General features: G+C 42.2%; 2 protein-coding genes across 2 annotated transcripts; one reads left to right on the top strand and one right to left on the bottom strand.

Annotated features, from left to right (window-relative positions):
• Positions 1-17,644: 17,644 nt before the first annotated feature.
• On the bottom strand, positions 17,645-29,788 carry LOC144576550 (cancer/testis antigen family 45 member A6-like). Its single transcript, XM_078363489.1, has 5 exons — positions 29,533-29,788; positions 22,455-22,630; positions 20,276-20,526; positions 19,791-19,885; positions 17,645-18,605 (listed from the first exon to the last, which is right to left on the bottom strand). Exons 2-5 carry the CDS (start codon positions 22,525-22,527, stop codon positions 18,506-18,508), a joined length of 519 nt encoding a protein of 172 aa, XP_078219615.1. The 5' UTR covers positions 22,528-22,630; positions 29,533-29,788; the 3' UTR covers positions 17,645-18,505.
• Positions 29,789-29,904: 116 nt separating this feature from the next.
• On the top strand, positions 29,905-56,174 carry LOC144581117 (uncharacterized). Its single transcript, XM_078363474.1, has 35 exons — positions 29,905-30,048; positions 32,258-32,344; positions 35,331-35,433; positions 37,738-37,878; positions 38,125-38,217; positions 38,903-39,043; positions 39,684-39,743; positions 40,078-40,218; positions 40,449-40,589; positions 40,832-40,972; positions 41,218-41,277; positions 41,620-41,730; positions 42,004-42,144; positions 42,393-42,533; positions 42,783-42,923; positions 43,170-43,310; positions 43,560-43,700; positions 44,332-44,466; positions 44,722-44,862; positions 45,500-45,640; positions 45,890-46,030; positions 46,281-46,421; positions 46,665-46,805; positions 47,055-47,195; positions 47,827-47,961; positions 48,217-48,357; positions 50,143-50,277; positions 50,533-50,673; positions 50,922-51,062; positions 51,309-51,449; positions 53,627-53,767; positions 54,012-54,152; positions 54,637-54,771; positions 55,132-55,225; positions 55,611-56,174. Exons 2-35 carry the CDS (start codon positions 32,258-32,260, stop codon positions 55,660-55,662), a joined length of 4,302 nt encoding a protein of 1,433 aa, XP_078219600.1. The 5' UTR covers positions 29,905-30,048; the 3' UTR covers positions 55,663-56,174.
• Positions 56,175-56,432: the final 258 nt, after the last annotated feature.

The following is a 56,432-nucleotide window of genomic DNA, read 5'->3' as shown; positions in this document are numbered from 1 at the left end:
ATATATATATATATATATATATACACATATGTGCCTGTTTATAACTGAAATCCAGAATATATGTAAACTACAAATCCATTTTTAAAATACAAACATCTCAACAAAATTTGGGGAAAAAGACCTGAGAAGTAACTTCTGAAAAGACGTAGTTAAATGGCCAATGAACACATAAAAAGGCACTCCCCAAAAACTCAATAAATAGCTGGGCGCCATGGCTCAGGCTTGTAATCCCAACACTTTGGAAGGCTAAGGTAGGCGAATCACTTGAGCCCAGGAGTTGCAGACCAGCCTGGGCAACTTGGCGAAACCCCGTCTCTACCCAAAAATACAAAGATTCGCTGGGCTTGGTGGCGTGCACTTGTAGTCCTAGCTACTTGGGAGACTGAGAAAATAGAATCGATTGAACCCAGGAGGTTGAGGTTGCAGTGAACCGAGATCATGCCACTGCACTCCAGCCTGGGCGAAAGAGGTAGACCCCATCTCAAAGGACAAAAATCAAGAAATAAAAATATTTTTTAAAAATACAGTGCTCAATCTCATTAATCAGCAGAGAAATGCAAGTGTAAACATAAGGAGAGATCACTGCACACCCATCAGAATGGCTGGGATGAAAGACTCACTGGCTGCGCGGTGGCTCAGGCCTGTAATCCCAGCACGTTGGGAGGCCGAGGTGGGCCGATCACGAGGTCAGGATATCAAGACCATCCTGGCCAACATGGTGAAACCCTGTCTCTATGAAATACAAAATATTAGCCAGGTGTGGTGGCTTGCGCCTGTAGTCCCAGCTACTCCAGAGTCTGAGGCAGGGGAATCGCTTGAACCAGGGAGTTGGAAGTTGTAGTGGGCAGAGATCACACCACACCACTGTACCCCAGCCTGGGCGACAGAGTAAGACTCCGTCTCAAAAAAAAAAAAAAAAAACGAAAAGAAAAGAAAGAGAGAGAGAAGGAAAAAGGAGAGAGAGAAAGAAAGAAAGAAATAGAGAAAGAGAGAGAAAGAAAGACTAACTGTACAGGGATTGAGCCAATGTGCCACAGCTAGAACTTCTGAATATTTAACTCAACTCTGATTTCCACACAGACACCCAAGGCTGTGGCCCAAAGGTCAGACAGAACCCAAAATAAGAGGTCCTTCAGGACTGAAATCAACCAACGGAGGAAAAGCACCCCACCCCAGGGTGAGGCAGAGCTCCCAAGGTCAGGTAGCCTCCCTCATGGCTGACACGGAGCTCCCCGAGTCCCACCATAGACTTAGATAATCCAAGGGATAGCACCCCCCTGCCCCCGTGGCACCGGGAGACAGCACCCACAGATAATAATTTTAAAACCCGGCACCAAGAGAAAGCATCCGGCAAGCGTCCCTACTGGGGATAAACAGATCCACAGAAAAGCCAACACATCCTAGTTGAGAGCGAGCAACAACCAAGGACAAATGCACCCCACAGCCAAAAACAACACCCAAAGAAGAGTCCCTCACGTGCTGAGATAAAGCCCCTGATTGAGAGTGACCCCACAGGGTGACAATCACGCGTCCGGGGCACAGCCACCCCCAACCCAGCTCCTGAGCGCCGAGTCCCCAAGACAGAGTACCCACTCAGGGCTGCAACCGCAGAAACACCAGCCGCCCCTGAGGCTGACACAGGTAACCAAGGCAGGGTCCCCACCCCCGGGCTCACATCATTTCAACAGGAAAAGTCCCTCATATTACTGAAAGGAAGCCCCCAAGAAAAGGCCCGGCCCCACCACATAGCCGAGACGAGGTGGCCAGGGAAAACTCCCCCATGACTGACACAGGCGCCATGGCAGTGTCCCCAGAGTGGAACCACATCACCCAGGGAGCCCGTACCACACACCCAATGGAGAGCACCCTAGAAAAGACACTTTCTGAAGACTGACCTTGCCAGAGAAGCTGCGGCGGCACCTCACAAAATGGCAGTGACGTTGTGGTGCCTCCCCCTGGTGTAACTTTCTAGAAACCTGCCTTCTGGGAGTTGTGGGAAATGTGCCCCCTAAGGCACTTGTGAGTGATGCGCATGGGTCTCACCAGAAGCACCGATCCAGTAGGGGATGGAAGAGAAGCTGCCGGCCACTGCATGCCCTGCGCCAGCCAAACACTGGGGAACTGGGGGCGCCAGGGCCCCGAGGTGAAGCCTTGTGCTCAGCAGGACCGCGTGCACCAGACAGCGCAGCCCTCCCCTTCGCTTACTCTGGCGCCCTCTACAGGCGGCATTCAGTAACAACCGCACAGCCGTCATAGGGAGAGGAACGCAGAACCACTTTCTCATACAGCGGGTTGAAATCGCTTGGGTAACATAGCCAGATCCCGGCTTTACAAAACAACCAGCCAACCAAAAAGAAAAAGAAAACACAAAAATTAGGTGGGCGTGGTGGCACGCAGCTGTGGCCCCAATTACTCAGGAAGTTAACATGGGAGGATCACTTGAACCCAGGAGGCAGAGGTTGCAGTGAGGCGAGATCATCCCACTGCACTCCATCTTGGGCGACAGACCCAAACCCTGTCTCAAAAACAATAGGGTGAATTTGTAGCTGACAACCAGTAAGTTGATGTCTGGCACACCATATAAATAAAAAAAGAAGAAATGCATGTCATCATCGCTTTTAAAGCAGAAACCATGGTAAAATGCAACAACCTATTCATGAGAAAAAAACGTAAACACATTTAAGAAAGGTCTCTATCATTCAGTATGATACTAGGTGTGGGTCTATCAGAAATCCACTGCACGCATTATTCCTAGGGGAGAAACCTTAGATACATTCTATGTAAAACCCAAACAGGACAGAATTGCCTACTGCCATCATTTCTGTGCAACGCTGCCCTGCAGGAATTCCTAGCTTACACCTGAAGACGGCGGATGGGGTATTCACACAGAGCCAGCTATCAGTTAATTAAACACAAGCTCTGTCCCCCGCACTGGGGTTCCACATCCTCGCCTGGTAGCCGCAGCTCAGACTAGGTGCCACCAGGGCTCAGTGTTGCCTCAGCACCCGGGTCTGACCCAGGAAAAGCCCTACCTGAGCTCCACCGCAGGCCGTTTTTTTCCCTGTGCCATGAGCTGCCTTGCTTCCTGGGCACACTCATCTCTCCACAGCCAGGGGCCTGCAAGACCCAGCCACGCAGCCTGAGCCCACTCCAGCAGTGAATGGCTGGGATGGGCTTTTGCAGATGGCATATCCCTATCTCAGTTATCCCTGAGTTGTCCCTGTGGATAGGCTTGCCACACTCAGTTGAGTCCTTTAAAAGCAGACAGGATGGGCACAGTGTTTCACGCCTGTAATCTCAGTGCTTTGGGAGGGTGGGGCGGGTGGACCTCTTGAGTCCAGGAGTTCGAGACCAGCCTGGCCAACATAGTGAAACCCTGTCACCAAACACAATTTTTTAAAAATTAGGTGGGTGTCGCAGTGCATGCCTGTAGTCCCAGCTACTTGGGAGGCTGAGGCGAGAAGATCACTTGAACCCAGCAATCTGAGGCTCTGCACTCCAACCTGGGAGACAGAGTGAGACCCTGTGGAACAAACGAATGAACGAACAACACTGCCACCCCACCCATACCCCGACTAAAACAAATAAAAGCAGACAGATTTCTCTACCAGAGAGCACAAAAAGAAGCATAAGATAGTCAAAGGACAAGAAGGCTTTGACTGGGCTTTACTGTTTTGAAGATGCAGGAATACATGATGAGGCTATGCTGGAGAGCCTAGGAGTTGAGAGTGGCCCCTGGCTGTCACCCAGCAAAGAAACTGGGGCCTCATTTCTACAACCCTAGACACAGGAATAGATCATCAATGTCCTCAGTCACTATGGAAATGGAAATCAAATCCACAAGGAGATCCTACTTCACCTCACTGGGGTAACTATTAACAAGTACTCAACAAGTGTTGTAGAGGATGTGGAGAAATTAGAACCCTCCACCGTTGCTGCTGAGAATGTAAAATGGTGCAGCATCTTTGAAAAATAGTCTGGCATTTCATCAAAGATTTAATAACAAAATTTCCAGATGATCTGGAAATTCCACTTCTAGCAAAATATCCAAGAGAAATACAAGCATATATCCACAGAAGAACTTGCACGCAAATATTTGAAGCCACATCCAATATTATATGGTGTCCAACTTCATACCCCAGCCTTAAGAACTGTTTTCACACGTTTACCCCCGACTACTAGATAAACTGTGTATTGGAAAAATTATACAGTTGTTTTGGTGAGTATCATGCCTCCTGACAGGGCTCAGTTTTTAACTCACTGTTCGCCAGCAGGAGCTTAAATTTAAGTATAGGTTAAGAAGCAAAGGAGGGTGGTGGTGGTACCTCCAGAGGAGGAGCAGCAGTGCCCTTCAAGGCAACAATTTCAGGTGAGACACTTCCAGGCACTTTGGGCAAAGGAGAACCTCAGGCAGGAGGAGCAGGAGGGCGGCTTCTGCTGGCAAAGACACTGGCGGAATTTAGGGATTTGCAATGGACTGAATGTTTGTGTCCCCCGCCACATTCATTTGTTGAAATCCTGACTCCTATTGTGATGTTATGAGGAGGTGGAGCCACTGGAAGGTGATTAAGCCATGAGGGTGGAGCCCTAATACATGAGAATAGAGTGCCCTCGCCAGAACCTGACCATGCTGGCACCCTGATCTCAGACTTCCAACCTCTAGAAATGTGAGAAATACAATTTCTGTTGTTTATAAGCTACCTAGTCTATGGTATTTTATTATGGCAGCCCTAACTGACTAAAACATGGTTCGAGGTGCCAAGATTGATTGGCAAAAACCTCTATGTTTCTATTCCAGTTTTCAGTATCTGATTTCTCCCTATTAGTGCCCTAACATTAACAGAAAATGTTGCGAATTCAATTTGTGTTGTAATTTAGCTACTCGCAGGAGTAGACTTTGGATTTTATTTTCCCAAATCTTGGCCGGGTGACTATAGGAGATAGCAGTTTTTTTCAGGCCAGTCATAGATGTTTTCAGGTCCTTCATTCAGATCTTGAGCAAAAACTTTAACAGCTTCTTTGTGTTCTACAGTACGTTAAAAACAAGAGATCGACCCCTTAATATGCCTTACTTTGACCAAACTATTCTAAGATAATAAAGCACAAGTAAGACGATTAGGCCAAGACCAGTGGCTCACGTCTGTAATCTCAGCACTTTGGGAGGCTGAGGCAGGAGTATTGCTGGAGCCCAGGAGATGGAGACCAGACAAATATATATGTATGTTATGAGGAGGTGGAACCATTGCAAGGTGATTAAGTCATGAGGGTGGAGGGTGACTACATATATGTAGCCACCCAGACACTTGTCTTTTATAGGCTCTTGATTATAGGACTCTAAAGATGTGCATTTGAGTAATTCTTTTCCTATTTCTTACCGTGTACTACCAGGGATCATTTTGCTACTGAAAACAGGATCATTAAAGCCTCTAAATTTAATCAGAATAAAGACACATTCCAGGAAACCCAGAATGAATTCAAGGAAGGTGCCATTAAGATTTCCTCTGGAAGCACTCTCAACGTTCAAATCTGTATCAGCCAGCGTTCCACAAAAAGGCAGAACTAATGAGATATTTTAAAGTGTGTGTGTGTGTATATACACACTTTAAAATCTCTCCTTACACACACACACACACACTTTAAAATACACACACACACTTTGAAATTTCCCATTATACATGTAATATACATTATACCCATGTGTGTGCATGTTGGCGGGATATCTGTATATACACACACACTTTATAATCTCCCTTTATGCATATAATGCACATTATACACATTAAACATATAAAACCCCCACCATATATATGCATTTGTGTGTGGGGGGTGTATCCAATCTATATAATGAAGGTAGTTCTTAGATAGAATTGGCCTGATACAATAATTTGGAGCTGCAGCAGCAGTCCCTGTAAGGCTGCTGTCTCTAGATATGACTTGCACAGTTTATGCTTTTTTATTTTTTGAGACAGAGTTGTGCTTTGTTGCCCAGGTTAGAGTGTGGTAGCATGATCTCAAGTCACTGCAGCCTCTGCCTCCACCCGGATCAAGCAATCCTCGTGCCTCGGCCTCACAAGCAGCTTGGATTACAGGTGTGTACAATCATGCTGCTAATTTTTGTATTTTTAGTAGAAATGGGGTTTTTCCATGTTGGCCAGGCTGGTCTCGAAACCTGGCCTCAAGTGATCCGCCCATCTCAGCCTCCCAAAGTGCTGGGATTATAAGCGTGAGCCACTGCGCCCAGACCATTCTATGCTTTTAAAGCATAAAAAGAGCAAAATATTGTGTGTTTTTTCCTTTCATGTTTTACAACGGTTTAAATTAACTCCTGGGCTCGAGCAATCCTCCTGCCTCAGCCTCCCAAAGTGCTGGGATTACAAGCATCAGCCACCACATCACCCAGCTTAGTTGTCTTTCTTGTGCTTTGTTATTCCTCCATAGAAAAGTAAATCGTACTATTTTATTTAAGAATATTAAGATAAGAACATAATTTAGACTTAAAAACTGCACTCAGTGTCAACAGTGCTATTTGTTCATGCTTGAATAGGAAATATGGACCTTAACAGCAACGAAAGTTTTTAAAATGGATTTCAAGACAGGCCGTGTGTACTAGTTATCAGCATAAAGTAAAACTACACAACTCTATAAGCAGGTGATACAATGAGGTTTAATAAAGGCAGTGGATAGATACACAGATGATTGATTTGTTAAAAAGAATTGGTCTTATGCAATTGTGAAAGGTGGTAATGTCGTCTCTATAAGGCTTTTGTCATCTCTACTGAGGATGGCGACATAACAAACAGGCTGAAACCCACAAACATGATCTGGAACATTATGAGGGCAGATGGAGATACATGTTCACTTTTATTGCCTCTGATCTTGGTGACGAGGGTGTCCTGCAGAAGCCAGGAAGAGCTGTTTGTCACAGAGCTAAACACATACATCTGGCCCAGAAGATAGAGAAGGTGAAAAAGCATCCATGAGAAGGAAGATAAATTGCAGGTCTGGCTGCAGCTTCATACAAACAAGGTGAATCAAGAGAGTAGCAACAATGTGTGTGAGCTACAAAGGGCTGCTGCTTCCCATCCACTGCCCTGCACAATGCTCAGAGAACCTCAACGGAGAACACCAGATGCTTCACAGAAAGAGGATTGTTGCTAATATAATTCTGCCTAGCCAAGTTGACAAATTGCACGTGATACCCCTGTCACTTTGGTATCCATGCACATCTCCTTATGCCATTCTTAATCTCTACATAGAGGTAATAACAAATCACAATTCTCCCTAACGTGGTACAACTCTCCCACCTGCAACCTGTAGGACGCTAAAGTCCTACATTATTCTTAAATCTTGTTAAAATTTCTGCTACCTAATTCACACTGTGCCTTTAATGTCCTGTACCTTAAATACTGAAAAATAAAGTTAACTTAATAGCACATCTTGTGCTAGGAGATCAGGGGATGAGACGAAAGGGGGTCAAAACCAAAACTATTTAGTATATATATGCATATATATATATATACACACACACACATACATATACACACACATATATAAAATAAAGCATATATGACACATATTAATATAATGCAAATGAATTAATATTAATAAGGAAAAGATACTCTTTACTCTGAAACAAAAACAGAAACAAAGACTTATGATAGTCCTTGTTTCTGCCTGTGGTCATGTAGTCACTCCTCCCACTACCCATTTCATACTCCCTTTCTCCTCAGCAAGCACCTTCCCTGGCGACAGACATTTTCCTAGTGGGGTGACTCAAACCTCCATTCTTGAGGTTCATGGCCATAGGCAGTCCTGACTGAATTAGGCTGTTGTAGTTTCCATTGACTTTCATCGCTGGACACAGGAGTACTAAGAGGTGCTCTGTAGGATCTTCTGAATTTCAGACATATCCCTCCTTAATCCCATGATGATTGAAGGGTTGTGCCTCAATCAACTTGCAGACTAGACTAGTTTATAGACCTAAAACCTCATGAATTAAGACAAGGCCTCTTGGGCTGGGCGCGGTGGCTCAAGCCTGTAATCCCAGCACTTTGGGAGGCTGAGACAGGTGGATCACGAGGTCAAGAGATCGAGACCATCTAGGTCAACATGGTGAAACCCTGTCTCTACTAAACATACAAAAAATTAGCTGGGCATGGAGGTGCGTGCCTGTAATCCCAAATACTCAAGAGGCTGAGGCAGGAGAATTGCCTGAACCCAGGAGGCGGAGGTTGCAATGAGCCGAGATTGCACCAATGCACTCCAGCCTGGGTAACAAGAGCGAAACTCCGTCTCAAAAAAACAACAAAAAACAAAAAACACAAGGCCTCTTGAGGAGGGAGCTTTCTAGACTCAAAAAGTTTTATAAATCGTTCTATTATAGCAACACGTGCACATGTATGTTTATTGTGGCAATGTTCACAATGGCAAAGACTTGGAACCAACCCAAATGCCCATCAATGATAGACTGGATAAAGAAAATGTGGCACATATACACCATGGAATACTATGCATCCATAAAAAGGATGAGTTCATGTCCTTTGCAGGGACATGGATAAAACTGGAAACCATCATTCCCAGCAAGCTGACACAAGAACAGAAAACCGAACACCGCATGTTCTCACTCATAAGTGGGTGTTGAACAACGAGGACACATGGACACAGGGAGGGAAATATCACACACCAGGGCCTATCAGGGGGTAGGGGGCTAGGGGAGCGATGGCAGAGGGTGGGGGCATAAGAGAAGGATAGCATTGGGAGAAATATCTAATGTAGATGACAGGTGATGGATGCAGCAAACCACCATGGCATGTGTATACCTATGTAACAAACCTGCATGCTCTGCACAAGAACCCCAGAACTTCAAGTATAATTTTAAAAAGTTTATACCATTACCCTTTCTCACATTCTTACTCTAAGAAGGCCCATAGCCCTTCACTAAGGAAGGTTAAAGTATATGGGAAAGAGAAATTACTAGATTTCTCAATGATTACAGCACCCCACTTCTGAATTGACACGAATTTCTTGAAGACACAAACATCATTCTGACCCTTTTGAAACATATTTGATTTATTAGTGACCCTTGATCATGGATGCCAAATTATAATGCTACTTAGAGAAGCCTGTCTTATCCTAGGTGCTTTCTGACCCACCAAGTTACAGCAATGGATATGCATAGAAGCACCCCATTATTAAATGGAAGTGGTATGTAGAAGATCAAGCAGGTCCTCAAGGCGAAAGTAAGTTCCATGATGAAGTGACCAAAATGCCTCATGGATCGTAATCCTGGGACACAACTTTCTCCATCTACCATTGGGAGAATTATAAACCGGTCTCCATCAATTTCACTCTCTTAGGATGTTACGTAGCATGACAAAAGCGATTTTGCAGATGTAATTAAGGTTACTTATCTGTTAGTCTAAATATTGAGGAATTCTCTAGGTTGGCCTAACCTACACACATGAGCCCTTAAAAGCAGAGCTTTTTCTCCAGCTGGTAGCATAAGAGGATGAGATAGTTACGAAGAATGGGGAGAATTTGACATGCTGATGCTGGCTTGAAGTTAGGGAAGGGACCACATGAAAACACCTGATGAGCATCTTTATGAGTTGAGAGTGAGCCCAAGCTCACAGCCTGCCAGAATCAAGGATTTCGGTTCTGCGCAGCAGCAAGGAATTGGATTCTGTCAATAATCTGAATGGATTTGGAATTGCATTCCACCCCTTATGTTTTAGATGAGAACACTGACGCACAAAATTTTGATTTTGGGCTTTTGAGATCTGAAGTAGAGAACAAAGTCAAGACCTCCCAGATTTCTGAACTGCAGAGCTGTGAGATAATAAATATAATAATTTGGTGTTGCTTTCAGCCATTAAGTTTGGTGTAGTTTGTCACAGGGCAATAAAACTAATACATTCTCTCAATCTGTACCTATATACCCATGGGGAGTACACTATAACCAGCTGCTTGAAGAAACAGTACCTCAGGGCTAGTTTACCAATAGAGGTGAATGATATGCAGGCACCACCTATATTAGTTTTCATACAGGGAAAAAAGAGAGAGAACATAAATTAATTACAATATTATTTGTTGGGTTTATAGTTAGGTTAAAATTTAACATATAGGAAAAGACAACTGGAATCATGGAGGAAAGACCAGTGAAAATACACTCCTTCATTTAAAAAAAAGTGTCAAATATTGTCAACATAAAGATTATTCGAATTCCGGGAATTAACCATAGACTTCCAACAATCTGAAGACTATTTATTCAAGAAAAATGGCTAAATCACACTACAAACCATAAGCTTTGTGGTGTTTTAACTTGCACTATTCCCACATGCTCCTCCGTTGCTCCACGGTAGCCTTGAAACAAACATCATCACAACTCCGATAGCTCTGAATACCAGCAAACTATCAGCCACTGCAGAGGGCTACTGGTTGGAGTTCTCCTAAAATCTCTATTTCCAGGCAATCATCACTATTTATACTAATATTGTTATTATTTTGAGACAGGCTCTCCCTCTGTCTCCCAGGCTGAATGACAGTGGTGCAATCATGGCTCCCTCCACCTCGACGTCGTGGGTTCAAGTGATCCTCCTGCCTCATCCACCTGAGTAGCTTAAACTACAGGCATGAGCCACTGCAGCCAGCCTAATCACCATTATTTAGCATGCCAGAGCTTTTGGGCAGGCACCCCAGGACTCAAGATAAGGGTAGCCACCAGAGCCACCTCCAACTGCCACAGTCCAAGGCAATGGCTGCGTGGCTGTCCATTCTACCAAGGTTCTTTCCTTTCAGCATTAGTTGGTAGTACCCCAAAGAGTTTCCAGGTAACGACCCCAGACATTTCCTAAGATACCTGAAGAAGAATGCAGCGTTGAATATGGGGTGCTTGACGCTAAGAATCCCGACTCCTTTGGCCATATCAAATGACTTTGATGTTGTAATTTGCATTTGTGTGGGAAAGGGTCAAAATACTTCAGGGGTAGACTGGCAGTCGATTTTTCTAGAGAACAATCACTACTTTACCTCATACTTTTACCTTAAAAAAGATGTGGCTATCAGAGTGGCAAGAGTTCCCTGAATGTGATGTTCTCTTTCTAAGGACTTAGATTGCCACCTGCAGTTTCTACAGCACTGCTGATGAAGTACATATAAAAACTTGGAAAAGAAAGGAAATTAGTATATGGAAGAGGTATCTGTACCCCCATGTGTGTTGCAGCATTATTCGTAGTAACTAAGACTTGGAAGCAGCCTAAATGTCTTCCAACAGATGAATGGATAAAGAAAACGTGGTACATATACACAATGGAGTACTACTATTCAGCCATTAAAAAGTATGAGATCCCATCATTCGCAACAACATGGATGGGACTGGAGGTCATTACCTTAAGTGAAATAAGCCAGGCAAAGAAAGACAAACTTCACATTTTCTCACTCCTTTGTGGGAGCTAAAAATTAAAGCCACTTAACTCATGGAGATAGAGCATAGAAGGATGGTTACTTGATGCAGAGAAGAGCAATGCGGGTATTGGGGGAAGTGGGGATGGCTCGTGGGTACAAAAATATAGTTAAGTAGAATGAATAAGATGTAGCATTTGATAGCACAACAGGGTGACCCACAGTCACTAATTTATTGTATATTTTAAAATCACTAAAAGAGTTTAATTGGATTGTTTGTAACACAAAGAAAGGATAAATGGTTGAGGTGATGGAAACCCTATTTACCCTGACATGATTATTACACATTGTGTGCTTTATCAAAGTATCTCATGTAATCCATAAATATATGCACCTACTATGTACTGACAAAAACTAAAAATGAAAAAACCCTGGAAATCCACAGAACACAATATGGGTCTAGCCTTCACCTGGGATGCCAATTAGAAGTGGATTGAATGCAATTGGATGCACAGACATTTTCTCTTCTGCTGGTGATTATAACTAGGACTGAACTCTTCAATATTTGTACCTTGGCTTCCAAAATTCTGGAAACGCTAGTTCCTCAAGTTCCTAGGGTTATTCATTCTGGAGACTCTAGTATGCACTGCAAGAAAACCTGCAGGACATCTACTGGAGTCCCCAATGGAGCCACTCTTCAATAACAAGTGCTACACGTTTCCAAAAACTCTAAATATCAGTGAAAAGTTTAGGATGGCAGCCATTTCGCCACCCAGGACAATTGGAGAATGGCAGATATTAGGGATCATTAACTCTGTCAAAGCTGTAGAAGACCGCAGTGAAGAATCACAGTTACAGAACCAAGAGTCACGGCCTTCTATTTTGGATGTTTGTACAACAAAGAGGATATACAATTAATCAAAGGGTCGAGGAACAGGTTTCTGCTTTAATACAAAAAAACTAACATAGAAACCTGTAAAGGTGTCCAAGTATAGTAATCCTTTTCATGTATATCTGGTTACGATTTAAAACTGAAGCTTTTTTAAACTTTTAAAAATCATAGATGAGGAGGGGTACATGTACAGGTTTCTCACATGGGTATAATTGCACAATGCTGGGGTTTGGGCTTCTAGCGAACCCATCACTCAAATAGTGAACAGAGTATCCAATAGGTAGTTTTTCAACCCTCTGACCTGCTCCCTCCCTCCCCTCCTCCTTCCTTTTGGAGCCCTCAGAATCAATGGTTTCTAGCTTTATGTTCATGCCTACCTACTGTTTAGTTCCCACATATGAATGAGAACATGCAGTATCTCATTTTTTGCCAGACACATTGGCTCACGCCTGTAATCCCAGGATTTGGGAGGCAGAAGTGGGCGGATCACTTGAGGTCAGGAGTTCCAGACAAGGCTGGCCAACATGGCAAAACCCTGTCTCTAACAAAACTACAAAAATTAGCCAGGGCCCGGCATGGTGACATGCACCTGCAGCCCTAGCACTTTGGGAAGCTGAGGTGGGTGGATCACTTGAGGTCAGGAGTTGGAGACCAGCCTGGGCAACATGGTGAAACCCTGTCTCTACTAAGAAATACAAACAGGCCAGGCGCTGTGGCTCACGCCTGTAATCCCAGCACTTTGGGAGGCTGAGGTGGGCAGATCACGAGGTCAGGAGTTCGAGACCAGCCTGGCCAACATAGTGAAAACCCTTCTCTACTAAAAATACCAAAATTAGCCAGGCATGTGGTATACACCTACAGTCCCAGCTACTAGAGAGGCTGAAGCAGGAGAAGCACTTGAACCCAGGAGGCGGAGCTTGTGGTGAGCCAGGATCCCGCCACTGCACTCTAGCCTGGGCAACAGAGTGAGACTCTATCTCAAAAATTAAAAAAAAACAAAAGAAATACAAATAATTAGCCAGGTGTGATAGTGTGTGCCTATAGCAGCTACACAGGAGGCTGAGGCAGGAGAATTGCTTGAACCCAGAAGGTGGAGGTTGCAGTGAGCCGAGATTGCACCATAAACTTAATCAAATTGTTGTTCCAATGGCAGTTGCTACACTATAGGTGGTTGTGTCGCTTCAGCAACTGTAACATCCATGGGAACCTGATATATAATATTGGACAGGTGAATGTTTTATTTTCTTTCAGTAATTGTTACAAACAAGAGTTTGAGTTCAGCTAGGAAGGACAGCAATGTACTATGACCTCCTATTTCAAGCTTGTATCAACTCTCTAGGCTTACATCCTAAACGAGTCCTTAGGGACCTTGGCCACCATTCCCTTACACCAGATGTGACACCATTCTTTGAACTGATGACATTATGCTGACTGAACAGGAGGTACCAACTAATCCAGACACATTAGCAACACACTTGAAAGACATTATGTGTGAAATAATTCCCACACAAAATCAGGGGCCTTCTGAGAGAGATCCAAGATGGCTGATCACTAACAGCTTGGGATTGTAGCTCCTAGTGAAAGTGCAGAGAACGAGAGGACGCCACACTTTCAGATGAATTTTTGTCACTCACGGACCAGAAAATTCCCAGCAGAGGACCCCCACGGGTCACCAGTGCGACTCTTGCGGCCGGCGCGGCGGCTCTTGGTGCAGAGTAAACGGGACTGGTTCACCTTCTGACCGACATTTGGAGCTCCAGGAAGGCAGAGTCGCCTATTACGACCTCAAGAAGGAAGCCAGACTGGAGTTTCCCGGGCAGAAGAGCACCATCAGTCTTAATGCCGCTGTTTTGGCTGGTGCAGTGGGTTGCTCAGATTCCGGCGCTGGGAATCAATAAATTGGACGTCCACTCAGAAACCTAATTAGAAAGGCGGTAATTGCAAAGATGACAGATGGATAAATTTATAACGAAGGGAAGAAACCAGCCTAAAAAGGCTGAGAATACCCAAAATCAGAATGCCTCTCCCTCTACAGGGGATTACAGTTCCTCATCAGCAATGGAACAAGACCTGCGGGAGAAAGACTGTGTTCCATTAACAGAAGTAGGCTTCAGAAGGTAGATGATAAGAAACTTCTGGGAGTTAAAAGAACTTGTTCATACCCAATGTAACGAAACTAAGAACTTTGAAAACAGATTATGAAAAAATGCTAACAAGAATAGACAATATAGAGAGGACTATAAATGAATCAACAGAGTTGAAAAACACAACAAGAGAACTTCACAAAATATGCACAAGTTTTAATAGCCAAATTGACCAAGCAGAAGAAAGGATATCAGAGGTTGAAGACGAACTTAATGAAATAAAACGAGAAGACAAGAATAGAGAAAAAAAGGATAAAAAGGAATGAGCAAAGTCTTCAAGAAATATGGGACTATGTGAAAAGACCTTATCTACATTTGATAGGTGTACCTGAATCTGACAAAGAGAATGAATCCAAGCTGGAAAATACTCTTCAGAATATTATTCAGGAAAACTTTCCCAACCTAGGAAGGCAGGGCAATATTCAACTCCAGGTAATACAGAGAACACCACAAATATATTCCTCAAGAAGAGCAACCCCAAGGCACATAATCGTTAGATTCACCAGGGTTGAAATGAAGGAGAAAATACTAAGGGCAGCCATAGAGAAAGGTCAGGTTACCCACAAATGAAAGCCTAGCAGACTTACAGCAGATCTCTCAGCAGAAACCCTACAAGCCAGAAGAGAGTGGGGGCCAATATTCAACATCCTTAAAGGAAAGAACTTTCAGCCCAGAATTTCATATCCAGCCAAACTAAGCTTCACAACTGAAGGAAAAATAAATTTTTTTATGAACAAGCAAGTACTCAGATTTTATTACCACCAGGCCTGCTTTACAAGAGCTTCTGAAAGAAGCATTACACATAGAAAGGAACAACCAGTATTAGCCTTTCCAAAAATATACCAAAAAGTAAAGAGCATCAACATAATGAAGAATTTACATCAACAAATGGACAAAACAGCCAGCTAACATCAAATGGCAGTAATCCTAAATTTAAATCGACTAAATCCCCCAATCAAAAGATACAGCCAAAACCCAACGGTATGCTGCATCCAGACCCATTTCACATGCAAGGATACACAAAGATTCAAAACAAAGGGATGGAGAAAGATTTACCAACCAAATGAAGAGCAAAAATAAATGAATAATAAAAAGCAGGAGTTGCAATTCTCGCCTTTGATAAAATAGATTTTAAAGCAACAAAGATATAATGGTAAAAGGATCAATGTAACAAGAAGAGCTAACGATCCTAACTATATACGTACCCAATACAGGAACACCCAGACACATAAGACCTATAAAGAGACTTAGACTCCCTAGACTCCCACACAATAAAAGTAGGAGACTTCAACATCAATATTAGATAGATCAATAAGACAGAAAATTAATAAGGATATCCAAGACTTGAACACAGATCCGGAAGAAGTAAACTTCATAAACATTTATAGAACTCTCCACTTTAAATACACAAAATATACAATTCTTATCCATATCACATCACACCTACTCATAGGTTTAAAGAAAATACTGATCAGCCATTATTAAGCACAATTATTGGCATAAAAGAGGTTATCAATACCCATTTTTAGAATAAAACAACATTCCTGTTGTCTCCCTTTTTTTCTTCCTCTCTGTCTTCCTCTCCTTCATTCCTATTTTTTCTTTCTTTCCTTCTCTCCTTCTTTCAAAAAAAAGAAAAAAAACCAGGGGCCTTCTAACTGAGTGAAATGTTTAATGATCTAGTAGGCCCACATGTCAAGATGGTGCTTATAAGGTCAACAGCAAGTTCCTACATCTTGACTTTCATACCACTAAATAAGGAGCAAAGAAACGAGTTGCATAATAGATGCTTCTTTTAGCGCATACCTCAATGTTGTGCAGTACCGTGACCCACTGACAAGTGACTGAAACCCTGCTAGCATGGATTGGGCCCAGAAAAAGAGAAGCTTCCCTAATCCCGCAACGTGGTCTCACGTGGGGTTCCCTGTGACCAGTTGACTAGAAAAAAAAACAAAAACAAAACAAGTTATCCCCAATTTAGCAGCTTACAATAACACAAATATATAAGCAGTTCCATCGATCAGAAATCCAGGCGTCCTCGATTTGTTTCTCTGCTTAGCATCTCACAAAATCAAAGTATCAACCAGGCTGCTGACTGAAGACTCAGAGACAAACAAGCTTATTTGGGTTACTGGCAGGTCTAACTTCTTAAAGTTATAGAACTGAGGTAACCATATACTTGCGGTCTTTGCTGAGGCCACAGTAAGCTACCTGAGCCACTTCCATACCTCCTTAGGTGCACCCCTCTATCTTCTAAGCAGTCATGGTGCATCATGACTATGGTGGCTGAGATAGAGGTTGTTCATGGGCTTGGCAACATGAACTTTCATTTACCAGGTCCATGTTACTACAGTAACTGCTGACTATTCAACCTGCTAGCTGCCGAGACCAACGCTGATTCCCCAATATGGCACCATGTCCCAGACTGGTCAGTCAGCTTCCAGGTGGCACTGTGATTACTTGGGTCTGCTTCCACAATTGAAAGAGCATCACTTTGATGTTGCTCAAATAGACACTCTTCTGGATATGGATTTTCATTCCTATCCATGGTACTTCAAGAAAACCAACACTGTGGTAATAGGAAAGGCTGTACCCACCATCGTGGTATCCCACACTTTACCAGTTTTAAACATGAAACCCACTTTACAGGAAATGAATACGGCAATGGGATCATGCTCACGGATTTCACTCGTCTCCTGATGTTCTTTACCATCCTAAAGTGGCTGGCTCAATAGAACATTGGAGGATCTTTCAAAGCCTGAGTTGTAGTTGCAGCTTTGTGACAGGGCCTTGTGTGGCTTGGCTGACAATCTAGAAAGTGACAAAGCTGAATCCCAGCATCAAAGATATGGAACTCTTTCTCCCATAGCCACATCTATGACTTCAAGAATGAAGGAGGCAATATGCAGGCCTCTTCTCACTATTAATCCTGGGTATCTAGTAGCAAAATGTTGCCTCTTATGCTCAAGAAGCAAAATTTGCTGTAAAGAAGAAAACTTTTGGCTCTGCTGGACTAGAGGACATTTTACACACTGAGACATTATTTCAACATGGGAACCAAAAGTGATTCCATTGAAATGACAGCTGTGTCTGGCCAGGAGCAGTGGCTCACAACTGTAAACCCAGCACTTTGGGAGAACAAGGTGGGCAGATCACCTGAGGTCAGGAGTTGGAGACCAGCCTGCCGAACATGATGAAACCCCGTCTCTAATAAAAATACAAAAATTAGCCAGACGCAGTGGTGCAGGCCTGTAGTCCCAGCTACTTGGGAGGCTGAGGGTGAAAAAACACTTGAAACTGGGAGGCAGAGGCTGCCACGAGCTGGGATGGCGCCACTGAACTCCTGAACTCCAGCCTGGGTGATAGAGTGATATTCCATCTCAAAATCAAAAGAAAACAACAACAACAACAAATAAAAGTCGTGTCTGCAAGCTGACCACTTTGGACTGTTCATTCCTCTCAACCAAAAGACAAAGGAGGAGGTCCACTACTGGCTGGAGTGATGGAAACTGACAATCAAAGGGAGATGGGGTTCCTAATATACTAGGGGCTAAGAAAGAGCATGTCTTATATGTCTAGACAGCTTCTTAATTCTCCTGTGTTTTGTGATTAGAGTTAATGGAAAATTACAGCAACCCCATCCAGGCAGGACATCTAATGGTTCAGACTCTTCATAATGAAGGTTTGAGTCACCCTGCCAGGCCAGGCACCATGACCAGCTGACATGCTATCTCAAGGCAAAGGAAATGAAAAATGGGGAGTGAAAGAAGGCAGTTATAAATACCAGCTACCACAATGTGGGCTGCTACAGAAACGACGACTGTAATAGTATTTACTTAATGGGTTAATAATATCTGCCAGCACAGGTGGGAAAATCAACCAACGAACAAACAAGTTATCCTTTCAAATGAAATGCTTAGGGAAAAAGACCAACTTTTACTGACAGAAATTTCTTAGCCTCTGGGAGGCCATTTTATTCACTAACACATGCTAGGAGGCCTCAGCCATATCCTGCTCGATTGTAGAAAACAGCAATTTGATCCTCTTTCCTCCTCAATCATTAAAGAGATTATGCATTTAGGGTCTGATGTTCCTTCTTGGACAAGTAGCCAGATGTCATTTCTTCCAGTTTCTTCTCAAGGTGCGGAATTAAGTCTCCGCTCATATACCTGAAAAGAAAGAGACGTGTCATTAACCAAAAGAGAGCCAAAGAACCTATGCTGTAGGAAGCACTGTGGGAGATAGAAGGATGAAGTAACAGTCAGCATGGAGACAGAAATGCACCTGCATGGTAAGGGGCGAGGGTGTGAAGAAAAGGGAAGCTTCATACACTCTTGTTGAGAATATAATTTACTATGACAACTATGAAGAACAGTTTGGAGGTTCCTCGAAAACCTGAACATGGAGCAATCATATGATCCAGTAATCCCACTGCTGGGTATACTCCCAAGAGAAAGGAAGTCAGTATACCGCAGAGATATCTGCACTCCTGTGTTCATTGCAGCCTCGTCCACAGTAGCCAAGCTTTGGAAGCAACCTAAGTGTCCACCAACAGCTGAATGGGTAAAGAAAACGCGGTACATATACACAAAGGAGTGCTGTTTGGCCATAAAAAAGAATGAGATTCAGTCATTTGCAACAACATGGATGGAACTGAAGGTCATTACGTTAAGTGGAATAAGCAAGGCACAAAAAGACAAACTTCGCATGTTCTCACTTATTGGTGGGAGCAAAAATTTTAAACAACTGAACTAACGGAGATAGAGAGTAGAATGACGGTTACCAGAGGCTGGGAAGGTTAGTGGGGTGGGGGGAAGTGCAGATGATTAATACGTACAAAAATGGCATGAGTAAGATGTAGTACTTGAAAGCATGACGGGGTAAATATAGTCAGTAATAATTCAATTGTACATTAGAAATAACAAGAGTATAATTGGATTATCTGTAACACAAAAGATAAATGCTTGAGGTGATAGATGCCCCATTTACCTTGCTGTGTTTATTACACGTTGTTGTCTGTATCACACTATGTCATATACCCCAGAAATATATGCATCTGCGATGTACCTACACACATTTTTTTTAAAAAAGAGGTAATCTAGCAAATACAAGGAGTGTCAATTGAGGGACAATGTCTACCTCAGACTATGGTGAGAAGGGAAGTCTCCATAGGCTTTGGAGAAGGAGTTAGATTCAGAAAACATTAACCTATGTAACTGTGGAGATAGCCGTAACTATAAGTGAAGGCCAGGGTTTGCGAAATTTGAGGCACGGGCTGTTCCCCCACGCTCATGCCCAGTACTGTGTTGAGCCCAAGTACTTAAAGAAATTGAGCAGTTCCTAGTTCTGCCCACCTGACTGCTTCCTTGATGATGGATTCAAAATAGCATCCCTTGACTTCTACAGGTGTTTGCAGTCCTTCAGGCAATTTGACTTTTTTTTTCACGTTCTGAAGATGTTAAAAAAATAAACTTCAGTATTATAAGGAAGAATAAAAGTGAATCTTGGCTAAACTATATCTCAGCAATCATGCTTCATAGGCTAAATGTTTTAAATGCTTAAATAAAGATGCCAGCTCATACAAAAACTAAATAAATAAACAAACACCTGCATGTACATAGGAATGAAACTCTTGTAAACAATAACCAAGAAAGAAAAGAAAAAGAGAAGTTGTACTATATTTTAGTCAAAGAACAGAAAAACCACTGTAAATTATATGCAATCTCAACTCTGGCAAAGAATGAGCCTCAGCAGATAACATGCACATCTTCTAAATTATAAAAAGAGAGACTTCGTGGAGTTTTTTTTTTTTTGAAACAGACATTCTTATATTACTTACTTCTCCAAAGTAATGTAGAATTTCCTTCATTAATTTGCCTTCTGTTTCAGCATTAATATCTTTTTGGATTCTTGAAAAAGGGAGTATTTCTGTGACTTTTAGGTCATCTGCAGAGAAAGTGCTGGTAATGATGACTCCTACAAGTGCATTTCTACCAGGTTTCTGCATCAGCCCACCTTTGCTGAAGCCAGTGAAGTCATCAATCCGAGAATCCAGTTGGCTGGCTGGAATACCAACTCCTACCTTAAGCTCTGGCGGAACAAATTTTGACAAAAAGCCATCAGTTGGGAGTTTCACCATGTTCTTTCCCCTCCACATAGACATCACGAACGACAGATCTGGAAACCAAACTGAGAAGTTGAGCTGTGGGATATGTGTGTTTCATCAGCCCTCTGGGTCCATCTATGTGTTCCTCAGTTTCTGGGTAATTATTTATTTCATAATTGGGAGGATGTACCGGGGGAAACCCCAGGCCTGACGAACTGAGGCCAGGACACATAATACAGTAAAACCACCACTTATTTTCTGGCCCTATGAATGCATATGGAAACCAAGTAAGACAGTACAACTCTAACAAACATTCACAGGTCCCTGGCACTCATGGGTTAGTGTCAGCTTGTTATGCTTTACTAGGTGAAAGCAGCACGTCTCATTTGACATCATGACTTCTCAAATTGACATACAACCCACCGTGCTTTACTGAGCTGGAAGCCAGACAACTTGGATACACCTCAACCTGCCTCCTCTCTACATCAAATATGTTCTGAGAAAATAGAGGCAGCCATTAGTGCTGAAAGTTCTATATGCACTCCAACACCAAAAATCCATTTTAGTGTATGATCTTCCTCATCCTTCTTTCTTTGTCTCAAAAACGTTACGTTCTTTTCACTCCAGATCTGTCACCTCTTTCATTTATTCATCGTCTGTGGTAGGCAGCATGCCAGAAGCTGGGGATCAGCAGTAAACTACCAGAGAGCAACATTTCCTGCTCTTGTGGAGCTCACATCCTCATGTGGCAGTCAGACAGTACGTGCCCAATGAGCGAAGGAAATTAACAGCATTGGGCTGATGGTGGGGAGGCCGTCCACAGGCTTGTGGGAGACAGCGGCAGAGGGAGCCACAGGGGCTATTACTGGTTGGGCAGGGCCTTCTGAGGAGGTGGCCTTGGGCAGCGATTGGAGGAAGAAGTGGGGCAGCCTGTGCAGAGGCAGAAGGGGATTTCCAGGCTGCAGTGAGGCCAAGGGTAGGGGCTGGAGTGGGGATAGACTGGGCACTATGGGGTGAAGGACAGAAACAGAGAGAGCCAGGGGATGGATGGGACCCGTGTTAGCAGAGGGTGACGGAGGTCAGGCCACCTAGAGCCTCGTAGACCAAAGCTGGTTTACAGTCTGTTCTGAGTGCTTAGGGGAGTTGAGGATAGGTTTTCAGGAGCGACACGACATGATGTCATTAACATGCCAACACGATGACCTGGCTGCAGGGTTGGAGGGTGTGTGTTAGATGGGGGCAATAATGGGAAACATGGAGATGTCACTGTAGCTCAGTGACTGACCATGGCACAGTGGATAAAAAGGAGAGAGAGAAATTCTGGGATTCAGAAATTTTTACAGGATTTACAGAAGAGAAGAAAAATAAAGGTAGAAAAACAGAGTGATGGGGTGCAGTAGCTCATGCCTGTAATCCCAGCACTTTGGGAGGTCGAGGTGGGTAGATCACCTGAGGTGAGGAATCTGAGATCAGTCTGGCTGCCATGGCGAAACCCCATTTTACTAAAAATATAAGAATTGGCTGGGCATGGTGGCTGGTGCCTATAACCCCAGCTACCCGAGAGGCTCAGACTGGTGAATAGTTGAACCCCAGAGACGGAGGTTGCAGTGACCCAGGATGGTGCCACTGCACTCCAGCCTGGCCTACAAGAAAGAAACTCCATCTGAAAACAAAAAAGGTCGGGATTCACCAATAAGGACAATACATTTTAAAAGAAGATTGTGGAAAACGGAAATCCTAGAAGCTTTCCATGAAGAAGCAGTGAACAACTCTCAAACGCTGCTGAGAAATTAATGGCAACGTCGGCCAAGACTGTTGATCTTGACAAGCACAGTTTCAGTGGAGGGGAAGAGGCAGGAGACTGACTGCACTGGATACAGCATGAAGAGGAGGTGAGGACAGGCTTATTTACTCTTTTCTTTAGACGTGGCAGAGCCTCCAATAAGGCCATCTCCTATTCCTCGTTTCCTTACCAACAGGGCCATCTTCTGCCTTTTCTGGGATGAAGAACTCTCACATTCCCTGGGATGTTTAAATGCATTTTGAGGTTTTGCAGCAACCTTCTCTTCTTTAATCCGTGATTGTGTCCTGAAAAACATCAATGAACATTTTCCATTCATGACAAATATCTAACAATCAGAAAATGACAAACAGTCTGCATATATCAATACAATCAAGAACTTCAATCATTAGTTTGACTTTTAATAATGAGCCAAGATTTACCGAGTCTCAACAAACACTCTGTTTTCAGGAAAAGAAACCTAATTTTGATGCGTGCTAAGAAGAAAGAAAGAAAGAAAGAAAGAAAGAAAGAAAGAAAGAAAGAAAGAAAGAAAGAGAGAGAGAGAGAAGGAAGGAAGGAAGGAAGGAAGGAAGGAAGGAAGGAAGGAAGGAAAGAAAGAAAGAAAGAAAGAAAGAAAGAAAGAAAGAAAGAAAGAAGAAAGAGAAAGAAAGAAAACTACAGACCAATATCCATGATGAACATTGATGCAAAAATGTTCAATAAAATACTGGCAAACCGAATCCAAAAGCACATCTAAAAGCTTATCCGCTATCATCAAGTAAACTTCATCCCGGGATGCAAGGCTGGTTCAACATAGGCAAATTTATAAATGTAATTCACCACATAAACAGAACCAAAAATAAAAACCACATGATTATCTCAATAGATGCAGAGAAGGGCTTTGACAAAATTCAACAGCCCTTTATGCTAAAGACTCTCAATAAACTAGGTATCGAAGGAACACACCTCAAAAGCCATATAGGAGAAACCCACAGCCAATATCATACTGAATGAGCAAAAACTAGAAGCATTCACTTTAAAAACTGGCACTAGACAAGGATGCCTTCTCTCACCACTCCTATTCAATATAGTATTGGAAGTTCTAGCCAGAGAAATTAGGCAAGAAAAAGAAATAAAGGGCATTCAATTAAGAAAAGAAGAAGTCAAATTGTCCCACTTGCAGACAACATGATCGTATATTTAGAAGAACTCATCATCTCAGCCCAAAACCTCCTTAGGCTGATAAGCAACTTCGGCAAAGTCTCAGGATACGAAATCAATGTGCAGAAATCACAAGCATTCCTATACACCAATAACAGACAAATAGAGAGCCAAATCATGAGTGAACTCCCATTTACAGTTGCTACATAGAGAATAAAATACCTAGGAATACAACTAACAAAGTATGTAAAAGATCTATTCAAGGTGAACTACAAACCAAATCAAGGAAATAAGAGAGGACACAAACAGCTGGGAAAACATTCTATGCTCATGGTTAGGAAGAATCAATATTGTGAAAATGGCCATACTGCCCAAAGTAATGTATAGATTCAATGCTATCCCCATCAAGCTACCACTGATCTTCTTCACACAACTGGGAAAAACCACTTTAAACTTCATATGGAATCAAAAGAGAGCTTGCACAGCCAAGACAATCCCAAGCAAAAAGAACAAAGCTGAAGGCATCATGCTACCTGACTTCAAACCATACTGGCAAGGCTACAGTAATCAAACAGCATGGTACTGGTACCAAAACAGAGATTCAGACCAATAGAACAGAACAGAGGCCTTGGAAGCAACACCACACATCTACAATCATCTGATCTCTGATGAACCAGACAAAAACAAGCAATGGGGAAATGATTCCCTGTTTAATAAATGGTGTTGGGAAAACTGTTGGGAAATTCCATTCTATTACAAGCGAGCCATATGCAGGAAGCTGAAACCTTTCTTACACCTTATACAAAAATTAACCCCAGCTGGATAAAAGGTTTAAACATAAGAACTAACACCATAAAAACCCTAGAAGAAAACCTAGGCAACACCATTCAGGACATAGGCACAGCAAGGACTTCATGACTAAAACACCAAAAGCAATGGCAACAAAAGCCAAAATAGACACATGGGATCCAATTAAACTTAAGAGTTTCTGCACACGAAAAGAAACAATCATCACAGTAAAGCGGCAACCAACAGAATGGGAAAAATGTTTGCAATCTACCTGTCAGACAAAGGGCTAATATCCAGAATCTACAAAGAACTAAAGGAGATTTACAAGAAAAAACAAACAAACAAACAAACAAACCAACCCATTCAAAAGTGGGCAAAGGATATGAACAGATAGTTTTCAAAAGAAGGCAAATATGCGGCCCACAAACATATGAAAAAATGCTCATCATCACTGGTCATTAGAGAAATGCAAATCAAAACCACATTGAGATACCATCTTACACCAGTTAGAATGGCAATCATTTAAAAATCTGTGGACAACAGATGCCAGAGAGGAAGTGGAGAAAAAGGAACACTTTTGTACTGTTGGTGGGAGTGTAAATTAGTTCAAACATTATGGAAGACATTGTGGCGATTCCTCAAGGACCTAGAAATAGAAATTCCATTTTGACCCAGCAATGCCATTACTGGGTATATACCCAAAGGATTATAAATCATTCTATCATAAAGACACACCCACACGTATGTTCATTGTGGTGCTGTTTACAATAGCAAAGACCTGGAACCAACCCAAATGCCCATCCATGATAGACTGGACAAAAAAAAAAAAAAAAAAAGTAGCACATATACACCATCGAATACTATGCAGCCATAAAAAACGACGAGTTTGTGTCCTTTTCAAGAGACATGGATGAATCTAGAAACCGTAATTTTCAGCAAACTGACCCAAGAACAGAAAACCAAACACCGCATGTTTTCACTCACAGGTGGGTGATGAACAATGAGCACACTTGGGCACAGGGAAGGGAACAACACTCACAGGGCTAGGTGGGGGAGTGGAGGGGAGCAGCGGGACAGCGAAGGGGGAGGGGTGGATGGGGAAGGATAACACCGGGAGAAATGCTGATCTAGGTGACATGGGGGGCGGAGGGATGGAGACAGGAAACCATCATGGCATATATATACCTATGCAACTATCCTGCAGGATGCATGATGTGCACATGTACCCCAGAGCCCAAATGCAATTTAGAAAAAAAGAAAGAAAAAGAAGAAGAAAAATGGTACAACCAGAATCAATCAGAATGCTTTCAGAATAAGCAGCTCTCATCAAACAAAAGTAGATAAAAATGTTATTACCTCTTTGAAGATGGATAAACTAATCTGTATCAACACTTGCTAGGAAAAATAATTCCTTTTCTTTGTCCTCATTCTAGGAGATTGATACAAATCTGATAATATTTGACAAGGACATCAGAAGAAAGAAAAACTACAAGATCAAGCCAAAACTACAAGCTAAGATCACCCCTGAACCCAGACTCCCAAATTCTAAACTAAAGGTTAGCAAATAAAATACAATAGTGCTTAAAAAGAACTCCATCAGCCATGGTGGAGTATACTGTATAAAGACAAGAATGATTTAACATTTGAAAATCAATAAATGTAATGCACCACATTAAAAACAACAAAAATACAGGGAAACACCACATGATCATTATTATAGATGGGTCAATGTTTAAAATGTATTCATGATAAAAACTATCAGCCTCTTAGAAAAAAAAGGTAAGCATATTTTGGTAAGCATATGCATACACACAAAAAATAGTAAATGCCATACTTCATAGTGAAGTATCAGGATTTTCTTCCTGAGTTTGAAAACAAGACAAATGTGTCCACTATCCGTTAAACAATTTACTGGAGGTTCTAAAAAGTGCAGTAACATCAGGAAAATATGAATCGGTTTAAAATCTTAAAAGAAAGAAAACTGTCATTATTTAGAGATGACATTGTTCTGTACCTAGAAAATGTAAAAGTATAAAATCATTATGGTTAATAAGCAAATTTACTCAAGTCACTGGATATAATAAAAATCAATGATATTTCTTTATAATTAATAGCAACAAATAATTAGAATATAAAATTTCAAATGTCGTTAAAACAGTAAAAAAATTGAATACTTAGAAATAAATCTAATCAGAATGTGCTAGAGCAGTACACAAAAATTATAACACATCTCTGAGAGAAATTCAAGACTGCAGTATATGGACAAAAATATTCTTTCCATGGAATGAAAAGACAGTATTAAGAGGCATTATTGTTAACTCTTTCAGAATGACATAGCAATCATATTTAAAATTCTACCATATTTACAAAAAGTTTTTCTAAAAATCGACAAACAGATAATTGTCTGAAGCATATGCAAATTAAAGATTTGGGAAAGCTGGCCGGAGGCGGTGACTCACGCCTGTAATCTCAGCACTTTGCGGGGCTGAGGTGTAGAGATCTAGAGATCACAAGATCCAGAAATCAAGACCATCCTGACCAACATGGTGATACCCCATCTCTACTAAAAATACCAAATTAGCTGGATGTGGTGGTGCGTGCCTGTAGTCCCAGCTACTCTGGAGGCTGAGACCTGAGAATCAATTGAACCAGGGAGGCGGAGGTCACAGTGAGCTGAGATTGTGCCACTGCACTCCAGCCTGGCAACAGAGTGAGACTCTGTCTCAAAATATATATATTTGGGAAACCTAAGACAATATTTAAGAAAAAGAACTAAGTTTGTAGACATACGCTACTAAACATGAGATTTACTATAAGGGTAGAGTAATGAAAACAGTATGGTATTGGTGCAATGACAGACAAATACACTAAAGGTAGAGGACATGGAGGCCAGAAAGAATCTGGAAATGGAAAACAGCTAGATTTACCACAGAAGAGCTCCTGTAAAACACTGTGGAAAGACTAGTGCTTTTAAAAAATGCACTTCATAAATGCAGGGAAAATACAAACTTGGACTCTTACCCCATCCCACTCCAGAAACGTTACTAAAGATGGATAGTAAATCCAGTAGAAAACATAAGATATTAGTGTTACAGCTTTAGAATAGGCCAAGGTATTTTTGATTAGGATAAAAAGGCACTAATGATAAAGAATACATTGTTTAATTAGACATAACTAAATGTAAAACTTGTATTCCTCAAAAGACAGTCTTAGGAGAGTGAAAAAGCAAAGCATATCTGTAGATTACATATTATATACTATATAGTCTAGGTTATATATAAAAATATACATTAATCATATATATGTATATATCTGACCAAAAAAATGAGTGAAATCCAGAATATAACCAGAACTACAAATCAATTTTAAAAAACAAACATTGCAATAAAATGTGCAGAAAACAGCTGAGTACTCATTCATAAGAGTCATACTCAAATATGACTTTAATCATCACATAAAATATACCCAGGCTATGACTGTACTCCATTCCATGAAAATTTATTTGAGATGAATGGGAGATCTAAAAGACAGCTTAGAATATTATCATCATGGCATTGGGCGAAGCAAAGATTATTCTTAAAATAATAGGAAGCACCAGCCCTAAACAAGAAACTGATTAATAAAATTAAGAGAATCTGTTCATCTAAAACACAATATTGAGATAGTGTAAAAGCAAAACAGATTTGTAGAAGATACTAAAATTGTGTGTGTATTTTAATACATGTACATATATGCCTGTGTGTATGTGTCTAACTGAAACCCAGAACTTATATGTAAACCATGAATCCATTTTTAAAATACAAGTATCTCGATAAAATTTGGAGGAAAAGAGCTGAAAAGGGATTTCGTAAAAGACATATTTAAATGGCGAATAAACACATTTAAAAAGTGCTCTAAAAATAATCAATAAATAGCTGGGCACAGTGGCTCATACCTATAATCCCGGCACCTTGGGAGGCTGATGCAGGCAGAGGCCACTTGAGCCCAAGGGTTCGAGACCAGCCTGGGCAACTTGGCGAAACGCCGTCTCTACCAAAAAATACAAAGATTAGCCAGAATTGGCGGCATGCACTTATAGTCCCAGCTACTCGGGAGGCTGAGGCATGAGAATCGATCAAGCCTGGGAGGTCGAGGTTGCAGTGAGCCGAGATGGTGCCACTGCACTGCAGCCTGGGTAACAGAGCAAGACCTCGTCTCAAAAAACAATCAAAACTCAATAAATAAACCCTTAAAAAAAAACAGGTCCTCAATCTCATTAATCAGCCCCAAACTGCAAATGCAGACATAAGGAGAGATCACTGCACACCCATCAGAGTGGCTGAAATGAAAGACTAATTGCACACCCAGTGTGTGCATCTGGAACCTTCAAACATTTCTGGAAGGAAATGTTTCCTACACAGACACCCGATGGGTACGGCTGAAAGGTCAGATAGTTCCCGGGGAAAGAGCTCCTTCACGACTGAGAACCAACGGAGGAAAAGCACCCCAACCCGGGGCCAGATAGAGCTCCCAAGGTCAGGTGGCCTCCCTCATGGCTGACACAGAGCGCTGAGAGTCCCACCATAGGCTTAGAGAATCCAAGAAACAGCACCCCACTCCCTCGCAGCACTGGGAGACAGCACCCACAGATAATAATTTAAAAACCCAGCACCAAGAGAAAGCATCCGATAGGCGTCCCAATCGGGTATAAACAGATCCAAAGAAAAGCCAACACATCCTAGCTGAGAGTGAGCAACGTCCAAGGCCAAATGTGCCCCACGGCTGACATCAGCACCCAGCGAAGAGTCCCTCGTGGGCTGAGATAAACCCCGCGACAGAGAGTGACCCAACAGGGCAGTGATCATGTGTCCGCAGGACAGCCACCCTCACCCCAGCCCCGAACACAGACAGAGTCCCTAAGGCAGAGTCTCCCAGCAGGGTCGTGGCCAAGCGGGGAAGAAACACCGCCGCACCCGAAGGTGACACAGGCGACCAATGTAGGGTCCCCACCCCTGGGTTCAGTCATTGCACAGGAAAAGTTCGTCGCATCACTAAGAGGGAGTCCCCAAGAAAAGCTCCCCAGCCCCACAACATAACCGAGACGGGGTGTCCAAGGAAAAGACTCCCCGACAGCTGACACACGCGCCCATGGTAGTGTCCACACAGGGAAGCCGTACCACTCACCGGACAAAGAACACGCCAGAAAAGAAGCTTTCCTAGGAAAAAGGACACATTCTGGGGAGAAATTAAAGCATCCAGGGAAAAACTGCCCACTTACGTAGTCGTGAAGTCTTGACCTTGCCAGAGGAGCTGCGGCTGCACTTCCCAAAATGGCAGAGAAGTTGTGGCGCCTCCCCACTGCTGGAACTTTCTAGAAACTTGCTCTCTGGGAGTTATGGGAAGTGTGCCCCGGATGCCTGTGAGTGATGCTCCTTGGGAGGCGTCCCACCAGAAGCACCAATCTGGTAAGGCTCAAGGGAGGCAGAAGGCAGGGAAGCTGCCGGCCACCGCGGGCCCCGCCCCAGCCGAACACTGGGAGCCTGTTGGGGGGGCCAGAGTCCCGAAGTGAAGCCTCGTGCACTGCGAGACCGCCGGCGCCAACCGGAAGAACCGGGAAGCGTGGCGTCCCCGCCCTTCGCTAACTCTAACCCTCTTTACGCGCAGCCTTCGGTATCGGCAGTACGGCGGACATAGGCAGAGGAACGCGGAACCTCACACAGCGGAATCAAAGGGTGAATTTGGAGCTGACGGGCAAAAACATCTTATAATATGTTTGTCTGGCTTTGATATCAGGGTAATATTGGCCTCATAGAATGAAGTAGTGTTCCTTCCTCTTTTATTCTTTTGAAATCCTTTGCTAAGTATTGGTATTACTTCTTCCTTAAATGTTTGATAGAATTTACATGCGAAACCACCTCGGCTTGCCTTCCATTTGTGGGGAGATTTAAAATTACTAATTAAATACCTTTTCATGCTATAGTCCTATTGCAAATTTCTATTTCTTTTGAGTCAGTAATTTGTTCTCTAGGAATTTCTCTGTTTCACCTGCGTTGTTTAATTTGTTGGCATAAAGGTGTTCATAATGTATGTCTTTAAATTTCTCACTTTCTTTGTGTGTGTGTGCACGTGAGACGGTGTCTCACTCTTTTGCTGAAGATGGAGGGTGGTGGCGCGATCTGGGCTCATAACTACTTCTGCCTTTCTGGTTCAAGCACTTCTTCTGTCTCGGTCTCCTGGGTAGCTGGGGCTACAGGTGGCATCATATCGCCCGGCTAATTTTTTGTGTTTTAGTAGAGTCAGGGTTTCACCATGTTGGCCAGGCTGGTCTCAAACTCCTGACCTCAGGTGATCCGCTGGTCTCGGCTCCCCAAAGTGCTGGGATTACGGGAGTGAGCCACCGCGCCTGGCCCCTTTTAATTTCTGTAAGGTCAGTATTCATAACACCCTTTTCATTCTTGATTTTGGTAATCTGTGTAGTCCTTTCTTTTATTCTTGGTCAGTCAAGCTAAAAGATAAGTTAGGTTTTTTTTCTCAGCTATTCTGTGAATCAATTTTTTAATTCATTGATTTTTATTTCACTGATTTTCTTTAATTTTCATCATTCCCCTCTTTCTGCTTGCTTGTATTAAATACATCAGTTTAAAACTTCAGGAATAACAAATGGTTTGTTTCATAAAGGAGGATTTGAATCCTTAAACATATAGAAATGCTTATGATATTGCCAAGTAGTAGTCATTTTCGACCAGTTAACCAGAAGGAAATTTGGTATGCTGAAACCAGACAAGTTTTTTGTACCAGGTTTTATTAATTTTGAAAATATAAATCTAGTTTGTAAGAAGGTGTTTATTGCATGAGCAGTTTGTTTTTTTTAATATTTAGACTTCTCATTTTCACTGAATCCCACAAATTTATTTTTCTTAAGCTTCAAAGTATGTATCAACCAGCACATTCACTATCCTCTTTGTGCTTTATCTCTGATAATCCTTATAAGAGCACCATGAGTTAGGTACTGTTTTATGCCCATTTTACGGAAATAGAATCTTAGGGTGCACATTTAAGTAGCTCTTTCAGGTTTAACCAGTTGGAAAAGTGACAGAATCTAGGTATGTCAGATTCCAGAGATTGCACACACAAATACTATATCACACTGCTTACTGCTGTGAGTTTGGCAGAGAATTCCTTGTTTATATGGAAATCACAAAACTGATAATATCCAGGATAATTGGCAGCAGTTTATAAACCCTCTTTACCCCTAATTTGGTGATTTTGTGTGGGGTCACCTGTCCACTAATCTAATCGGATCTTAGGCTGGTCACACTTCTGAATTTGCACACCAAGTTTGTGTGTAAGGGTACTTCTCCAGGGGAAAATATCTGTAGATTTCATCAAATTTTCCAAAGAGGGTTAGGCCCGCTACTCAGCGTTCCCTGGAAGGTAAGAGAATGCCATGTAGCCTACACCCTTCTCCACCTGAACAACTTCATACAGTTGGCTATGGCTTTACAAATGATGGGCAGGTAGGACAACTAGGAAAGTGTATGTGCTCATTAATACATACTTCTCCTTTAAGCCTGAAAAGATGAACTTGTGGAATTACAAAAATTGGCATTCTAAATATTTAATTATTAATATTTAGAATTATAGATCTTTTAGTCGGGATGGTGGCATAAGGAAGGTCAGTCTTTTCTCAAACTAAGCTGGAGGCATAAGGGATTTGTTTAACCTAGTGGTGTGAACCTACAGGAAGTCGTGATGGTAGCGTGAGTCATCACTTAGATAAAGTGAGATTTATAGATCACAGAACATGATATAGATTCTAGATATGAGATTCTAAACTCTGTTTGCTACCAAGGCACCCATTGCTAAAACAGTCTGTGATCATGTGCTCTCAGGAGGATCATATATTTCAGCTGTATAGTGCCAATTTATGTGCCAGTTATGTTCCAGGTATAAATGAAAATGTTCTAGTAACACACAGAGATAATTATCAGACATATCTGCAGATGCCGGTTTCTCCACTTCAAACGAGTCAGCCAACTCCACCTGGAAAACGTCACACTGTTGGCTCTGTGCTTACAAATGATGGCCAGGTAAGATAACTTTCTATTTCTGCCCTAATTGTGACATTCTTAGTATAAGTATTTTCTCAGTGGAAAGATGAATATAAACTATATGTGTTAATTCTCTTGATTTAAAAGATAAGAATATGACACAGGAATTCTCATGTGAACATAAAATGGGAACTTTTTGGTCCAAGAGTAGATTCATTGGACTAGGAGCTGATGTTTTTAATTATCACATTTAATGCTCATAATTGTTCTGCAGATGTGTATTACTATCTCGCCTTTAATGAGAAATCAAGGCTGACAGCGGTCAAATGGCTTGCCCTACATGACACATGGTAGGACACAGAGCCAGGGTTCGAATGCATAGTCTGTATTCTTTCCCACTCCTCAATTAATTAGACTCTTCCCTAATTTTCCGTGCCTTTATTTTCGCTTTCTTAAGGAAAGAGATAAGGATCACACCTCACTCATAGGGATTGGCCAAGGATTGACTTAATACATGCAAAGCATTTAGAACAGTACCTGGAGGGTAGTAAATGTTCAGTAAAAATGTCTTCACACATTCTCAGCTCCTCTTTTATAGGATGTGAAAATGCTTTGGAAAATTTTAAAATCAAAATTATATATTATATACGTTCTATATATTACATGATATATATATATATATTATACGTATTTCATTAAATATATGCTGATACTCTTTCCTATTTAATGCAGGAGCATATTCGTTATTACTTCACCTATTATTTTAAGTTCTGGGGTACATGTGCAGGATATGGAAGTTTGTTACATAGGTAAATGTGTGGCACAGTGGTTTGCTGCACCTGTCAATCAATCACCTTGGTATTAAGCCCAGCATCCATTAGCTATTCTTCCTGATGTACTCTCTCCCCCCAGCCCTCCCCCAGAAAGACCCAGCGTGTGTTGCCCTACCTGATGGGTCTGTGTGTTCTCATCATTCAGCTCCCATTTAGAAGTGAGAACACGCACTGTTTGGTTTTCTTTCTCTGCATTAGTTTGTTGAAGATAATGGCTTCCAGCTCCGTCAATGTTTCTGCAAAGGACATGATCTCATTCCTTTTTATGGCTGCATAGTGGTCCCTGGTGTATATGTACTACATTTTCTTGATCCAGTCTATCATTGATGGTCATTTGGGTTGATTCCACATCTTTGCTATTGTGAATAGTGCTGCAGTGAATATACGTGTGCATATATCTTTTTTTTTTTTTTTAGCAATTGTGAATGGGAGTTCATTCATGATTTGGCTCTCTGCTTGCCTGTTTTTGCTATATAGGGATGCTAGCAATTTTTGCGCATGGATTTTATATCATGAGAGTTTGCTGAAGTTGCTTATCATCTTCAGAAACTTTTGGACTGAGATGATGGTATTTTCTATATATGGGGCCATGTCATCTGCAACGAAAGATAACTTCATGTCCTCTTTCCCTATTTGAATACCCTTTATTTCTTTGTCTTGCCTGATTGCCCTGGCCAGAACGTCTGATACAATGTTGGATAGGACTGGTGAGGGAGGGCATCCTTGTCTCATGCAAGTTTCAAGAGGAATGCTTCCAGCTTTTTCCCATTCGATATGATATTGGCTGTGAGTTTGTCATATATGGCTCTTACTGTTTTGAGATGTGTTCATTCAATACCTGGTTTTTTGAGAGCTTTTTTTATTTTTTGAGACGGAGTTTCGCTCTTGTTACCCAGGTTGGAGTGCAATGGCGCGATCTCGGCTCACCGCAACCTCCGCCTCCTGGGTTCAGGCAATTCTCCTGCCTCAGCCTCCCGAGTAGCTGGGATTACAGGCACGCGCCACCATGCCCAGCTAATTTTTTGTATTTTTAGTAGAGACGGGGTTTCACCATTTTGAGCAGGATGGTCTCCATCTCTTAACCTCGTGATCCAACCGCCTCGGCCTCCCAAAGTGCTGGGATTACAGGCTTGAGCCACCGCGCCCGGCCCGAGAGCTTTTCATATAAGGGGGTGTTGAATTTTATCAAAGGCCTTTTCTGCATCCATTGAGATAATCATGCGGTTTTTGCCTTTAGTTCTATTTATGTGATAAATTACATTTATTGATTTACCTATTCTGAACTGACCTTGAGTCCTGGCAATGAAGCCAACTTCATCATGGTAGATAAGTTTTTTGATGTGCTGCTCGATTCAGTTGGCCAGGATTTTATTAAGGATTTTTTCCGTTATTGTTCAACAGGAATACCAGCCTGAAGTGTTTGTTGTTGCTGTGTCGCTGCCAGATTTTTGTTTCCGGATGATGCTGGTCTCCTAAAATGTAGTAGGAGTCCCTCCTTTTCAATTTTTTGATATAGTTTCAGTAGAAATAGTGCCAAATAGTACATTCTAAGTAGGCAGGAGCATATTCTCGGGTTATCTTTTGATGGCAGGACCTTTTAGTTAACCTAGTATATCCTTCAATTTCATGTTTTATTTACCACCAATATTTCAAAGCACCTCCTGCCCCTGCCTGGCTCCAAAATGAACATATTTGAGTCTCCATAAGGTTGGAGGTGGGAAAATATACCTTTTTCATCGATGTTACCTTTCACTGTCTACATATATTATCGAATAAAGTGTTAATCAGTATTTGTCAATAAGTAACGTTCAACAACTAAAAAATAAAAACGATATTTGCTATTTTTTGTCCCCTAACAAGGGCTGAGAGACAATTATGTGTACTACATTAGAGAGATAAGCATGTTTCTTGTCTTGGTTGATGAAAGCCACCCATTCCCCAAGGACTCCGATTAATCGTGACTGTACCATTTTTGACTTTGGATAACACCTTGTATTTTGCCTTCGCTTGTTTCACTGAAACTACATTAGAGTTGGCTTGCCTCTTCTGCGAGCATCGTGTGTGATGATGAATCTTTGACCTTTGGCTAAAACTTAATGATATAAATGCATGGCTGTGTATGCATATGAAGACTGTGACTTTGCAATGGTTGTATTTGTCTTTAATGGAATATGTTCACTGATGTTTTTCAGCAAATGAGGAGTGACAAAGTAAATCAGGCTGCAAGAAGGCATCGAAGGAAAAGGAGTCGTTCGAGAAAATCCAAGAGACGCTATTATTCTACGACAAGGCAGGGTACGTCCCTGTGGTTACACCAACAGGAAGCTGAGGGGGAATCCAATCTTTGGGCTTCAATCGTGTCAAAGGACATTTGTGGCCTTGTCCTTGAAGGATGAACAGATATGAGCACATTTGCAAGTGGAAGGGCAAGGTTCTAATTATGTGCAACAATTTGCAGTTGCTGCAAGCGTGAGATGAATAAAGCAGGTTCCTGAGGCAGAAGGAGGTGGTGGGCACAACAAGAGGACAGGTCTGCTCACTTTCCACCTGTCCACACACTCCTCTCTAACCCAGTGCAGTATGGCTTCTTCTTAGTCTACTCCAATGAAAATAGTGCCATCAAGGTCGCCATGTTTGTGGCACTTTGACATCAATTCCTCAACAGCATGTGACACAGTTGTTTACGCCCTCCTGCACGGAAAACTTCTTGGGTCCCCAGACACCTGGATTTCTTACTCTGTTACTAAGGGCTCATTTTCCTTCTCCTTTTTTGTTTTTCTCCTCTTCCTTCCCACCTCTAAATATTTCAGGGCACCAAAACTTGATCCTAGCCTCTCTTCTCTTCAATATCCTATCTCCGTAGGTGATGTCATGCTGTCTTAGAATTTTAAATGATTCACACTTCAAGAACTGTCACCATTAAACTTCTAGGCTACGACTTGCTCCTGAAATCCAAACTCATAAACAACTACACGTGTTGTATCTCTATAGGGTGTCTAATAGGCATCTGCATTTCAACCAGCTCTGCAAGTTCAAATTTCTGACCTCCCTCTCTCCAAAAACACTTTACTTGCAGCCTTCACTGTTTCAGATAAAGACACTGTCCATTAGGTGAAACATCCACAAAGGTGTAACAAGCAGCTGATCACAGGTATGGGGGATTCAGAAGTGCTGGTTTTAGAGTTTTCAGCTGTCCACGGTACAAATAATCCCACCATGGCCTAGTTCAAGCTGTCGACATAAGGTCACTGAACCAGAATCAGGAAGAGTTGGCAGCATTCCGCTCCCGTAGTCGGTTGCCTAACCCCTCCTGCACATCCCTGGTATATTTTACTTAGTAGGTCACCCCAAAATACTTAAAGTCACTTATGATTTCTCTTAAGATTCTTTTATTATTCTCTCATTTCCAATCTCTTATCGAGTTCAGCAGTCAATGCCCAGTATAAACCCTGCATCCCACCATTTCCCTCTATCCCTCCAGTGGACACTGCCATGATCGCTGACCAAGGTAGTACAACATCTTCTTAGCTCTGTTTCTAATCTTCCCTCATCTGTAGCATACTCTCTAACCCTGTGGCTAGAAAATTATGTCAGCATGCCATTTCGCTCCTAAAACCCCATCCTCAACTCTCCCTCTCCTAACAAGGGTCCCATCCATTTCCTCCTGGCTCTCGTTGCCTCTGTCTAACACCCTGTAGTGCCCGGTCCATTCCCACTCCAGCCCCTACCCTTGGCCTCACCGCAGTCTGGAACTCTCCCTCTGCCTCTGCACAGGAGGCTCTGCTTTTTCCTCCAAGCCCTGTCCAATGGCACTTCTTCAGATTGCTCTGCCCAAGGAGCCAGAGCCCCTGAGGCTCCCTCTGCTGCTGTCTCCCTCAGGCCTGTGGACTACTTCCCAGACACCAGCCCAATGCTGCTTGTTTCATTTCCTCATTGTGTATGTCCTGTGTGACTGCCCCATGGGGATATGAGTCCCACAAATGCAGGGACCGTTGCTCTCTGTCCCCTTTACTGCTGATCCCCAGCTCCTGGCATGCCGCCTGCCACAGACAATGAATAAATGAAAGAGGTGACAGACCTGGAGTAAAAAGAATGTTACTTTTCCAGACAAAAGGGGAGGATCTGTAGAATCACGTAAAAACTAGGGATGTGTGATGATGGAGTGGAGATAAGAGTGTTCAACTCCAATAGCCACCTCTATTTTCTCAGAATATTTGAGGTAGAAAGGAGGCAATTTAACAAGGCCTCACTTAGTCTGGCTTTCCTGCTGCGCACAGCATGGCATGTATAGGTGAAGTATAAAAGCGATATCAAGTGAGAACTGTAAAGGGCAGCAGCAGGATGATACAATATGATGAGTGCATGAAATCTGTGAATGTTTATTCTACTGTCGTACTTACTACATACCATCGTTATGCCAAGAGATACATACGTAGTTTTATTGTGTAATCTGACCTGATACAAGCTTCCATGTGGTAAGTCCTTCTGTTTCATGAAATGAATAATTCCATAGAAACTGATTCAAACATAGCTGTCTCTCCGGGATGATGGGACAAAACACACCTATCTTGTAACTGAGCCTCTTCATTTGGTTTCCAGATGCTAGCGTCACTCACAATGTCTGTGAAGAAAAGGTTAAAAATGGCCAACCAACACCCGATAATGTCCTTCCAACTGTTCCATCAGCGCTTATTAATATGACAGCAGCTGGTATTTCATCCCTGGGTTTCGGCGATCAGTGTAAGTTTTTTCACTTGTTATACTGTCCTATTTGGTTTCCATATACATGCATAGCGTCATGATGGAAGATGGTAATTTTGTTGTATTATCTTTTCTGGCCTCAATTTTAGGGTTCTGAGATTGCTAACTGGTATGTCCTCCTTCTTTATGAGATAATTTCCTAGAAACTGAGCATCTGAGGTGTATGCCTGTGCAGTTGACATAATGCACATTACACACAGCTCAACCACTTCATTTGGTTTCCAGATGCTGCGGTGACTCATAACGTCCATGAAGAGAAGATGAATAACGGCCAACCAGCACCTCATACCGTCTTTTCAACTGCTCCACCAGGTCTTGGTAATTTGGCAGCCCCTAGAATTTCATCCACGAGGACCAGAGATCTGTGTATCTCTGCTTCTTAATTGTACTATCCTACCTGATTTCCATAAGCAGGCATATTTTCATGAACGGTAGAAGGTCGTTTTGTTTCATATTCTTTCCTAGCCTCCATTTGGGGGATATCAGATGGACACATGGCATATTCTCTCCTGATTTTTTAGATAATTTTCTAGAAACTGAGCATCAGAGGGATATTCCTGTGGGGTTGACATAATGCACTTACTTCAGAGCTCAACCTCTTCACTTGGTTTCCACCTACTACCGTCAATCACAATATCCGTGAAGAAAGGATGGAAAATGGTTAACTGCAACCAGATAGTGTCTTGTCAAATGTTCTGTCACAGCTTATTTATATGCCAGGAGCTGGTATTCTAGTGATGAGTACCAGAGATGTGTGTCTGTTTGTTTATTAGATGTAGTATCCTACTAGGATTCCATATGCATGCGTAATGTCATGAAGAGAAGAAGGTGGTTTTGGGGAATTATCTTTCCCGACCTCAATTTGATGGAACTCGAATCATTATATGATGTCTGCTCCTGCTTTATCAGATAATTTCCTAGAAAGTGAAGATCAGAGGGATATACCAGTGAGGTTGTCATAATGCACTTACCTCACAGCTCAACCTCTTTGTTTGGTTTTCAGATGCTACTGTCACTCAATATGTCCATGAACAGAAGATGGAAAATGGCCAACCCCAAACTGATAAAGTCTTGTCAACTGTTCCACTATGCCTTGGTCATATGACTGCAGCTGGTATTCCATCCATGAGTATCAGGGATCTGTGTATGTCTTTTAATTAGTAGTACTGAATAGTTGGTTTCCCTAACATGCATATGTTCATGAATGGTAGAAGTCGGATTTGTTGTATTTTCTTTCCTACTCTCAATTTGAGGGGTCTCAGATGGCCGCATATCTTCCTTCCTTCCTTCCTTCCTTCCTTCCTTCCTTCCTTCCTTCCTTCCTTCCTTCCTTCCTCTCATTATCTCCCTTTATTTATTTCTCTCTCTCTCTCTCTTTTTTTTTTCTTTCAAAACTGATTCTCACTCTGTCGCCCAGGCTGGAGCGCAGTGATGCTATCTCGGTCGCTGCAATCTCCACCTCCCGGGTTCAAGTGATTCTCCTGCCTCAGCCTCCTGAGTAGCTGGGATAACAGGCATGCACCACCACGCCCAGCTAATATTTGCATTTTTGGTAGAGACAGGGTTTCACCGTGTCGGCCAGGATGGTCTTGATCTCTTGACCTCGAGATCCACCTGCTTCAGCCTTCCAAAGTGCTGGGATTACAGACGTGAGCCACCGTGCCCAGCCATATCCTACCCTGTTTCTTATATAATTTCGTAGAAACTGAGCATCAGAGGGATACACCTGTGGGACTGACATAATGCATTTACATCACAGCTCAACCTTTTCCTTTGGTTTCCAGATTCTACTGTTACTCAGAATGTCTGTGAAGAGAGAATGAAAAATTGGCAGCCCCAACCTGGTAACGTCTTGTCAACTGATTCCACAGGGCTTTGTAATATGGTAGCAACTGCTATTCCGGCCATGAGTCCCAGAGATCGCTATATGTCCGCTTATAAGTTGTACTGTCCTACTTGCTTTTCATAAACATGCATAGTGCCTTCTGAAGGGAAGCAGGTGGTTTTGTTGTATTATATTTTCTGAACTAAATCTGAGGGGCCCCAGATATATACACCACCTTATATATCCTCCTGCTTTATGAAATAATTTCATGGAAAGTGAGCATCAGAGGGATATACTTATGATTTGGCCTAATGCACTTACCTCACAGCTCAACCTCTTACTTTGATTTCCAGACGCTACCATCACTCACAGCATCCATGAACAGAAGATGGAATATGTCCAACCAGCACCTGACAACGTGTTGTTGACACTTCAGCCAGGACTTATTAATATGGCAGCCACTGGTATTTCATCCATGAGTACCAGGGATCTGGGTAAGTTTGTTTGTTAGTATTACTGTCCTACTTGGTTTTCATATGCATGTATAGTGTCAAAACAGGTAGGAGGTGGTTGTGTTATACTATGTTTCCAGGCCTCAATTTCAGGGGTCTCAGATGGCAACCTGGTATATCCTCTGATTTGTGACATAATTTCCTAGAAACTGAGCACAGATATACCTGTGGGGTTACCATAATACACTTACAGCTCTTGATTTGGTTTCCAGATGCTACCAAAACTTATAATGTCCTTAAGGAGAAGATGGAAAAGGGCGAACCCCAACATGGCAACATCTCATCAACTGCTCCAATAGGACTTACTAATGTGGCAGGAGCTGCTATTCCAGCCATGAGTACCGATGGTCTGTGTATGTTCACTTTTTAGTTGGATTTTCCTACTTTGTTTCCATATGCATGTATATTGTCAGGAAGGAGAGATGGAGATCTTGTTGTATTATCTTTCTTGATATCAGTTTGAGGGGTCCCAGATGCCGCTCATGTCATCTTGATTTGTGCAAAAATTTCTCAGGAGCTGAACATCAGAGGGATATACCTGTGGGGGCGGCATAATGCACCTACTCCTATCTTGACCTCTTCATTTGTTTTCCAGATGCCACCGTCAGTCACAATGTCCATGAACAGAGGATGGAAAATGACCAACCGCAACAGGATAACGTCTGGCCAAATATTCTAGCATGGTTTAATAATATGGCAGGAGCTGGTATTCCAGCAATGAGTACCAGGGATCTGTGTATGTTCCTTTTTTACTTGTACTGTCCTCCTTGGTTTCCATATGCAGGCATAGTGCCATGAAGGGAAGAAGGTTGTTTTGTGAATTGTCTTCCTTGGCCTCAATTTGAGGAGCCGCAGATCATCATTTGATGTGTTCTTTTGCTTTTTGGGATAATTTCCCAGAAACTGATCATCAGTGGGATATACCGGTGGCATTGACGTAATTCACTTACTTCAAGCTCAAAATCTTCCTTTGGTTTCCAGATGATACCATCTCTCACAATGTACATGAAGAGAAGATGGAAAATGGCCCATCCCAAACTGGTAATCTCATGTCACCTGTTCCACCACTGCTTGGTCTTATGGTAGCAGCTGCTCTTCCATGCATGAGTACCAGGGATCTGTGTATGTCTCTTAATTAGTTGTAGTGTCATCACTGGTTTCCATATGATTGCATATTTCATGAAAGGTAGAAGGTGGTTTTATAGCATATACTTTGGTGGGATCAATTGGAGGGTTCTCACAGGGCCAACTGGCATATCCTCCCCTGCTTTATTAGATAATTTCCTGAAAACTGAGCGTCAGAGAGATAGACCTCTCTGGGGTCTATATAGGGCTGATATAATGCACTTAGCTCACAGCTGAAACTCTTCATGTGGTTTGCAGGTTTTACCATTGCTCAAAGTGTCTGTGAAGAAAAGATGAAAAGTGACAAAACAACACCTCATGAATTCTTGTCAACTATTACAGCAGGGCTTAGGAATTTCACAGAAGCAGGTATTCAACTGCCGAGTACCAGGGATTTCTGCATGTTTGTTTACTAACTACGTTGTGCTACTTGGTTTCCATAAACATGGAGTATCATGCAGGGAAAAAGGTGCTTTGGTTGTATTATCTTTTCCGACCTAAACTTGAAGGGTCTCAGATCGCCACCTGATACAGCCTCTTGTGTGATGGAACAATTTCTTAAATCTCATTGTCAGAAGGACATACATGTGGCAGTGACATAAGCACTTACCTCACAGCTCAACCACTTCATTCCGTTTCCAGATGCTGCAGTCACTCACAATATCCCTGAAGCAAAGGTAAATAACGGCCAACTAGCACCTCACAACATCTTGTCAGCTACTCCACCAGGTCTTGGTAATATGGCGGCAGCTGGAATTTCATCCACGAGGACCAGAGGTCTGTGTATGTCTGCTTCTTAGTTGTACTGTCCTACTTGGTTTCCCTAAGGAGGCATAGTCTGATGAATGCTACAAGTTAATTCTGTTGTATGTACTTTCCTAGCCTCAATTTGAGGGATATCAGATGTCCACTTGGCATATTCACCCCAAGATTCTTTGACAATTTCCTAGAAAGTGAGGATCAGAGTGATTTACCTCTGGGGTTGAATAATGTATTTACCTCACAGCTCAACCTCTTCATTTGGTTTTCAGGTGCTACCATCACTCAAAATGTCCACAAAGAGAAGATGAGAAATATGCAACCAACACCTAATAACGTCTTGTCAACTGTTCTACCAGAACATTCTTATTTGGCAACAGCTGGTCTCCCAGCCATGAGCTCCAGGGGTCAGTGTATGTTTGCTTATTCATTTATACTATCCTACTTCGTTTTCATAGGCATGCCTACTGTCCTGAATGGGAGAAGGTGATTTTGCTGTATTCTCATTCATGAGCTGCATTTGAATGTTCTCAGATCACCATCTAGCATATCCTGTTCAGCTTTATGAAATAGTTTTCTACAAACTGAGTATCAGAGGATATGCCTGTAGAGTTGACATAGTACACATAACTCAAAACTGAACCTCCTGATTTCATTTCCAGATTCTACCATCACTCACAATGTCCGTGAGGAGAAGATTAAAAATGCCCAAACGGCACCCACTGATGTCTTCTCAGGTATTCCACCAGCACGTATTAATATGGCAGCAGCTGGTGTTTCTTCTATGAGTACCAGGGATCAGTGTAAGTTTGCTCACTTGGCGTACTGTCCTACTTGTTTTCTATATGCATGCGTAGTGTCATGACGGAAGAAAACAGTGTTGTTGTACTATCTTTACTGGCCTCAAATTTACGGTTCTCAGACTGCTACTTGCTATGTCCTTCTTTTTTATGAGATAATTTCCTCGATACTGAGCATCCGAGGGGTAGGCCTGTGCGGTTGACATAATGCATGAATCACACAGCTCAACCACTTCATTTGGTTTCCAGATGCTGCAGTCACTCACAAAATCCTTGAAGAGAAGATAAATAACAGCCAATCAGCACCTGATAACCTCTTGTCAACTGCTCCACCAGGTCTTGGTAATATGGCAGCAGCTGGACTTTCATCTATGAGGACCAGAGATCTGTGTATGTCTGCTTCTTAGTTGTACCGTCCTACTTGGTTTCCCTAAGGAGGCATTGTTTGATGAATGCTACAAGTTAATTTTGTTGGATATCGTTTCTTAGCATCAATTTGAGGGGTATCAGAGAGCCACGTGGCATATCAACCCATGGATTCTTTGATAATTTCCTAGAAAGTGAGGATCAGAGGGATATACATCTGGGGTTGACACACTGCACTTCCATCACAGCTCAGCCTCTTCATTTGGTTTTCAGATGCTACCAGCATTCAAAATGTCTGCAAAGAGAAGATGGAAAATAACCAACCAACACCTAGTAATATCTTGTCAACTGTTCTTCAAGGACTTCCTTATTTGGCAACAGCTGGTCTCCCAGCCATGAGCACCAGGGATCAGTGTATGTTTGCTTATTCATTTGGACTATCCTGCCTGGTTTTCATAGGCATGCCTAGTGTCCTGAATGGGAGAAGGTGATTTTGTTGTATTGTCTTTCGTGAGCTGCATTTGAGTGTTCTCAGATCGCCACCTGGCATATCCTCTCTGGCTTTCTGAAATAGTTTTCTATAAAGTGAGCAGCAGGAGGATATACCTGTGGGGTTAACATAATGCACATAACTCAGAACTGAACCCCTTCATTTAATTTCCAGATGGTATGATCTCTCACAATGTCTGTGAGAAGATTAAAAATGCCCAAGCAGTACCCGATAAAACCTTCCCAGCTAGTTCCCCAGCACTTATTAATATGGCAGCAGCTGTTGTGTCATCCATGAGCACCAGGGATCAGTGTACCTTTGTGCAATTGGTTTACTATCCTACTATGTTTCCATATGCGTGCATAGTGTCATGAGGGAAGAATGTAGTTTTGTTGTACTATCTTTCCTGGCCTTAATCTTAAGGTTCTCAGAGTGCTACTTGGTATGTCCTTCTTCTTTATGAGATAGTTTCCTGGATACTGAGCATCAGCGGGGTATGCTGTTGTTGACATAATGCACTTACCTCACAGCCCAGCCATTTCTGTTGGTTTTCAGATGGTGCAGTCACTCACAATGTCCGTGAAGCCAAGATAAATAACGGCCAACTAGCACCTGACAACGTCTTGTCAGCTGCTCCACCAGGTCTTGGTAATATGGCAGCAGCTGGAATTTCATCCCCGTGGACCACAGGTCTGTGTCGGTCTGCTGCTTTGTCTTACAACCCTACTTGATTTCCCTATGGAGACATAGATCGATGAATGCTACAAGTTAATTTTGTTGTATACACCTTCCTAGCATCAATTTGAGGGGTATCAGATAGTCACAGGGCATATCCAAAACTCCTGTCTTTGATAATTTCCGAGAAACTGAGGATGAGAGGGATATACATCTAGGGTTGACATAATGTACTTACCTTAAAGCTCAACCTCTTCATTTGGGTTTCAGATGCTACCATCACTCAAAATGTCCGCAAAGAAAAGATGGAAAATAACCAACCAACACCTAATAACGTCTTGTCAACTGTTCTCCAAGGACTTCCATATTTGGCAACAGCTGGTCTCCCAGCCATGAGCACCAGGGATCAGTGTATGTTTGCTTATTCATTTGGACTATCCTACTTGGTTTTCATAGGCATGCCTAGTGTCCTGAATGGGAGAAGGTGATTTTGTTGTATTATATTCTGTGAGCTGCATTTGAGTGTTCTCAGATCGCCATCTGGCATATCCTCTTCAGCTTTATGAAATAGTTCTCTCGAAACTGAGTATCAGGAGGATATGCCTGTAGATTTGACGTAGTACACATAACTCAAAACTGAACCTCCTGATTTCATTTCCAAATTCTACCATCACTCACAATGTTTGTGAGGAGAAGATTAAAAATGCACAAACAGCACCCAATAATGGTTTCTCAGCTATTCCACCAGCACGTATTAATATGGCAGCAGTGGGTGTTTCGTCCATGAGTACCAGGGATCAGTGTAATTTGGCTCACTTGGCGTACTGTCCTACTTGATTTCTATATGTATGCGTAGTGTCATGAGGGAAGAATACAGTGTTGTTGTACTATCTTTATTGGCCTCAAATTTACGGTTCTCAGACTGCTACTTAGTATGTCCTTCTTCTTTATGAGATAATTTCCTCGATACTGAGCATAAGAGCGGTATGCCTGTGCGGTTGACATAATGCACATAACGCACAGCTCAACCACTTCATTTGGTTTCCAGATGCTGCGGTTACTCACAACGTCAGTGAAGCGAAGATAAATAATGGTCAAGTAGCACCTGAGAACATCTTGTCAACTGCTCCACCAGGGCTTGGTAATTTGGCAGCTGCTGGAATTTCATCCACGAGGAGCAGAGATCTATGTATGTCTGCTTCTTAGTTGGACTGTCCTACGTGGTTTCCCTAAGGAGGCATTGATTGATGAAGGCTGCAAATTAATTTTCTTGAATATAGTTTCCTAGCATCAATTTGTGGGGTATGAGATAGCCACGTCGCATATCCTGACCTGGTTTCCTTGATAATTTCCTAGAAACTGAATATGAGAGGAATATAAATCTGGGGTTGACATAATGTACTTACCTTACAGCTCAACCTCTTCATTCGGTTTTCAGATGCTACCATCACTCAAAATGTCCTCAAAGATAAGATGGAAAATAACCAACCAACACCTAATAATGTCTTATCAACTGTTCTCCAAGGACTTCCTTATTTGGCAACGGCTGGTCTCCCGGCCATGAGCACCAGGGATCAGTGTATGTTTGCTTATTCATTTGGACTATGCTACTTGGTTTTCATAGGCATGCCTAGTGTCCTGAACGGGAGAAGGTGGTTTTGTTGTATTATATTCTGTGAGCTGCATTTGAGTGTTCTCAGATCGCCACCTGGTGTATCCTCTTCAGCTTTATGAAATAGTTTTCTAGAAACTGAGTATCAGGAGGATATACCTGTAGAGTTGACATAGTACACATAACTCAAAACTGAACATCCTGATTTCATTTCCAGATTCTACAATCACTCACAATGTCTGTGAGGAGAAGATTAAAAATGCGCAAATGGCACCCAGTAAGGTTTTCTCAGCTATTCCACCAGCACATATTAATATGGCAGCAGCGGGTGTTTCATCCATGAGTACCAGGGATCAGTGTAAGTTAGCTCACTTGGCGTACTGTCCTACTTGATTTCTATATGCATGTGTAGTGTCATGAGGGAAGAATACAGTGTTGTTGTACTATCTTTACTGGCCTCAACTTTACGGTTCTCAGACTGCTACTTGGTATGTCCTTCTTTATGAGTTAATTTCCTTGATACTGAATATCAGAGGCGTATGCCTGTGCGGTTGACATAATGCATGAAACACACAGCTCAACCACTTCATTTGGTTTCCAGATGCTGCGATCACTCACAACGTCTATGAAGCAAAGATAAATAATGGCCAACTAGCACCTGATAGCATATTGTCAACTGCTCCACCAGGGCTTGGTAATATGGCAGCAGCTGGAATTTCATCCACGAAGACCAGAGATCTATGTATGTCTGCTTCTTAGTGGGACCGTCCTACTTGGATTCCCTAAGGAGGCATTCTTTGATGAATGCTACAAGTTAATCTTGTTGTATATAGTTTCCTAGCATCAATTTGAGGGTTATCAGAGAGCCACGTGGCATATCCTACCCTGGTTTCTTTGATAATTTCCTAGAAACTGAGGATCAGACGGATATAACTCTGGGGTTGACATAATGTACTTACCTTACAGCTCAACCTCTTCATTTGGTTTTCAGATGCTACCATCACTCAAAATGTCTGCAAAGAGAAGATGGAAAATAACCAACCAACACTTAATAAAGTCTTGTCATCTGTTCTCCATGGACTTCCTTATTTGCCAACAGCTGGTCTCCCAGCCATGAGCACCAGGGATCAGTGTATGTTTGCTTATTCATTTGGACTATCCTACTTGGTTTTCATAGGCATGCTTAGTGTCCTGAATGGGAGAAGGTGATTTTGTTGTATTGTCTTTCGTGAGCTGCATTTGAGTGTTCTCAGATTGCCATCTGGCATATCCTCTCTGGCTTTATGAAACAGTTTTCTAGAAAGTGAGCATTAGGAGGATATACCTGTGGGGTTAACATAATGCACATACCTCAACACTGAACCCCTTCTTTTCATTTCCAAATGCTACGATCACTCACAATGTCTGTGAGAAGAAGATTAAAAATGCCCAAACAGTACCCGATAAAATCTTCCCAGCTAGTAGCCTAGCACTTATTAATATGGCAGCAGCTGTTGTGTCATCCATGAGCAACAGGGATCAGTGTACCTGTGTGCAATTGGTTTACTATCCTACTAGGTTTCCATATGCGTGCATAGTGTCATGAGGGAAGAATGTAGTTTTATTGTACTATCTTTCCTTGCCTCAATCTTAAGGTCCTCAGACTGCTACTTGGTATGTCCTTCTTTATGAGATAATTTTCTGTATACTGAGCATCAGAGGGGTATGCTGTGGTTGACATAATGCACTTACCTCACAGCCCAGCCATTTCTGTTGGTTTTCAGATGGTGCAGTCACTCACAATGTCCGTGAAGCGAAGATAAATAACAGCCAACTAGCACCTGACAACGTCTTGTCAGCTGCTCCACCAGGTCTTGGTAATGTGGCAGCGGCTGGAATGTCATCCACGAGAACCACAGGTCTGTGTAGATCTGCTTCTTAGTTGTACTGTCCGACTTGATTTCCCTAAGGATGCATAGATCGATGTATGCTACAGGTTAATTTTGTCATACACACGTTCCTAGCGTCAATTTGAGGGGTATCAGATAGCCACATGGCATATGCAACCCTGCTGTCTTTGATAATTTCCTAGAAACTGAGGATCAGACGGACATACCTCTGTGGTTGACATAATGTACTTACCTCACAGCTCAACCTCATCGTTTGGTTTTCAGATGCTACCGTCACTCAAAATGTCCACAAAGAGAAGATGGAAAATAACCAACCAACACTTAATAACGTCTTGTCAACTGTTCTCCAAGGACTTCCTTATTTGGCAACAGCTGGTCTCCCAGCGATGAGCACCAGGGATCAGTGTATGTTTGCTTATTCATTTGGACTATCCTACTTAGTTTTCATAGGCATGCCTAGTGTCCTGAATGGGAGAAGGTGATTTTATTGTATTATCTTCAGTGAGCTGCATTTGAGTGTTCTCAGATCGCCATCTGGCATATCCTCTTCAGCCTTTTGAAATCGTTTTCTAGAAACTGAGTATCAGGAGGATATACCTGTAGAGTTGACATAGTACACATCACGCAAGACTGAACCTCCTGATTTCATTTCCAGATTCTACCATCACTCACAATGTCCATGAGGAGAAGATTAAAAATTCCCAAGCAGTACCCGATAAAAGCTTCCCAGCTAGTTCCCCAGCACTTATTAATATGACAGCAGCTGTTGTGTCATCCATGAGCACCAGGGATCAGTGTACCTTTGTGCAATTGGTTTACAATTCTACTAGGTTTCCATATGCGTGCATAGTGTCATGAGGGAAGAATGTAGTTTTTTTGTACTATCTTTTCTTTTTTTTAAAAATTTTTTATTGGTTTTTAAGTTTTGGGGTACATGAGCAGAGCATGGAAGACAGTTGCGTAGGAACACACATGGCAGTAGGAACACACATGGCAGTGTGCTTTTCTTTCCTTCTCCCCTTCACCCACATTTGGCATTTCTCCCCAGGCTATCCCTCCCCACATCCCCCTCCCACTGGCCCTCTCCTTTTCCTCCCAATAGACCCCAGTGTTTAGTACTCCCCTTTCTGTGTCCATGTGTTCTCATTTTTCATCACCCCCCTATGAGTGAGAATATGCGGTGTTTCATTTTCTGTTCTTGTGTCAGTTTGCTGAGGATGACGTTCCCCAGATTCATCCATGTACCTACAAACGATACAAACTCATCATTTCTGTTTGCTGCATAATATTCCATGGTGTATATGTGCCACATTTTTCCAATCCAGTCTATTATCAATGGGCATTTTGGTTGATTCCAGGTCTTTGCTATTGTAAACAGTGCTGCAATGAACATTCGTGTACATGTGTCCTTAGAGTAGAACGATTTATAGTCTTTTGGATATATACCCAGTAATGGGATTGCTGGTTCAAATGGAATTTCGATTTCTAAGAACTTGAGGAATCGCCACACCGTCTTCAACAATGGTTGAACTAATTTACACTCCCACCAACAGTGTAAAAGTGTTCCTTTTTCTCCACATCCTCTCCAGCATCTGTTGTCTCCAGATTTTTTAATGATCGCCATTCTAACTGGCGTGACATGGTATCTCAATGTGGTTTTGATTTGCATCTCTCTGATGACCACTGACGATGAGCATTTTTTCATATGATTGTTGGCCTCATATATGTCTTCTTTCGTAAAGTGTCTGTTCATATCCTTTGCCCACTTTTTGAATGGGCTTGTTTGTTTTTTTCCTGTAAATCCGTTTGAGTTCTTTGTAAATTCTGGATATCAGCCCTTTGTCAGATGGGTAGACTGCAAAAATTTTTTCCCATTCTGTTGGTTGCCGATCCACTCTAGTGACTGTTTCTTTTGCCGTGCAGAAGCTGTGGAGTTTCATTAGGTCCCATTTGTCTATTTTGTCTTTTGTTGCCCATGCTTTTGGTGTTTTGTTCATAAAGTCCTTGCCTACTCCTATGTCCTGGATAGTTTTGCCTCGTGGCCTCAATCCTAAGCTTCTCAGACTGCTACTTGGTATGTCCTTCTTCTTTATGAGATAATGTCCTAGATACTGAGCATCAGAGAGATATGCCTGTGACGTTCACAGGATGCACTTACCTCACAGCCCAGCCATTTCTGTTGGTTTCCAGATGCTGCAGTCACTCACAATATCCGTGAAGTAAAGATAAATAACATCCAACTAGCACCTGACAACGTGTTGCCAGCTGCTCCACCAGGTCTTGGTAATATGGCAGCAGCTGGAATTTCATCTAGGAGGACCGGAGGTCTGTATATATCTGCTTCTTAGTTGTACTGTCCTAATTGATTTCCCTAAGGAGGCATAGTTTGATGAATGCTACAAGTTAATTTTGTTGTATATAGTTTCCTAGCATTAATTTGAGGGGTATCAGATAGCCACGTGGCATGTACTACCCTGATTTCTTTGATAGTTTTCTAGAAACTGAGGATCAGAGGGATATACCTGTGGGGTTGACATAATGCACTTTCATCACAGCTCAACCTCTTCATTTGGTTTTCAGATGCTACCATCACTCAAAATGTCCACAAAGAGAACATGGAAAACAAGCAACCAACACCTAATATCGTCTTGTCAACTGTTCTCCAAGGACCTCCTTATTTGGCAACAGCTGGTCTCCCAGCCATGAGCACCAGGGATCAGTGTATGTTTGCTTATTCATTTGGACTATCCTACTTGGTTTTCATAGGCATGCCTAGTGTCCTGAAAGGGAGAAGGTGATTTTGTGGTATTATATTTCGTGAGCACATTTGAGTGTTCTCAGATGCCCGTCTGGCATATTCTCTCTGGCTTTTTGAAATAGTTTCCTAGAAACTGATCATCAGGGGGATACACCTGTGGGCTGACATAATGCGCTTAACTCAAAACTTAACGTCTTCATTGTCTTTCCAGATTATACCATCAGTCACAACGTCCATGGGGAGATGATTAAAAGTGCTGAAGCGGAACCCAATAATGTCTTCTCATCTATTCCCCCAGCACTTATTAATATGGGAGCAACTGGTGGTTCATCCATGAGTACCAGGGATCAGTGTAAGTTTGTTCACTCGGTGCACTGTCCTACTTGGTTTCCACATGCATGCATAGTGTAAGCAGGGAAGAATGTAGTGTTGTTTTCCTGTCTTTCCTGGCCTCAATTTTAGGGTTCTCAGATTACTAGCTGGTATATCTTTCTTCTGTATGAGATAATTTCCTAGATACTACCCATCAGAGTGGTATACCTATGTAGTTGACATAATGCACTTATCTCACAGCAAAACCACCTTCTTTGGTTTCCAGATGCTGCAGTCACTCACAATGTCTGTAAAGAGAAGATAATTAATGGCCAACCAGCAACTGATAACATCTTGTCAACTGCTCCACCAGGTCTTGGTAATATGGCAGCAGCTGGAATTTCATCCACGAGGACCAGAGATCTGTGTATGTCTGCTTCTTAGTTGTGCTGTCCTACTCGCTTTCCCTAAGCAGGCATAATTTCTTCGATGGTAGAGGGTAATTTTGTTGTACATACTTTCCTGGCCTCAATATGAAGGGTATCAGAGGGCAACTTGGCATATCCACCCCTTCTCTCTTTGATAATTTCCTAGAAAGTCAACATCAGAGGGATGTACCTGTGGGGTTGAAATAATGCACGTACCTCACAGCTCAACCTCTTCATTTGGTTTTCAGATGCTATAGTCAATCTCAATGTCCATGAGGAGAGGATGGAAAATGGCAAATCCGCAACCGCATAACATATAGTCAAATGTTCCTTCAGGGCTTACTCGTATGGCAGGAGCTGCTCTTCTGGCCACGAGTACCATACAACTGTGTATCTTCTCTTATTATTTGGATTTTCCTATTTGATTTCCGTATCTGCTCATAGTGTCATAAATGGGAGAAAGTGGTTTTGTTGTATTCTCTTCCTTAAGTGCAATTTGAGGGGTCTCAGAACACTGCCGTCATGTCCTCCTGCTCCATTCAATAATTTATTAGAAGCTCTGCATCATAAGAGTATACCTGTGTGTTTAAATAAGGCATTTATTTCACAGCTTGACCTGGTCATTTTGCTTCCAGATGCTACCACGCCTCAACATCCGTGAGGAGAGGATGGAAAATGCCCAACTCCAATTCAGTAACATCTTGTTAACTTTTCCACCAGGGTGTATTAACAAGGCAGCAGCTGGTATTCCAGCCATGAGTACCAAGGATCTGTGTATGTTTGTTTATAAGTTGGATTGTCTCACTTGGTTTTCATATGTATGCATAGTGTCATCAAGGGAAGGAGGTTGTTCAGTTGTACCTTCTTTCGTGAGCTCAATTTGAGTGTTCTCATATCGCCACCCAGCATATCCTCTCCTGCTGCATGAAATATTTTCCTAGAAACTGAGCGTCAGTGGGATATACCTGTAGGGTTACCATAATACACTTACCTTACAGCTCAACCTCTTCATTTGGTTTCCAGATGCTGCAGTCACTCTCAATGTCCATGGAGAGAAGATGAACAATGGTCAAAGAGCACCTGAGAACTTCTTGTCATCCATTACACCAGGGCTTATTAATGTATCAGGAGCTGGTACTCCACCCATGAGTACCAGGGCTCAGTGTATGTTTCCTGGTTGTTTCTGCTTGGTTTCCTACTTGGTTTCCATAATCATGCAGGGTCATACATCAAACAAGGTCGTTTTATTATATTATCTTTTGTGAGCTCATTTTGGGAGGTCTCAGATAGCCACCTGGTATATCCTTCTGCTTAATGAGTTCATGTTCTAAAAACTGAGCATCAGAGGGATATACCTGCAGGGTTGATGTAATGCACTGACCTCACAGCTTGACGTCTTCTCTCGGTTTCCAGTTGCTACTGTCACTCATAATGTCCGTGAAGAGAAGATGGAAAATGGCCAACAAGCACCTGATAACATTTTGTCAGCTGTTCCACCAGGGCTTATTAACATGGCAAAAGCTGGTATTCCAACCATGAGTAGCAATGATCTGTATATGTTAGCTTATAAGTTGGATTGTCCTCCTTGGTTTCCACATGCATGCATGGTGTCATGAAAGGGAGGAGGCAATTTTGTTGTATTATCTTTTGTGACCTGAATTTAGGGTTTTCAGAACACCGCCTGGCCTGTCCTCCTGCTTTATGCAATGATTTCCTAGAAACTGAGCATCGGGAATATACCCGTAGGGTTGACATCATGTATTTTTCTCACAACTCATCCTCTTCATTTGGTTTCCACATGCTACCATCACTCACAATGTCGGTGAAAAGAAGATAAAAAACAGCCAACTAGCACCTGATAACTTCCTGCCCACTGTTACACCAGGGCTTAATAATTTGGCAGGAGCTGGTATCATAGCCAAGACTACGAGGGATCTGTTTACTAGTTGTACTTCCTACTTGGTTTCCGTATGAATGCATAGTGTCATAAAGAGAAGAAGGTGGTTTTGTTGTATTATCTTTTGTTAGCTTAGTTTGAGGGTTTTCAGATCGTCACCTGGCACATCATATCCTGCTTTATGGCATAATTTCCTTGAAACTTAGCCTCAGTGGAATATACTCGGGGCTTCACATAATGCACGTACCTCACACCTCTTCCTCCTCACTTGATTTCCAGATGCTTCCATCACTCACAATGTCCATGAAGAGAAGATAAAAAACGGCCAACCAGCAACTCAAAACTTCTTGTCAACTCTTCCATCAGGACTTCCTAATATGACAGGGGCTAGCATCCTAGCCATGAGTACCAGGGATCTGTGTATGTTTCCTTATAAGTTGTGTCCTACTTGATTTCCATATGCGGGCATAGTGTCATCAAGGGAAGAAGGTGGTTTTTTGTATTATCTTTTCTTGCCTCAATTTCAGGGTTCTCTGGTTGCCACCTGGTATATACTCATGCTTTATGGGATAATTTTCTAGAAACTGAGCATGAGCGGGATATACCTGTGGGGCTGTCATTATGCACTTAACCTCACAGCTCGGCCTCTTCATTTTTTTTCCAGATGCCACCATCTCTCACAATGTCCATGAGAAGAAGACGAATAATGGCCAACAAGCACCTGATAACTCCTCATCAGCGGTTCCACCAGGGTGTAGTAATCTGTCAGGAGCTGGTGCTTCATCCAGGAGTAGCAGGGATCCGTGTATGTTTGTGTATTGGTTGTACTGTCCTACTTGGTTTCTGTATGCATGCATAGTGTCCAGCAGGGAAGCAGGTGGTTTTGTTGTATTGTCTTTTTTGAGCTCAGTCCGAGGGGTCTGGTATCGCCACCTTGTATATCCTCCTGCTTTCTGACATAACTTCCTCGAAACCGAGCCTCCGAGGGATATACCTGTGGGAGTGACATAATGCACTTACCTCGCAGCTCAATTTTTCCATTTGGATTCCAGATGCTACTGTCATTCATGATATCCAGAAGGAGATAGAAAATGGTCAGACCCCACCTGATGGCTTCCTGTCAGATTCTGCTCCCCCAGAGCTTATAAATATGACAGGAGATTGTATGCAACCCAACACATTAGATTCTTTGTCTTACAACTGCACTAGTCTCAGCAAAGATAAGCTGCTTTACAAACCTGATAGTAACGAATTTGTGGTAGGAGCCCAAAACTACCGTGTCTCTGCAGGTGATTCACCAGTCACAGCAAGGTCTCCGGTGGAAACTGTGCCAAATACAGCACGAATATCTCCTGCTATGGCAAAGAAAGTTAATGATGATATAAAACATCAATTGATGAAAGAAGTTCGAAGGTGTGGGCGAAGTAAGTAGTGCAAGAATGTCTATCAATGAAAGCATGAGAAGTCTCCCATTCTATGATTTAGAACACAATTATGCTGCCCCTTGATCTCATCGTTTGGCTAAATTGGATCTGTCTGTAATTTAGCAGGGCTTCTATTTAATTTCACTGAAAATTTCAAATACATCTGCTTAGGTGTTTTTCTTTGTTAGTGTTCACAATAGTTTCCTTAGTAATATACTGATGTGATTTAAGCATTCAAAACACAAACACTGTGTAACATTGTAGCCCATAAAAAATGTATACTGCGGTAGTGGATGCAATGAGATTGAAGTATATTTCATTTTCATAATTTTAGAAATACTAATTTTTTAATACCTTCAGATTATGAAAGAATTTTCATTTTGCTTGATGAAGTACAAGGATCTATGGAAGTCAAGAAACAACTTGTTAAATTTACCATTAAGGAAGCAGCAAGGTGGGTGCCAAAAGGAAACTCTTCTATTGTTTTAAGCACTTGTGCCCAGTTTGGGACAGGAGCAGGAAGAAATCATGCCTTGTTCTTCCTAATCCCTGGCCCTCAGTCATAGTTCATGCTATTTCCCCAAGCATTTAGGTTGATATTTTCTTATTCTAACCCCTTTTTCCAATGCCATGGAGTCTTCCATATTTATCATAATCTGGGAGTGGGTGTGGGCCCTCAGGTGACTCACTTGGTCTCTTTCTAGTTTGTATTTTTCCATGAGCATGCATTTTCTATCTGCATGTACATTGTAAAGTCTGTTTTGTATCCACTACTACCTCTTACATATCACTGATGCTGTGGGTATCCTCTGGTTAATGGAATACCTCTTTCATTTCAGGCTTAAAAATTTTGCCTTAATTCAGCAACTCAAGAAGGTGCTAAAAAAGTAGATTCTCACTGCCATCTCAGCAAAGTTAAGCACATGAGAAAAAATAATTGTGTTAATGCAAATACCAAGGAGAAACAAGGATATGTGCTGTAAAGTGGAGTAAGTCATTGCTGAAGCTTCCTTTAATTTTGAAGTGAAGAAAATTCCCTTCCTGAAGCTAAGAAAAGAAAAGATGGAGCTTTTGAAATTTAGTAAATTTCTGTTAGTAAAAGCTAGACTTTTGTGGTTTGTTTGTTGGTTTATTCTTCCACCTGAGGAGGGATACGAGTTGATAAATCACCAATGTATTTAGTATTACGGTCATGGTTTCTGCATAGTTGTAGCCGGTATTTATAACTGCCTTCGTTCACTACCCATTTTTCATTCCCTTTGCCCTGAGATAGTATGTCATCTGGTCATGGTGCTTGACCTGGCAGGATGACTCAAACCTTCATCACTGAACAGTCTGAAGGACCATTAGATACCTGCCTGGATTGGGTTGCTGTACTTTTCCATTAAGTGTAATCAGAAAACATGGGAGGACTAAGAAGCTCTCTAGACACAGCAGACATACTCCTTTTTAGCTCCTGGTGTAGTGCAATTAATCCCCCTTTGATCGTCAGGTTCATCATCCCAAGCCAGTGGATGACCCCCTCCTTTGCCTCTAGATGGAAAGTGATGAAGAGACCAAAATGGCCAGCTGGCAGTATGAATGTCTTTTCAATGGAATCACTGTTGTGTCCCTTGGTGAAAGCATTTCTTCCTTTGGAAATAAGACTTCTAGTTCAGCAG

Source organism: Callithrix jacchus, chromosome X (genome assembly GCF_049354715.1).
Source record: "Callithrix jacchus isolate 240 chromosome X, calJac240_pri, whole genome shotgun sequence".
NCBI classification, from domain to species: domain Eukaryota; kingdom Metazoa; phylum Chordata; class Mammalia; order Primates; family Cebidae; genus Callithrix; species Callithrix jacchus.
Note: the sequence above shows the minus strand (reverse complement) of the source record. Positions and strands in the feature narration are given on the sequence as shown.

What these genes read in the sequence shown, in the direction of transcription:
- LOC144581117 (XM_078363474.1), top strand. Translation starts at nt 32,258, where the DNA reads ATGCCGGTTTCTCCACTTCAAACGAGTCAGCCAACTCCACCTGGAAAA. An exon ending in TATGAGTACCAGGGATCAGT is followed by an intron (nt 42,924 to 43,169) that starts GTAAGTTTGCTC and finishes TTTGGTTTCCAG; the next exon opens with ATGCTGCAGTCACTCACAAA. An exon ending in CATGAGTACCAGGGATCAGT is followed by an intron (nt 51,063 to 51,308) that starts GTAAGTTTGTTC and finishes TTTGGTTTCCAG; the next exon opens with ATGCTGCAGTCACTCACAAT.
- LOC144576550 (XM_078363489.1), bottom strand. Translation starts at nt 22,527, where the DNA reads ATGGCCCTGTTGGTAAGGAAACGAGGAATAGGAGATGGCCTTATTGGA. An exon ending in TTCTACATTACTTTGGAGAA is followed by an intron (nt 19,886 to 20,275) that starts GTAAGTAATATA and finishes TAACATCTTCAG; the next exon opens with AACGTGAAAAAAAAAGTCAA. An exon ending in ATCATCAAGGAAGCAGTCAG is followed by an intron (nt 18,606 to 19,790) that starts GTGGGCAGAACT and finishes CTTTCTTTTCAG; the next exon opens with GTATATGAGCGGAGACTTAA.